The sequence below is a fragment of the Piliocolobus tephrosceles genome, chromosome 1 (genome assembly GCF_002776525.5).
Source record: "Piliocolobus tephrosceles isolate RC106 chromosome 1, ASM277652v3, whole genome shotgun sequence".
NCBI classification, from domain to species: Eukaryota; Metazoa; Chordata; class Mammalia; order Primates; family Cercopithecidae; genus Piliocolobus; species Piliocolobus tephrosceles.
Genome location: NC_045434.1, coordinates 191,022,100 through 191,091,492, shown reverse-complemented (window position 1 = coordinate 191,091,492; position 69,393 = coordinate 191,022,100). Strand labels below are relative to the sequence as shown.

General features: G+C 54.4%; 2 protein-coding genes across 6 annotated transcripts in view; both read right to left on the bottom strand.

The window, feature by feature from the left end:
• PEF1 (penta-EF-hand domain containing 1) overlaps positions 1 to 1,169 on the bottom strand; it is a 15,338-nt gene extending 14,169 nt beyond the window's left edge. For all 5 annotated transcript variants that reach the window (XR_002733168.2, XM_023219369.3, XM_023219370.3 and 2 more), the window contains exon 1: positions 774 to 1,169. Coding sequence is in view for 4 of the 5 variants with exons in the window: in XM_023219369.3 (XP_023075137.1) it covers positions 774 to 797 (24 nt within the window). In the remaining variant the exon portion in view is untranslated. The remainder of the gene's footprint in view (positions 1 to 773) is intronic.
• A 7,922-nt stretch (positions 1,170 to 9,091) lies between these two features.
• Positions 9,092 to 58,506, bottom strand: COL16A1 (collagen type XVI alpha 1 chain). The gene is made up of 70 exons (XM_023219297.2): positions 58,434 to 58,506; positions 56,368 to 56,442; positions 56,140 to 56,257; positions 54,817 to 54,940; positions 54,241 to 54,507; positions 53,558 to 53,638; positions 53,301 to 53,426; positions 52,425 to 52,478; positions 52,100 to 52,126; positions 51,521 to 51,556; positions 50,498 to 50,524; positions 49,453 to 49,515; positions 49,129 to 49,170; positions 48,959 to 49,003; positions 48,822 to 48,857; positions 48,375 to 48,437; positions 47,878 to 47,922; positions 47,697 to 47,792; positions 47,466 to 47,504; positions 46,800 to 46,844; positions 46,639 to 46,665; positions 46,007 to 46,117; positions 45,319 to 45,354; positions 45,130 to 45,240; positions 44,735 to 44,770; positions 42,559 to 42,594; positions 42,406 to 42,450; positions 41,955 to 42,086; positions 41,136 to 41,171; positions 40,854 to 40,961; positions 40,440 to 40,562; positions 40,281 to 40,334; positions 40,038 to 40,079; positions 39,665 to 39,700; positions 39,525 to 39,578; positions 39,265 to 39,333; positions 37,362 to 37,406; positions 37,244 to 37,270; positions 36,429 to 36,488; positions 36,190 to 36,237; positions 36,018 to 36,071; positions 31,661 to 31,714; positions 31,410 to 31,442; positions 29,134 to 29,250; positions 29,007 to 29,048; positions 28,827 to 28,913; positions 28,053 to 28,097; positions 27,042 to 27,086; positions 25,239 to 25,292; positions 24,612 to 24,665; positions 24,021 to 24,074; positions 22,470 to 22,514; positions 22,315 to 22,368; positions 22,016 to 22,051; positions 21,603 to 21,665; positions 19,079 to 19,150; positions 18,842 to 18,895; positions 18,166 to 18,210; positions 17,929 to 17,973; positions 17,580 to 17,633; positions 17,099 to 17,152; positions 15,427 to 15,477; positions 15,000 to 15,089; positions 13,537 to 13,572; positions 12,872 to 12,916; positions 11,744 to 11,932; positions 11,232 to 11,298; positions 10,308 to 10,484; positions 10,041 to 10,118; positions 9,092 to 9,294 (listed from the first exon to the last, which is right to left on the bottom strand). The coding sequence occupies exons 1-70, from the start codon at positions 58,504 to 58,506 to the stop codon at positions 9,092 to 9,094; spliced, it is 4,815 nt and encodes a 1,604-aa protein (XP_023075065.2).
• Positions 58,507 to 69,393: the final 10,887 nt, after the last annotated feature.

Genomic DNA, 69,393 nt, shown 5'->3' with positions numbered 1-69,393 from the left:
AACATCTTGCTCAAGGGCTCACAACTATTTAGGTGGTAGAGCTAAGGTATGAACCTACCTCTGACTCCAAAGTGCACTTCAACACCCTACTATCACCCAACAAAGAATTCTGGCCACAGAATCACCTTGCTGTGGTATTCCTCACTGAATATACGCTGGGGAAGAGGAATCTGAAGACAGCCCGGGTTCTGACCTCGGCCCTGCTGCCTGCCTGCCTGGTGACTTCAGGTAAGTTCTGTGTCTTCTCGGGGTTCACTTTTCTACATGCGAAATGGCGGTGCTGAACTAAGTCAGTGGTCAAACCAGCTCACTTGTGGCGCCTGCTACAACCAAAGTTTCCTGATGACTCTGATGCAGTGTAGGGTGGGTCCGGAAGCCTGGATTTTTATCCGACGCCCCAAACGAGATCGACGGAACCAGAACTCTAAACGTCCAGTCATGGCTGATGACCCCGCCCAAGGCCCCCGTGGGGGCCTTGGGAGGCTGTGGAGCCCAGGCCAGCGCCAGCCTGGACCTGTGGGGTCCAAGGTCCCCAAATCCTCGCGTGAGCGACGTCAAAGGGGGCGCGACACGACCTCGCGAATGTGCGGTCCTTCATGACGTGAGCCGGGCGCGACCGACGGTCCCTTTTCGGTTCTCTACAGCGCAAGGCCTCGCTGAAGCGAACCCATCGTGGGAAGGGCGCGGAGAAAGCGGGGAAAAAGAGAAGGAAGGCGCCGGGCCCGCGCTTGGCACGGCCGCTACCTGGATTCGCGGGTCCCTCACACACTCACCTGCCGGTACGGATAGCTGGCCATGGCGATTCTGACGTCACACGCAGGCAAGGGGTGGGGCTTTCCGCTCTCAAACCCGCCCCTCGCCTCGGCTTTGGGGCTGGACCCGCATCTGACTGGACGTCCGCGCCTGTCAATCTTGGGCACTATCGGCCGACGGAAGTGACGATGGGGCGGTGGGAGGATGCCTACCCGAGAGACCAGGGGAGCTAAGGGACTGATGGAGCTTCCGGAAGTCTTGGCGGTTGTGCCGGCGCTAATGTTCCTCCCTTTCCTGAGCTGGAGTGGGCCCAAGCGGTGGTCAGGTTGGGATATTTAGTGAGAAGCCTGGGTGGGGTGTCGCTGCGGTAGCCATGTTATAACCTGGCAAGTGGGACGCATGAAAGTGACGTAGTTGCTGGCGTAGCTCCTGAGTGTCCGTAGAGGAGCCGCGGGAAAGGAGAGGGGGGCGGTGGGCAGGCGGTTCCCCTGACAACGGGGAACCGACCGACTCTTCCCGGTAGGGAGAAGCGATGGCGGAATTACTTTTCTAATGTCAAAACACTGGGTACCAGTTAGTAGCCTTGTAGTGGGATACAGATCTGTGGTCTTTGGAGAAAAAAATCCCAGACCGTTAGAGTTGAAGGAAAATGGAATTATGTAGTGCCTCTTTCTTCGTAAATGGGGAAACTGAGGTCCAGAGAGGCAATTGACTTGCCGTAGCTCACAGTGGGTGGCCTAGAACCGGGGTCAATGGATGTCCAGTTCTCAGCAGGGAAGTCTAGGTCGGTCCCCATCGCAGGTCAAATCCTGGTGACTGAGTGATCTCAGCACCATGTACTTGCCACTCAGTGGTTCCGGTTGTACAGTTATTTGTGTGCTTATTTGATTACTTTGTCACTGTGGGCTAAGGTTTTGTCTGTTTTTGCTTGTCATTATAACTCCAGTATCTAGTACAGCGACTGACACGATTATTATGAAGTGTTACCCAGTCTAGCCCATCTATCTAACCAAGTGCACTTTCCAAAATCACAGTGCTGATCATGCCACTTGCCCATTGCACAGCCTACAATGGATGCTGTTCATCCACGCCTACAAAATAAGGCCCAATCTCTTCATTCTGGGACTCCAGGCCCCTTCAGAATCTGGCCCAACCTCACCTTTTCAGTCTTACCGCCCCTTCTGCTACTCTGTATTTCTGTGCTCAGTTCCACCATTCAGCACTTCTGCTTTGGAGGGAGGATCTTTTTTTTTTTTTTTTTTTTTTTTATTTATATTTTAGGGGGTACATGTGCGTCGTGCAGGTTTGTTACATATGTATACTTGTGCCATGTTGGTGTGCTGCACCCATCAGCTCGTCAGCACCCATCAATTCGTCATTTATATCAGGTATAACTCCCAATACAATCCCTCCCCCCTGGAGGGAGGATCTTTGTTGTATCACTTTCTAACTGTATCACCTTTGGCAAGTTTTTTGGTTTTTTTTTTTTCTTTTTTTTTTTTTAATTTCCAACTTTTAAGATCAGGGGTATATGTGCAGGATGTGGTTTGTTACATAGGTAAATGTGTGCCGTGGTGGTTTGTCGCACAGATCATCGCATCACGTAGGTATTAAGCCCAGCATCCATTAGCTATTCTTCCTGATGCTCTCCCTCCTCCCACCTCCCCCTACCCTCCGACAGACTCCCGTGTGTATATGTGCTCTCTTCATTCAGCTCCCACTTATAAGTGATAACATGCAGTGTTTGGCTTTCTGTTTCTGTGTTAGTTTGCTGAGGATAATGGCTTCCAATTCCATCCATGTCCCTGCAAAGGACATGATCTCGTTCCTTTTTGTGGCTGCATAGTATTCCTTGGTGTATATCTACCACATTTTATTTAGGCAAGTTATTTAACCTCTCTAAATTTCAGCTTTCTCAGCTGACAGGAACACATGTGTAAATTTGAAAATGAACTTATTGTACCTGCTCATGCCCCAAACTTAGGCTCAAACCACTCCTTTCACCTGGACCAGCAGCCCTCCCATCTCCAGTCCTGCAAGTCTCAGTTCCAATTCCATTCTCCACCTAACCCTCCCACATTCCCCTTAGCTCCAGAGTTAGCCACTCTCTCTCGCCACTCCCCCTTTGCACTTGGTACTGTCACTGTGCCATATTCCAGCCTACCTTGTATAAGGGTTTTCTTTTGATGTTTTCCCCAAAACCCATTCCTCTCGGTCTCAGAAAATCCACCCAGTCTGTCAGGCCAAAAACCTAAGAGCATTCCTGTGTGTCCTTTTTTTCTCCATACAATCCCCCACCTCCCTCATCTCCATTTGCTCTAATTCAAGCATGTACACATCTGCTCTTTTCTCCCTGTTCGCACTATCACTATAGTCCAAGACACTATCATCCGTGCCTGGATCACTACAGTAGCCGATTGACTAATGTTCCTGCTCTCGCTCTTCTCCGCACACTTCATTTTCTCCACAGGCAGCCAGAGTGGTTATCTTATTCCTTGACTTCGACTCCCTGGGGACTTCCCATCACTCGCACAACAAAAGCTAGGTGGGGCGCGGTGGCTCAAGCCTGTAATCCCAGCACTTTGGGAGGCCGAGACGGGCGGATCACGAGGTCAGGCGATCGAGACCATCCTGGCGAACACGGTGAAACCCCGTCTCTACTAAAAAAATACAAAAAACTAGCCGGGCAAGGTGGCGGGCGCCTGTAGTCCCAGCTACTCGGGAGGCTGAGGCAGGAGAATGGCATAAACCTGGGAGACGGAGTTTGCAGTGAGCCGAGATCGCGCCACTGCACTCCAGCCTGGGTGACAGAGCGAGACTCTGTCTCAAAAAAAAACAAACAAACAAAAAAAAAAAAACAAAAGCTAAACTCATCCTAATGACATTCATGGCCACACATACCAGCATCTCCAGCCTCATTTCTTGCCGTTGCTGTCCCCCTTGCCTCATTCCAGCCATGCTGGCCTGGTTGTGCCACTCCTGGAATGTACAGAGCTCATTCCTGGATGTTGGCTTTGGCTGATCTCTGACTGCCTGCTCATTCCTGCCTCCAGGTCTTTGGACTAGGTCTTCCCTCTCTCTGGGATATTCTTCCCTTGACTTTTCACCAGTTGGCTTTTCCTTATCCTTCAGGTCTCAGTTAAGATATCACCTGGGGTGGGGGGCATTTCTTGACACTGTACTCCACACATTCCCATCATCTATCTTATTTTTTCATAATGCGTGTCACTAGTTGAATTATCCAATCTGTTTACATGTATATTATAGAACTGTCATTCTATTATAGAACTGTCATTTTCTTATGTATTCCTCTAACCTCAGCACCTAGAATAGGGCCTAGCATGAATTCAGTGTTAGTAGTTACTATCATCATGTATTGAGTGCTTACTAGGTGCCAGACATTGTGCTAAGTACTATGTGTTGTTTAATTTTCACCAGTCTTTTGAGATAGATACTATTACCCATTTATAATGAAGAGCTGAGGCTCAGAGAGGTTAAGTGACCTTCCTGTTATCAAAAAGATAAATGGAACCCAGGCGCAGTGACTCACACCTATAATCCCAACACTTTGGGAGCAGGAGGAAGGACCGCTTGAGCCTAGGAGTTCAAAACCAGCCTGGACAACATAGTGAGATGCTGTCTCTACAAAAAATAGTTTTAAAAAATTAGCCAGGCGTGGTGGCATGTGTCTGGAGTCCCAGCCACTGCAGAGGCCAAGGTGGGAGGATTGCTTGAGCCCAGGAGGTCAAGGCTGCAATGAGCTGTGTTTGCACCACTGCACTCTAGCCTGAGCAACAGAGAGACTCTGTCTGGGGGGAAAAAAAAGATAAACGGAGAAGTAGGACTTGATCCCAGGTCTGCAATTTTTTTTTTGACTACTCAGTATTTAATAGTAAATCGTGTCTTCTTTACCTTTCTAACCCCCCAGTTCAAAAAATATTGGTGGAATTGAACTGCAAAACTTCACAAGGGAAGAAGGTTGAAGGTCAAGGAGGTATATTTGCCTGGGAGAGAACAGTGACAAGCTGGCCTGCAAACTGGAGTCATGTGACACACACTCACTTATTCCATAAACATATTATCCCATTGAGTTCCCACCTCTTGCCAGGCTCTGTTCTGGGTGATGAGAATCCAGCTCCTATGAGAATTATTTGCCCCCATTCCCCTATGCCTAGCAAAGGGCTTAGGAGGACTATCTGTGGGAGGTCTGTGCTATTTTGTGGATGGGGCATCCACGTCTTCTCTTAGGGAGTCAGGGACCCGCCAAAGCCAACAGCCGGGGCTGTGCCTCTGAGGACCCACACAGGCCCAGGTATGTTTGTTTTGGAGGGGGCTGGATAAAAGAGAGATCAGGATCTTCCTAAGACTGAAAAACAATCAACTCACTTCCAAAACCTCAACTACCTGAGGCAGACAGAGGTGGGTGGAGAAGTTCCTGTTATTGTTTCACTTGTAGCCCATGGGGAAAGCATGGATTCCAGCCTTTTTTTTAGAGCACAGAGCACTTTCCTGAGTTGGTGGAAGCCCTGCGGTTGACCCATTAGAGGTGAGGCAGAGCTTGGTAATGAAAGGCCCATCCACTGGAAAATATTGCCTCCCCTAGAGACACAGCCTCCCAAGAGCCACTTGGCTCTGCACCAAGCTTCTGTATGGCTTACTGAGAAGGAATACCAACACCCACCTAATTATTATGGAATTAATTCTCTTTGATTCCAACTAGATCCAGTTCTGAAATTTAAATTCCAGTTGGATGCTGTGGATCAGAGGATGATTTGCAACTTTCCACAGAAGCAACCGAGGAATGAGAACAGCAGACGTGGCAATTTGGCCACACTTCCCTTCCATTATGGGATCATAAGGAGAGTACATTGACATCGTCTATTCCCATAAACTATTCAGGACAGCCACAAAAAAGATCTAGTCCTTTGGGATCTCTAGCACCAAAAAAAAAAAAAAAAAAAAAAAAAAAATCCGGTGCTGGGCATGGTGGCTCACGTCTATCTATAATCCCAGCACTTTGGGAGGCTGAGGCAGGCAGATCACCTGAGGTCAGGAGTTCAAGACCAGCCTAGCCAACATGGTGAAACTCTGTCTCTACTACAAATACAAAAATTAGCTGGGCATGGTGGCTTACTCCTGTAGTCCCAGCTACTCCGGAGGCTGAGGCAGGAGAATCACTTGAACCCAGGAGGTGGAGGTTGAGTGAGCTGAGATCGCACCACTGCACTCCAGCCTGAGTGACAGAGTGAGACTCCATCCCCCCACCTCCAAAAAAAAAAAAAAAAAATCTATTCTTGTAAAGGGGTTAACAGACCCCAAATGAAGAAAGAGTCTAATTAGATTCCGTTGAATTTGAGTGACAGAGGAACATATTATGACAAAAAGGAAGATTTAAATTCCAGAAGCATCGAAGTTTAGATTTTTCTCTGCAGAATAAATACACAGCAGCCTTTTCTCCATCTTATTGAGCAGAGGGTTTCTAACTAAGGACCCTCCAGTCCTATCCTTCACACTGCAACCAGCGAACTCCCCACTCGGCAAACCTGACTTGACACACCTTTGTGAGAAACCCACCAGTGGCTTCACACTGTGTCTCCCCTGCTCATGCTCCAAAATCCAACCACACTATCCTGTCTCCCATCACTCAGCCTGCTGCACCCAGTCATTTCTGGGCCTTGGCATGTGCTGTTCCCTCTGCCTGAATCCATCTCTTTGTCTAGACACGTTTAGGTTCCCCAGCTGTGCACTCCCCTGGTACCTGGCACTGCCCTGTCATCCCACTTTATTGTAAGTGCTTGTTTAACTGTCTGCTCTCCCTGTGGACACTGTGGGGGCAGGGACCATATCTGTGTAGTTTGCCTTGGGATCCCCAGAGCCTTAGTACAGTCCCTGGGACAAAGTGGGAAAAGGAATGGACTCATCAAGTTAGACTTTTCCAAATGGAATGATCTGTGTGCTGCCTCGAAAGTCTGGAGTAGATTAAGAAGTGAAGACAGAAGGATAATGGGGTTGGAATGTGCAAAAGCTGCCTAAGAGGAATGGACGACACATGCCCCTCCTTGCTTTCTCTTCAGCTTACCCAGCTCCCGAACTGATGAGCAAGATCCATGGATTTTTTGCTGACCACAGTAACTGAAGAGACTATAAAATTCAGCTTTCCATCTGGTTCTTCATGGTCCAAGAAAATATAGCAATTTCAAACTCCAGGGAGACATGCATTCAAATCATGAAAGCTTAAACCTAGCCTGTCGTAGAATCCCTTAAGAGTAGCATGAATTTGACTCAGGAAGAAAAGTGAAGAAGGCATCGTTTACTCTATAAGGATCGATTCCCTGGTGACCCTTAAAGGGGATGAGTTTGATATTTCCTCATAGCAGTTTTTCCCCTCTGGCCTTCAAAGCCAACCTGCTCAATTCCACAGCTGGTCCTTGCTTCTCTTTCTTTCTGCCGGCGCCAACATGCTCCTCATCATAAGGCCTATCATCAGTTAGTACTCGGCAGACTAGGCTGAAAGAGGAAGCTGGCCTTCCAATGGGAGTGCTTTAACATCTGTCCTCTTCCACTGTCCAAAACCTGGCCACTACTTCAATGCAAAAATGATGCCTTTGCTTTTTAATGTTTTATGTTAGAACCAGGGTTAACTGAGAATAGCTGGGGAGGAATGAAAAAAGAATCAGCTCCTCCTTTATCTAAAAACATCACATGAGACACTCGGGCGTGCTCAGGAGTCTGATTTCATTCTCCTGGCCACCAGCACACCTTTGCTCCTGGCAGGAAAAAAAAAACAGGGCAAAGGTTCTGAAAAGCCATCAATAGGCTGGTCTCCTGTTATTTGGGACCCAACTAGAGAAGGGAATTTTCAGAAATGCACTAGAAATACCAGCTCTGCAGAGATTTGACAGCCAGTTTGAAGGCTTCAGGCAGTTTGGATAAGCATCTAGACTTTGGGTACATTTCTGAGCCTGTTCTGTGAGTCCTTTGAAGTGTATCCAACTTGAATAAACCTTCCAGATAACTGGGGCCAGTGAAAAAGCTTTCTTTGGAAATCCCCCTGGAAGTGCCTTGTTGCTTTCTCGCAGGGCATCCAGCCCATCAGGACAAGCGATCTAAAAAGTAGAGAATGAAGAAGCTCAAGAGAGAATGTTTCTATAATGTTCAGTTCACTGTCTTTTTTCCCCTTCCTAGCCTTTTTTACATAGGGAGAAGGAGAAAACAGATAGATCACCAAACTCCCAGTGGACTTTGAAGAGCGTGAGCTTAGATCTGCTCGTGGCTTGCCCATGACCCCTTTGTACTGATACAACCTGGCTGTTTCTAAAGGTCTAGGCTAAAATGTACAGGAAAAGTGCCACATGGTAGAATAATGAAGAATAATAGGGGATGTTATTTGCCCTCCAGAAAGTCATTGCTGGAAGCACTTATAGAGAGCTAGTGACGGGGCCATGCGTTGGTACAGGCAGAAGGTTCCATCTCATTTCCCAGAGAAGCATTCCCTGGCCGCCTAGGACAGAGCTGGAGCCTGTCTTCTCTCCTGTTTGCACAGGTTTTCTAATCACAGAATTACTGGAGCATCAAGAAGCGCCTGCATGCTTGGAAGGGCTTCCAGGCAGATGAACACACCTCAGCACCGGGTAGCATTTTCCCAGGGTGCAACCTGGACCGGCTCTGGGTCACACTGACAAGGTGAAGTGGATGGGCAAAGAGTGGGTGGGGTACCGAACACTGGTTTCTTTAGGGAATCAAATAGGGAGGGACCTTTAAAGCCGGAGGTGGGGCCTTCCAGTGTGCTTTGGTTCACTTGAGAGGAGGGGCTGAATGATGCTCCTTCTCTAACTCGAGACGTAGGCATGAAGGACAGGGCAAAAGATCCCGAGGAGCAAAGGATCATCAGCTGCCCCCATCCAGCAATATCCCACAGCGCCACTGGCTGACCACAGGCAAGGAGGGAAATACTGTGTATTTTTTAATTTTTATTTTTCTAAGACTGAGTCTCATTATGTTGCCTAGACTGGTCTCAAACTCCTGGCTCAGGCGATCCTCCCATCTCAGCCCCTTGAATAGCTGGGATTACAGGTGTGTGCCCCTGTACCCAAAATGCTCTTTTTTGATCCTGGGACTAAATGAGAAAAGGAGGGCAACAGGGAGCTCTGGCTGCAGCACCGGAGGAACCCACTGGAAGGGAAAGGGCAGATAGTTTTGTTTCTTTATTATTTAAAAAATATTAACAGCAATTAAAAATAACACCAACAACAAAAACATTCACAACCTGTCACAGAGTCCTATAAGCTTTGGCCGTTTATTCCCAACGGAGTCCTTCATCCAAAGGCAGGTGGGGATTTCAGCCAAAAGGCCCCTTCATGGTTTTCATGGGTGGGTACTGCTGCTCCATCGGCATGGCCCCAAAGCAGTCAGAGGGGCTACAGTGGCCAGCCTTGCCTGGCTGGCCCATGGGACCCGGGGGCCCAGGGATGCCAGGGATGCCTTGCTGGCCCATTGGTCCTGTTGCGCCCATCTTGCCATAGCCTGGAGGACCTTGAGGACCTAGGGAGGGAAGGGCCACAGAGGGAAAATCAGAAGACCCAGATCATAAGGGGAAAAAAAGCCATTATGGCATCAAATAATAACTTACATTTGATGACTGTTTCTCAAGTTACCACATGTTTTCATGAAGACCTAGTCTGATCCTCACATTGATTCAACAATAACAATACTGCTGGCAAGTTTTATTTAGAACTTCCATGTGCCAGGCACAGGGCTGAGTGCTTTTGATGCATTATTCATTGAATCTGCACAATTTCCTGAGAAAGAACCTATTTTCTAATTTTGTAGATGAGGATACAGGCTCAGAGGGGTTGCACCTCTGCTAAGTTGTGATGCTGGGTCTCAGAGCCAGGTCATCAGGCTTTGGCCATTTTCCTTCAGGCTATACAGCTAAGCATGCATCTTAGAGAGCACTTCCAAAGGGTTTCAATGGCCTCTTCAAGGTGTACAGCCAGTGAGGTGCTGAGTAGAACTTGAACTCAAGTTCCTCGGCCCCAACTCCATGCAGGTCTCTCCTACTGCGTCACGCTAGCCCAGTTTAAGACTTAAGAACAGGCACTGAGTCTTCTGCCCCCACATCCCCACAGGCCCTGGCAGAGTGTCTTGTACACAGTGGCATTACTATAAATGTGGTTGACTGGCCTGTCGTTATTTGGAGTTTGACACAGCTGTGTCATAGAAGAAACAGAAAGAAAAGGGGTCTCTGCTGCTCTGGATTCATGGTCTCAAATGGTGGTATTTCCTACCTGGGGGGCCGGGAAGACCATTTTCTCCTGCAATGCCAACACCAATGTCCCCCTTTTCACCTTTGGTACCAGGCAGTCCTGGAACAAAAGAAAGAAAACAAGTCCTATCCCTGAGCAGAAAAATGACGCAGCCAGTCAGATTACTTGAAACAAACACACACACACACACACACACACATATCCCATATTCACAACAGACCTCATGGACTACTTAGGCCTGCCCCAAAGAACTACATGTGTCCCTTGGAAACTGTAGGGCAGAGCTACCTCTCATTCCTGGCAAGCCCTGCCGTCCTTCTCTGCCAATCTGACCAGGGAGCCCAGGTGACCCTGGAGCGCCTGGCCTGCCGGGAGCACCATCCTTCCCTGGGGGCCCTGGTCGTCCCGGAGCCGCTGCCATCTCCATGGGGAACTGCATCCTGGAGGTGTAGTAAGCCATTCTCTCTGTAAAAAAAGGACAAGGGCAGGGACAGGTCAGAAGGTCCCCCAGGGACTCAGAATGACTGCAGATGCCGCATATAGGTCACCAGCATGGAGTCCACAGCAGCCTTCCTTCACAGGGATGTCAGGGCAAGGAGTATGGCAGTCGGTCTCCCAAGGGGGGTCCCACGTCCTGGCCTCCACATCGCTCCCCATGGAGATCCTTCCAAAGCACAGATCTGACTATGGCATCTCTGCTCCAACAGCCCTCATTAGTTCACTGCTGGCTTCAGAATAAAGCCTGGATCCCTTGCTTGGCATTCAAGGTCTGCTTCCCAAGCAAGACGTTCAGCCCCTTCAGGACAGGGCCTATGTTTCCCCCAGTCCCTGGCACATCAATGTTGGATGAACAAATGAACAGAAAAAAACACTTCAAATAAACCACCCCAGCCATCTTCCAGTGCCACTCGCCCCTGTATTTAGAGCTCACTTCAGGCAGACTCGTTTGATACCAATTTTCTTGTCTGTCTCCTTTGCTCAAGTGGGGGCTCGGGGAACACGGGAAGGAATCATTTTATCTCTGAACAGAGCAGGTGACAAGGAAGGTCTGAAGGATAATTGAACATCTGCCTGTCAACCCCAGGCCTGTGAGTGTATGGAGGGTGAGAGCAGGAGGACATTGAGCTTTAAGGAAAAGGAGGCCAAAGCAGGGCAGAGAAGTCGCAGGAAGGGCAGGCAGCACCCACTGCCACCCAGCTGGCTGCCAGTTACCATCAAACATTTTAATGATCTCTTGTCTGATGAACCTCTTGATTTCATCATAATTCACCATGTCTCCCTGAAGAAAGAGAAGAAAACCTGCCTCAATTATACTTCCAAGCCTGGCACTTTCCCCTATGGAAATAAAGGATGGGGAGGAAGGCAAAGGTCCCAGGAGCCTCCCACAGATTCTCTTTTTTTTTTTTTTTTTTGAGACAGAGTCTCACTTTGTCACCCAGACTGGAGTGCAGTGGCGCGATCTCAGCTCACGGCAACCTCCGTAAGTCCTTAATCCAAAGTCCTAACCACCCAGAAATGGTACAAAACATTTTGTGCTTAAGTGCATTTTTCTGGGGTGAGGGTCCTGTCTTCCCCATCCTTCCGCACACAGTTAAGAGCCGCCCTCTGTGGGAGCCATGCTCTTTCCCACGGAATGTCAGCAGGAGCTTGGAAGACGATCTGTGCTCCACCCCACATGCCTGCTCTATGGGACAGTGCCCACAGCTGCCAGCCTTCCCCCTTACCATGGAGCCAGGCACACCAGGCAAGCCAGGGCTCCCTGAAGGCCCTGGAGCTCCAGGGTGACCTCTCTCTCCTGCAGGGCCTGGTGGCCCAACAGGCCCCATGGAACCACTCTTGCCAGGACCACCAGGCATGCCGGCTCTCCCCTTCTCTCCTGCCTGGCCCTTCTGTCCTGCGGCTCCTGGATCACCCTACAAAGATAGATACTTAGTGCTGTCAAATTTACATCATGATGTCTCACCAATCTGCCCTTTTCTCTCCATCCTCCCACCAGGCCCCCAGTGTCTCCCTCTAGACTGTGGCCACAGCATCCTGACAGGTCACTCCGCCTCACTGCCCCAGAGTGGTCTTTCTAGAAGAGTTCTCCTGGTGTTACTCCCTTTACTCCCTGCTTAGAAATTCTGATGGCTCCCAAATGTCCTCAGGATAAAGCACTCATTCGTTGGCTGGGCATGCAAGGCCATTCATGATGTGGTCCTGATCTTTCCTTCCTCAGCCTCCTCTCCCCACCCTCCACCTCCCGCCAGACCTCACTGGTGATAATTCTCTGCTTCTGCCATGTCGTTGTGGTCCTCCTGGCCTGAAATCCCTTTCTCCTCATCTCTCTTTACCCAGTGCACCCCTCCAGAGCTGAAGCTCCCGTTCCCGTTCTCTCCACAGCCTCTCCGACTCCCCAGGCTGGGTTAGGTGCTCCTCCCTCTCATCCCACAGCACTATGTCTCATCATCTTCTGGAAAACTTGCCAATCCCTAGTGTAAGTGTGACTGGTCTATTGTGAGCACCTATTGTTCAGGGACCTCTGTTTACCTGAGGCCAGGACAAGGGCCTGGAATGTGAGTAGGAACAAGGGGCTACTCGGGAAATGGAAACAATGAATGAATGAATCAGTCAATCAGTGTGTAAATGAATTGGAGATTTCCTTCCTCACAACCAGTAAAAACCTACCTGGGGGGCCGGGTAATGACCCCATAGGAGAAATTTTCAGACACTATGCTGCTCCAAGTTCTGCAATTTTTTACCCTGCCCACTGGCCTTCCTGTGTCTCCTCTCTGTGGCTAAAGTCATAACTTGGAGCTGGGCTTCATCCACTCATGAGCTTCTCCTCTCAAACCCAGCCAGTGCCCACTCACCTTGGGTCCAGGAGGTCCATAGAATCCCTGCTTTCCAGGGGGTCCCTAGAGGAAAGCAAAAGTCAGAGGTGAAGTCTGGGCAGCATCTCTGAGGCTCCCTGGGGAGGGAGGAGCAGTGAAGAGGCCTTTTCCACAGCCCGAGGCCCCCAAGTGTGTCCAACCAGGCTCTGTGTGAGAAAGGACTGCAGCCTCCCTGTCCACAGAGGGGCTGACAGCTGGAAGGGAAAATAATGTCTTCGGGAGCATGGCCTTGTTTAAGCATGTTGGTTGGGCCCCCATCACAGATGAAGAGAGTCGAGAAGAAGTCAGAATGAGAGGGCCAGTCTGTGGCATACTGGGGGGCCTGGAAAGACCTGGTGCCCAGGAGATGTTTGTTTGAAATTCATTATTATCATTATTATTGTTGTTGTTGTTGTTGTTTCTTTTTGACCAGGTACAGAGTTAAAAAAAAAAAAAAAATGGTAAAACAAATCTCACTTCCATCCTTGGCCTCAAGTCTCTAATTCCTCTCCCCAGGACCACAAGGGTTAACAATTTCCTGTATATCTGTCCAGAGATAGTCCGTACATAGAGGAAATGTTTACTGAATAAATGAAGAGGGGTCAGGGCAAGGTGAGGAGGGAGAAGCATCCCCAAGGAAACAGAGAAGACCAGTACAACCGTACCTCTTTGCCAGCTGCACCATCCGTACCAGGTTCGCCCTGGGGAGTAGAGAGCAATGGAGACGTGATGAGCTCCATCCCAGTTTGGTGTCAGATGCCTCTCCGTGTACACAGGGCATGCCCAGCCCCCTGTTCCACCCAGAGGCCATGATCCTCCAACCCTCACCCTCCGACACTCTGGGCCATGGAAACTCAGACCCCCACCCCCTACTCCAGCCTGATCCCAGAGCCCCAACAGCTCCCAGCCCCCATCTACAAGAGCTTTACAAGGGAAGAACAGACCGTGCCTGCCTTGCTGTGTGCTTGGATCCTGGCACCTTACACACTCCCTGGCTCTGAATCTATGTTAAACGTTTGCTGAACGAACACATGAGCAGCCTGAGCCGGCCCCCTCCCCGAGACCAGCAAGGCTGCCTCCTTTGGCCAGCCCCCTTCTGATGGCTGCTGGGGAAGAGGACTCTGATTGCTAGGTAAGTGGGAGATTCATCCGGGGACCATGGAGGCTCCTGAGCCTGCAAAAAGGGAAGCAGGGTCCTTGGCAGGAATCAGGGCGAATAGGCGTGGTGAGACTGGGCCCTCCTGGCAGATGGGCTAACTGGAGTCAAACACCCCAGCCCAGGCCACCAGCCCCACCGTCACTGCTGCTGCCCCCCAGAAAAAGTCTGTGTTGATGGAAAGCATCCTGATGGGTCCCAGGAGACCTGGGTCCCTGCCTCTGCTCTCCCAGGAGACTTCATCCCTGACCCTGGCAATCAGTTGCACCTGATGGGGTTCACCTGTCTGGAACTTTTAAAAGAGGTAGATTTTCAGAGTGGCTAAGGACCAAGTTCTGGAATCAGGCAGGCTGGGGTCAAGTCAGAGCTCTTCCACTCACTAGCTATGTGACTCCGAGCAACCTGCCTAACCTTGCAGAGCCCCCGTTTCCTCATCTGTAAAACAGGGACAATCAGATCCACTAAATGGGGCTGTAGCACAGATTAAGACAAAATGCACAGCAAGCACTTAATCCACCATTCGGCACACATTGATGACCGATATATCAGCGTTTTAGTGTTAAACATGAGCGGAGACCAAGTCCTGGTTTCCAAGGACCTCGGGAAGTTACAGTAACAGCACTGCATTTCTGCTTCCTGACATTTAGCAAGATTTTCTGTGGTTACTGACAAGCTCCCCCGGGGAAAGGGCAGGGGCAGAACAGGGATGCATAGCTGAGGGGTCTGCAGAAGGTTGATGCTGTGGCACCGTCACAGGCAGTGACCTCGTGTGCAGCCTGGCACAACACTGCCTTGCAGGGCCTGTCCTTCCAAACTCAGCATGATCCTCAGGCCTGAGCACCACGCTGCCATCCTGCCATGCTGACAGCCCCTCCTTCCTTGGAGACCCCAGATATATTCTGCTGTGCTCAACGGGCCTTAAGCCAACTGACTCTTTCCCCCTGGGCTGTGCTGTAGGATGTGGGATCTTACCGGGGGGCCAGGGTGTCCAGGGGGGCCGGGCTGGCCTGGGAGGCCTGCAAGGCCCCTTTCTCCGGTGGCTCCTCGGTCTCCTTTCAGACCCTAGAGAATAGGAAGGGGGACAGTGAGAGGGGAGGGAAGCAGGCAAAATGGACCCCCCATGTAGACAGAGACAGACACCCCATCCTGTGCCAGGGACTACAGGGAGAGGTGGCACTGCCTGAACTTGCAACAGGACTCTGAGATGACCTCCAGCCCTCTCCAAAGCCCTCTACCACATCCTGGAAGGCGAGATCTTTGGAGGCAGAAGAGGCTGACGCCAGGGAAGTAGGGGATGAGACAAACTGTTCTGCATCCCCACAGCTTGCTCTGAATGGCGCCCACAGCCAAGCAGGGCAAAACTCCTGGGAGGGAGGAAGGAGCGGAGTGTGTTACTCACCACTGCAGAGATCCCAGCTGGTCCTGGCTGGCCTGGAGGCCCTGGTGGCCCCTAAAGAGAGATGAGTCAGTGGGATAGAAACAGGTTCTAACAGTAAGACCCCTGGGAGGCACAGGGCCTGACAGCAGGAGCAAGCTGTAAACTTCAGCAGCTCCATTTCCTCTGGAAACCTTCCTTCGCTCTGGTCTTGCACTTGAGCTTCTGACAAGATTTGCGCCCAGAGCTGAGGCCTGGGGGTCCTGGGCACACAGGACCCTCCCTCCGACGCAGGCTGAGTGGAGCATCTGGGGCTGTGCTGAGGGAGATGATCTGAAAGCCATGGCCAGAGGCCAAGTGCAGTGGAGAAGGGCCTGGGGGAGTTACTCCCTGGCCTAGGTGGCTACTGAGACCCCTGCTTCCCTAAGGGCAGCCCACTTCCTGCTGGTCTATGGAGAAGGGAAGACCAGGAGCTGGGGGTCTGTGTAGCAGGGGGTGAGGGGCAGGGGCTTGGCACTGACCCCACCATCCACAGTGACAAGGAGCCAACACTCGCTGGCCAACACTGGGGTGCACAGGACTCCAACACCCAGATAGACCTGGCTGCTGCACTAGGGTGGCATCTAAAATGCCCTCCTCTAGCTCTGATGCCTACATCCATGCCTCTGCGGTGCAAAAGGTCACCTCCCTGGTCAGAGTGACAACTTCTCTGAACCCCCCGGGCACTTGGGTCTCTCTCAGCGCGTTTCCCTCCACACCCCCAGGGGGAACGTTCCAGAGGCCATAGCCTGTGTTCTATTCATCTCCAGTCTCCTGGGGTGGAAGTGTCCAGCGCAGAGACTGCCACATCGCAAGACGACGGGGCCAGACGGACAGAAGTGAGAGGCGGAACCCTGCACCCCCTTGGCCCCAGCCCCACTGAGTCTCCAACAGGGCCACGCTTCTGAGTGCGCCTCCCCCTGTCATCTGCAATGTGAGGGGGAACCAGGCTCAATATGGCGTTCCCAATCCAGGGCCTCTGGACCCCTTGAGATGCATAAAAATAGTGACGGGGGCCTGAGAGTTCTTTTTTTTTTGATCGTGAACTATTTTTAACATTTCCAAGAGCCTCCTGGAAATTATTATGCAGCCAGCCACAACAGGGCTGCAACAAAATGCTAGTATCTTCGCTTTTCTCTGGAGTCCCATCAGCTCAGTGCCGTCACACTGATCAAAGGCACTGCCTGGCAGTCGTCTATGTTAGTGATGAGTAAAGTAGACAGGAAATTCATTATTGCTTGATAAATGTCCTCTCCAAGTCACCTCATCTTGGGAAACACACCACCTCTTTACCCAGTTGCCCAAGCCAAAGGCAGAAGTCACCCCTGGTTCCTCTCTTTCTGTCACTCTGTCTCCCCGGCCCCAATCCAGCTCATCAGCAAGTCCCCCGAGCCTAGCAGGGCACAGGGGCTCCACGATTATTTGTTGACTGAATGACCTTCATCTGGTAAGTGAACTTGAATGTGCCCAGAAAATAAGAAAATAACAAAAAGCCTGGAAACCACAGAAAGAGTGGCCCCAGTGGCCCCGTCTAGCTCCCGTGGCTGGGGCAGTCCCTATGGCAAGTTCTCTCAGGTCATGACAGCCTACGCGCCACTACCCACCCCGCCAAAATGCTAATTCTTATGGAGACAGAGACAAAAGTGGTTCAACTCACAACATGGCCGGGGGGACCAGGTCTTCCCTGGGGTCCCATGGCACCAGGTTCACCCTGCAGGAGCCAGAAAAAGGAAAAAATGACACTGAAACTGACTGGCTTGCACCATGTGGCTGTCGGGTGGGAGGGGGCTGGGCAGAATAGGTGGTAACGCCAGTGGCCAAAGGAGCCAGGCCAATTCCCAGCCTCCAGACCCAAGTCTCCCAGAGAGTTAGGTAGAGAAGGTGGACCCTCAGCCTGAGCAGGCCAGGCCCTGCCTTTTTAGGTTGGTGACCCAGCAACCTCCAGGGAGCAGAACCAGTTACAACCCTTAAGAGGAGGGAGAAAGTTCAAGACATGCAGTGTTGGGTGACACCCCTCCCAGAAGGCTGAGGACAGAAAGCAGCCGATTTGCCAGTGAGCAGGAAGAAGCAGCTGCATCCCAGACTCCTCAGAGTCCAAAGGCAAACTGAAGGCAGCAGTGTGGATCCCTGGTCCTCACCTCTGCGCCAGGCCGGCCAGTGCTGCCAGGGGGACCTGGTTTGCCACAGTCACCCTAGAAGAGAGAGGAGCAGCTGGAGCTCACCAGACCTTCGCTTGACATCCCTACCCTAAGTCAACCTCACATCAGAGGGGCCCTGCCACCTGCCCCAGCTTTGGCCAGAAGCCCTCTGATGCCCTCCAGCTGGTAGACAGAGAAACCCTGACCCAGTCTGCTGCCAGGCACCGGTGGCCCCAGGAGGCTGACGCTGGGATGGCCTGTCTGCCCAGGATAGGCTGCCATGTCCACCTGGGGGCAGGCCTTCAGGAAAGCAGACACAACCTGCTTGGCAGAGGTCACCAGCCCTTACCTTAGGTCCTGGGAGGCCAGGATGTCCTGTTTTCCCCTTAAAGCCCTGAAAGAAAAGGCAGGGAGTTCTCATGTCCCTCATGTCAGCTGGGGGCCTCTTCCCACTCCTCCTTCCTCAGTTCAAACCAATCCAAAGTCATAACATGGTCCACGGAAGATCTGGATTTGAGCTGTTGCAACCACCCAGGCAGAAGCTGCAACTTCGCAGCTTCCAACTCCTTCCTCTAGCTCAACTTACCGGTGGTCCCATGAGTCCAGGGGGGCCAGCAGGACCAGGGTCCCCCTAGGGAAAGAGACGAGGAGGATTGAGACAAGAGTTTTGCTCAGCTTGTATCCAACTCATATCACTGTCCTCCCCTCTCTCAAGCCCTCCTCAGCTATCCCAGGATGGAGGGAAGAATCCAAACCTGGCTCAGCCTCTGACTGGCTGTGGATCCTCAGTGACTTCCTGCCCCTCTCCGGGCCTTAGCTTTCCTTCTTTGGGATATATAAGGGGGCTGACTTTGATGTTCTACCCTGTCCCATGGCCCCAGCCCTTTCAGATTCCCCAGCAAAACCCAAGGAGCCAGGGCTTGCTCAAGTCCTTCCATGTCCACACCCTGATTCTTCCTGAAGCCCAGCCTGGTTTCCTCAGCTGTCTTGAGTTTCTGCATACATAGTGCCTTCACCATCCTGCCTTTGGTGAGACCTAGCTCGCCTAACCTGCTTAAGGCCACTAGGAGAACTGGGAAGCCAAGGGGCTGTGATGCCATCAGGGAGCTGGAGTGCAGAGAAAGACAGACCAAGGGAGGGCATGGGTGCCTCCTGACAAAGATGGGGATACTTTGGTTCTTTCCATCAAGGTTACCTTGACTTTGGCTCCCCCGGCAAAAAGGAGGGGAAGGGATGCCTGCCCTCCCGGCCCATCATCTCACCCTCAAGCCAGGCTTGCCGTCCTTCCCATCCAGACCATCCAGACCGGCGGGGCCCTGGAAACAGGAAAGAGGCATTTCTGCATGCTGGTGCAGGAGTCCTAGGAGGTGGGAGACCTGGCCCAGCCCCTCAGTTCTCTCCACCCCTCCCGACTCCCATCCCAGCACACACACACGTGCACCACACACATGCGCACACACACCCCACACACCTGCCACGCTAAAAGGGCACACACTCACCTGAATCCCAGGAGGTCCCGGTGGCCCAGGGGAACCAGGCATGCCTGATGGGCCTCGAATCCCTTCGCTGCCCTGGAAACCAGCCCCCCACAACCGATAAAGTCATCAGGGCTTTGCCCCCCGTGTGGAGACCAGGCCCTGGGTCAAGGGTCCTGGTGACTGCTGGAATCAGGACAGCTGGTTTCTGGGCCCAGTCTGTCCCTGTCTAACTGCATATGTGCCACTCATTGCCTCCCCAGGAGGATCTGCCTTCATCTGCAAAGCATCCCCTTGCCTTGCTGCCCCATGAGGAAGGGACAGGGCATCTTCTCCAGTGCTGACCCAGGGGCTGGCATGGCAGGGGCTCAGTAGCATGTGCTGAACTGAAAGCACAGCTTCAATCCTCTGCGAATGTTGCCTGTTGCATTCTACTCCTCCATCAGACCCCCTGCCTCCTCCCCACCTACCTCCCTGCCTTTCCCCCGCATCCCAGTAGACATGGGCCAGGGCTGCACAAAGGCGTCAACAGCGCACCCAGTGCCATGTGGGCTCTGATCCCCCAAGATGAAAAAGTGGGTGCCCCTGTCCTTGAGGAGCTCACAGTCCAGTGAGGGTCATGGCCCAACTCAACCAGGGGCAATACAACAGTCCATGTGTTCTGTGTGGAAAGGAGCTGAGGGAGCCCAGAACGGGGAGCAGTTCCCTCTGGCTGGGGATCAGGGAAGGTGTCACAGAAGTGTCACCAGATGCTAGACTCTGGGATTGGGCAGGTGGAGGAGAAAAGCACATGCCAAAGGGAACCTAAGAGAAGGATAAAGATCTGCAAGTGGTCACGTGCCTGGCCTGGCCAGGGTGTCTGGGGGAGTCTGTGGGATGGGCCAGCAGGCAGAAGAGGCTGGAAGAGTCACCTTAATGAGTGGGGGCCCTGAACGCTGTGCTAAACTTTATCAAACAGTCAGTGGTTTTTAAGCTGTACTTCTCAGAGTGCTGGGGCTCCTGGGGGAGTCTCGAAGCTGGGGTCATGAAGTGGGGACTGAAGAGGGGGACTCCAGGACCCCCACCGTTGTCTCAGCCAGGGAACTCCACTTGTGTTTGTTTTGTAGATTGAGGTTTTTACATTTGCTTTTATGTGATAAAAAGGCTCTGGGACTACAAAATAAAGTCTAAAAACCTCTGCTACAGGCACTGGGGAGCCATTGAAGGTTCAAAGCAGAAGAGTGAGGAGAACTGATACATGGATTAGAGTTTACCAGAAAAGGCAGGGGGAGGCAAGCAGCATAGCAGGGAAGGCTGCTGCATTCTCCCATTGTGGAGAGGGTGGCTGCCCTGGATCAGTGGCTGTAGGGTGGTCAAGGGAAGGGATCCCGCTAGAGAGACTCAGCAAAGGGGAAAAAGAACTTGGGGGGCATTGCAATGCCACCAGCCACCAGGAGGGGTCAGCACAGCCCCAACCAATGTTAGCCCCCACTGGGAGTTGGGGTGAAGAACCACTGGCCAGAGGTTTGGGATTCTCTGCAATGACCAGCCTAAGGAGAGCAGGGACTGCCACTCAGGTCCTCTGCAGGGAAGGGAAGTGAAGAGAGCTAGCAACCACCACTGTCCCAACCATGGCTGATCAGCATGGGCTCTGGGGAGGTAGTGAGGGTCCCAGGTCCTCCTGGAGCTGGGAAGGAAGTCTCAGCTCTGTTGCTAACACCACTGTGTGCCTCTGGGCTGCCCCAAGCCTTATGGGCATCAGTTTCCTCACCTGCACAGTGAGACGTTCATGCGTGTGCTCTCAGGGGAAAGAGGATCTCCACAAGGCTGTAGGCTGCTACCTATCCCTCTGGACCCAGATCCCCCTGACCCCCAGCTCAGAAGTCAATCTTGGGGCTTCTTATACCACTCACTCAGCACATCTAGGGAGCCCAGAGGTTGGGCCGAGACAGGGACGTCAGCCCCAAACCAAGGCAGAGCCATGTCTCCAGCATTTATCAAGCCAAAGTCAAGAGCAGCCGGCATAGGAGCTCCCCCAACTGCTGCTCCCCCAATCCTTGCCACCAGGCAGGACACAGGCCACCCCTGCCCTCTCTGGGCCCTTGGGGACAACTGGAGCATGGCTACCCAGGAGGAGCCCATTCCCCTTCCACGTTGGTGTCCTCCTTCAGGACGTGCTTCCCCTTCACTCAGCTCCTTGCTCGTCCTCCCGCCCAGGAGACGAAGGTGGCCTGGGCTGCCTGTCACATTCTAGTCCTCCATCAGACCCCCACCTCCTCCCCACCTACCTCCCTGTCTTCCCCCCCATCCCAGCAGACAAGGGCCTGGGCTGAACGGTGGCCACAGGCAGCCTGGGCCAAGCAGACATCCTGAGGAGCCCACTGGTCCGCTGCAGGCCCCGTCAGCCTCCAGTAGTCACTTGGCCCATCCTGGAGGCCTCTTTTCCCAGCCTTGATGCAACTGGGTCAGTCTTGGAATTTCCTGAAAGCCCGATGCTAGGGGTGGGACAAGGGCATGGGAGCTGCATGGCTCAGATCTGTGACTTTGGCCAACCTGGGGTCCTGCTCACCTTCTCTGCTTGAGGGCCAGGTGGGCCAGGTGCTCCAACTTTGCCTGGGAATCCAGGGGGACCCTGTATCAACAAAGGGGCAGGCAGGAATGAAAGTGGGGCTGGAGGGGGAGCTCCCCTTTCTTCTTCTTCCTGTGTGTGATGCACTGTTGTTAATGCAATTCATTTTGACTTCCTAGAAGCACCCCCACCGGGAGCATTACATCTGCCTGGCCTGCCGGGCTGGGGCCCACCCAAGAGGCTGGGCTCTCCAGGTCCTGGTTCCTGGAATCAGGCCTGGCCACCCAGGCCGTTCTCCCCTGCCTCTCCCCTCTTCTCCCCAGGACCATCCTCCCCTAGCCTGGCCTGGTCAGGCCTGCCCCTCCCGCTGAGACCACATCAGACAGAGCCGGCTTTGTGTCTTCTTCACTCACCGGTGGGCCCGGAAAGCCTGGCTGGCCTTGAAATCCCTAGGGCGAGAAGCAAGCGACAGCGTACTGTGCCACCCCCTCTCTCCTGCCTGGCTGCCCAGGAGGAAAGAGTGACAGGTGGGGCACCCTCAAACCCACGGGCGTTGCTCTCCCCTCTGCCCACCATGGCTGGCAGGTAAGGCTCTGGGCATGAGGTAGGTCACAAGCCAAGGACAGGTAGGGTGGGGAGACTAGAGCTGGTGATCATCAGGGACCCAGCCCCTTCTCTGCCTCCCTGCAGCCGGGTCCCAGTCGTCACTCACCTGGTCGCCCTTCTCACCCGAGTTCCCTTGGGGTCCTCGCTCTCCTCTGGGACCCTGTCACCCACAGAGAACAATGCAGCCGAAACCTAATCTTCCTGCCCTCAGATCCCAGGACAAGACCAGGACCACGTCTCCCCGTGCCCTCCTTCACTCACCGCTGGGCCTGGGGGGCCTGGGAGGCCTTCAGATCCTGGGGGGCCCTGAGGACACAAAGGAACAGAATCAGTCACTCCTCCTGGGGAGGTGAAGGATGAGGTAGGGGGATGTGACAGGGGACTGCCCAGAACAGAGACAGCACATGCTGGGAGGCCCCTGAGCTGACAGGCCCCCTCTGCCTGGTCTGCTCAGGCTTTCCTGCTCTTGCCTGAGCTGCTGAACCAGCCTCCTAACTTGTCCTGCCACCTCCTGGTTCACTCCAAGTCAGCCAGCAAATGGCTGCCCTCTTCTCCTCCGGCACAGCTCTGATTATGTCACTCTCTTGCTCAAACACCTTGTGTGGCTCCACTGCCTCTGAGTGGGGCGCACACTTTCCAACAACGCTGATCTTTGAGGCAGCCTGTGATCTGGCACCAGCCACCCTTTCCCACTTCTCCTGCCTCTCTCCTTCTCATCTTCCGCCTTGCTCAGTCAGACTGCTGTTCTCTGACACACTCTATATCCTCCCACCCCCAGGCCTTTGCACCCTCGGCACAGCTTTCCCTCCTACCTAGAATGCCCCCTTCTCCCCGTTCTAGGTCCCCTGAACTCTTGCCAAATCATGTGATGGCTGGAAGCTGTTCCTGCAGTGCCCCGCCCAGCCTCTCCCTCTGGAATTCCCCAGTACAGACAGCTACAGGGATCCCTCCCTCCTGCTAGTCAGCTCTAAGCTCAAATGCCACCTGCTCAGAGAGGCCTTCCTGCCCCTCTGCTTCGATGGCGCCCAAACACCTCTCCAGCCCCTGCCCCCATCCCACTTCCTCCAGGAGTCCCAGCCCTCATCGTTCCTAGGCACTTGTTTATTCATCTGGCAGCTGCCTCCCCCATGGCAGGGCAAGAGGGCAACTGCCTGCTCTGTTCACGGAGACATCCTCAGAGGGGAGCCCGGCACCCCGCAGGCCCCTGAGAAATATCTGTTACTGAGTAAATGCCTGATGGGGTTTGCTGAATTCTACGGGGGCCTCACTGAAATTGGTGACTCTGTAAGGCTGTAGTCCCAGTTTGACTGATCCTAGGTCTGAGGTTTGTGAGGTTTCTCACCAGATAGACATGGGTTCAAGTCCAGGTTCCACCACTGACTCACTCACTAGCTTCGGGACCCGACCCTGGGTGAGTCTCAGCTTTGTCACTCTGGGGGCCCCAGTGTCCTCATCTGGTCACAGCCCAACTCCTGTGCTCAACATGGGGCCTGGCAGGCCTTGGCTCTGGACAGTGGTTCTGGGGAGCCTGGGGGCCACTGGGGGTCTATAGTCCCAGGTCCTCCTTTGCATGAGGCAGAGGAATGCTTCTGCAGCTGCCTCCTGGCCCCCGCCCCTTGGCAGCCCTGCAGGGATTCTCCTCACAGCCTCCACCTCCGCAGGGCCCAGCCTGTGCTGCAGGCTCCGGGGTGGGGCGGGGGTGGGGGCAGCAGGGGTCACAGTCCACCCCTTCACAGGCTGCTGCCAAGTCTCTAGCCGGAGGCTGTGCGGCTCCACGTGCAGCCCTGCACCCGCCCCCGCGCTGGGACTCACCGGCTCTCCTTTCTCTCCCGCTGACCCGGTGTAGCCACGTTCCCCCTTGATGCCCTGACAAGTGGCAAAGAGACAGTGGAATTAGCCCCGCAGAATTAGCCCGTCACGGCGCTAATGCGAGGAGTAGAGACTGCAGCTGGCACCCAGACCAGTTCTGGGGGGATGGCACTGGGAGGACTGCTGGGTGCTCCAAAGCTGCCATGCCTCCCACCAGCCACCATGTCCCCCAAGCCCCCATTGGAAAAGGAGGACACACCCACCCAGCAGCTTCTGTGGGGGTGGCACCTCTAAGCTGTCTCTCCAATCTCCCAAACCCCCCACCCCCAGGAGGCAGATCTCAGTTCTTGCCGTGTCTGGGCCTGGCAGAGTGTTCTGAGAGTCAGGCCTGAGCAGAGTGGTGGGACCAAGTCACGCTGCCAAGGGGGCCTACAATGGGGAGAGGGGGCTGCATGGACTTTAGGCAAAGGAAGAGGCTGAAATGCCCGTGAATGGGGAGCCCGCCAAGGGTTGCCCAGCCTGGCTCTATGCTGACCACCAGCCCAAGCCTCCGGTACCCAGCACCCACTCCCCAGCAAGGGTCCCCTTACTCACAGGCAGTCCTGGGGGGCCCATGGCACCTGGATAACCTGGTTGCCCTGGAGGACCCTACAAAGAAAGGCAGACATGATGGATAGCCCCCCAACATTTCTCTTCTCCCCTCGCTGGGTAAGAGGGTAGCCAAAGCTAAAACCTCTGGGGCTGCCATCTAGCAGGTGCCAGCCTGCCCCAGCACTGCACACTGGGCCATCTCCCCAAGCCCCAGGTCCCCTTGGTCGTGACCTCCACCACAGACCTGGGCTGGGGATGCAAACCCCAGCCTGGCCCAGACCCTGAGAGCTGAGCCGGAACAGGGATCCCAGAGCAGGCGTGAGGACCAGGGAGGAGGGGGTGGGAAGGGATGCTGAGTGATGAAGGCCGAGGGAGGGAGGGGAGCCCTCAGGGACGCTGTTGGAGGACAGGGGCTATGCATGCTTCTGGCAGGGAGTCAGGGCACGTGGAGATCGGCTTCCTTTGCTCCTGGGGGAGTGTGGAAACCTCACACTGAGGGAATCCTGGCAGAAGGGCAGAGAGTCATAAGGAGTCCACCTCCCAGCTTCCACTCAGTAGCCACCCCTCGGAGCCCAAGCTCTGCCTCCCCAGCTCTTCCTCCCTTTCCAGCCCCTGCCGGCTTCCCCTTACCGGCTCCCCCTTGTCTCCAGTCAGGCCTGTGAGGCCTCGCTCTCCTTGAAGGCCCTTGGAGAGAAAAATCATGAGAAACTGCAGGAGCGGGCTGTCCCCACCCAGCCCCTGACTCCTTCCCCCTGCCCCACTGCCTTCTGTTCCCACTCCAGGCAAATGTGGAGGCCAAAGGGGCTCTCCTAGTGTCCCTAGCAAGGTGACCCATAAGGGGTGTGCTCCAGCAGGATGAGTGGTAGGGGTGTGAACCCCCACATATGGGTGCCTTTCAGGAGGATACTCTGCAAGACAGATAACTGTAGAGATATGCCCTCCAGTTGGGGGTGACTCTGGGAGGGTACCTCTCAGCTGCCCGTCACTGGTATGCCCTGCCATGGTAACTGACTGGGGTACACCTTCAGGAAGCTGACAGATCAGACGTGTGCCCATTCTGAGGGGCAACCATCAGGAGAGGTACCCCAGATGGATGCTGCCACCAAAGTGTATCACATCATCAGACACCCAACACTTACCTGTCCAAGTCCCCCACCCCAAGCCAAAAATCATTTTCTTGGAGGGAGGCAGGGGAGAGACACAGGAAGGCTGCCTCCAGAGCAGTCCCTGTCACTTTGTAGGGTGAGAGGGCATGTCACTTTCCACGAGAGCTACAGCCCCCACCCCTAATTCCTTACCCCGGCCTTTGCGGGTGCCGTGCCATTAGGGGCATCTTTTGTGCCCCCTTCTCCCTCATCCCCTCAAGAGACGGCACCCAAACCTTTCCACGACACAAGACAGATGGCTAGACGGACAGATGGCCCCTTCACCCAAGCAAGCAGAAACAGACAAGGCCCGGCCACAGATGAGGAGGTGGGGACAGATGGAACTGTGACGAGGAGGGGCCCTGCTCCCTGAGCCTCCATCACCAGGCCTGGGAGGAGAGGAGCCAGGCCCCAGGAACACGCAACCTGACAAACAGGAGGTTAGTTTCCGTGACCCAGGAGGGAGCAACAGTGAGGCTGGGGGTGATGTAAACACACCTGTGACGATGACGAAGGCAGAGCAATTAACGACACCTGGCAGAAGTAGCCGGCCAAGGTGCCGGGCACAGAGGGGCAGGGCCACACGACACCCAGAAACCCAACTGGCTGGTATCACATGCCCTGCCTTGGAGCAGACTGGGACTGGAGCCAAGGAAGAGGAAGGGAAGAGAAGGCAGCTGAGAGTTTCCTCTAGGACGATGGAAAAGGTGCAGGAAGGGCTGCCTTTAAATCCCTGGGTGCCTCTGGACAGCCCTGCCAAGCAGCAGGGCAGCAAACCTGTGCCAGCCTGCAATGTGAAGCCCTAAAGCTTTGGCATCTCTGCTGGGCTCTGAGCCAGGTGCCTGGCAGGGTCCCAAGAACTACTTTCAGCAAATCTTCAGGCAACACCGAAGGTGGTGAGAAGCAGGAGGCAGAGTGAGAAGGCAGGAATGGAGGGGCCCCCTAGAGGCACCAGCTTAAGAGGGAGGTTCACAAGCTCAGGAGGACTTGCGGGAGTGCTGCAGGATGGTGGGAGAAATGGAGAAGGAAGACAGAACGTGGTAAGAGAGAGAAGAGGAGAAAAATAATGCAGGAGAGGAGGGAGAGGAGAAAATGGAAAGGAGTCAGAGACTGGGAGGATGTCCAAGCTGCCGGGACCTCAGAGAACCCGTGTCGTTAGCTACCGTGCCTGAAGGGGGACAACAAACACGGAGGACCGAGGTGAAGGCACGACAGGAGGGAGACAAGCAAAAGCCACAGAGACCTGGCTGACGGGGGGAGGGGAGGTCGAGCAGCGCTAGGTTCTTACAGGCAATCCGGGGGAGCCAACAGCACCAGGAAAACCTGGGGGGCCCTGGTGGGAGAAACAGGCAGGTCACATCTCGTAGGCACAGTAACCCTGGGACAGCCTGGAGTGCACAGTCTGGGGCTTGGGGGTCATGGGGAGAGGAGGTCATGGGAGTATTTTCAAGGCAGCTAGAAAAGAGACTCCTTGAAAGTCTTGGCTCAAAAGACAACTGTTCCTCCCTCGGCTCTGGGAAGAATGGCTCCTCCGTTGACAGAGATGCGGAACGGCTCCAGAGTCACAGTGCTTCCTGAGTCTTCCGGAGTCTAACTGAAGACCCGGTTGCAGCAGAAGCCCATTTCTTTCAGCCTTGCCCACCATGCCTGCCACTCGACCTCCAACTGTCCCCCGAGTGGGGGCTCCCTGGCTCTAAGACAGCTCCCACCAGCCATTTTCTTCTCCAAAGAAAGCATTTTCAGTTCTTTCAATCTTTCCTAGTCACTTCTATTTTCCTGCCACGTCAACATCACAGAGGACTCCAGAATAGATGCCCTGGTCTGGTTTTTGTAGATTTACCCTAGAGATGGCCCTACAGAGCAATGGAGGACAGCTCCGTCTTAGCCCCGAGCCCTTGTGGGGACTGGCATCACAGGGGCATGGAGAGGTCTGGCCGACATGCCGCATGCTTCCCTGGCTGGGAGGCTGTGAGCCTGAAGCCTAGGCCCCCTGCTGAGGGCAGCCTGGGGCCACTGTGGAAAGCGCAGCAGGGGGTGGGGACAGGGAAGCAAAGACATGCCTCTGAGGACCTCCCCTAAGCAGGACCATAGGCAGTGGGCAGAGCAGGGTGGTTCCAGGGCATTTGGTGGTAGGAGAGCACAGTTCCTGCACATGCTCTGCAGAGGGACGGGGAGGGCAGTGGAAGTTCCCTCCTCCTGCCTTGCCCAGCCTTTTGGGGACAAGGCCATGGGATGGTGTCTGAGTGTAACGACCCCTTTGAGAGCCTCTCAAGCAGGCCAGGGCACCACAGATACTTACAATAGGGCCTGGAGGACCCGGGGAGCCCCTCATGCCAGGCGGACCCTGCAAAGGAAGCCAAGGGAAATGGATGAAGAGGCCCAGGCCCCATAGAGCCCCCGGGGTTCCAGCAGCTTTCCTCCCAGCTTGCCAGGGCCAAGGTCAACAGAGGGCAGCTGTTGTCCAAGCAGAACAATCTTTCATTTGACTCATTCAGTCATCCTACAAACATTTATTGAGCAACTATTATGTACCAGGCATTAATCCAGGGGCTAGGATCACAGCATAAACAAAATAAATAAAAACCCCTGCCTCAAAGCAGTTACATTCTAGGGGAGACATGGACACTAACAAATAGAACAGGAGCTGGCACATAGTTGGTGTTGAGTTGATACCTGTGGAATGTTCCTGAATGAAGTAAATAGGCAGGATGCTGGAGGGTGATTAGTGTGATTCAGGCCAAGGGGACTGGAGGCTCTGGGGTTGGTGTGGTGTTCAATTTTAAAGAGGGTGGTCAGGGGAAGTCTGAGAAGGAGACACTTGAGCAGAGCTGAAGGAGTGCAGGAGGGAGCCCCAAAGGGTGTTGCAGGCAGAGGACACAGCTGGGCACTGGGAAGGAAGAGTGCATCCTACCCTGGGTCCTGTGTATTCCAGAGGAGCCATGTGCCAGGAGAGCAGATGAGCCCAGAGTGGTAAAGGGCATCAGTCACGTGAGGCCTCGGAGGCCCCCAGAAGGTCTCAAAGGCAGATAGGGCCCCAGCCCCCTTAAGGATGAAGCCTCATCCCTGGTCTTACCTCTTCTCCTCTCTGGCCTGGCAATCCCGGAGGACCAGGCAGGCCTGGGCTCCCAACGCAGCCAGGATCTCCCTCGCTGTTGTCGCCCTGGAAAAGGATGGAGATGGTGACAGTGGGCAATCAGGGCCTCTCCCTGTGGGGCATGGGGCATGGTCAGGGGAGATAAGGCGAGGCACTCACCCGGGCCTCCTCGGCTCTTGGGCGCTCCAGCGACAAAAAGCACTGCAAGGGACAATGAGAGGCACTCTGTCTGATGAGGCAGCCAGGGAGCCCTCCCACACGGGGCGGCCTCAAGCCCAGTCCCTACCTGGGCGCAGTTGTCGAGGCCTGGCACACCAGGGATGCCCTGGTCTCCCTTCTCTCCCTTCTCCACGAGGTACGCTGGGTGGGCCCTCTGCCCCTGGACACAGTCCCCGCAGATACTCTGATCAGGGAGTGGGGAGAGGAGTGCGGTCTGGGTCAGAGATGGCCAGGATGGGCCAACTGGGGAGCCCACCTGAGAACCCACAGCCGGGGCTCCCTGCCCTGCAGTCTTCCCTCTTCCCACACTCCCTCTCTCCCCAGCCACATCCCTACGGTAGCTTTGCTCCATCCTCGGGGGACCCACTCCCATCAATTGGCTTTGAGTTTCCTCCAGGAAGCAGCTCTGGTAGAGCTAAGCCAAAGCCACTTTCCAGACAGGCGTGTGGGCGGAGGCGAGGGGCCCGCAGAGGGACCATCTGTCCCGGCTGTTCCTGCAACCTGCACCCACTGCGAGGACAAGCCACGAGGAGCGAGGCTGGAAAGGCTGGCTCCGAATGCCAGCTTCTCTGCCCAAGGGAGCAAAGGAACAGCTGCAGGAGGAGCCAGGCCCTTCCCAGGAGCCCCTGGGACAGATCTCGGATTGCTCACAGGCTCCTGGCTCAGATTGCGCCACCAGAATTGTCTTCCCCACAGGAAGGGGTTTAACCTTCTTTGGGTCACAGACCCCTCTGAGAGTTTGATGGAAGCTGTGGGTCCTTTTCCCAGAAAAATCAAACCCACTAGTGAAAAACAGCCTGCAGTTTCTGAGGACTCAGGAGCCTGGAGCCTGTTTGTGGCCAGTGTGGTGTCCACAGACGCCCAGGCAGGAGCCCCTGCTCACTTTCACTGCTCACCACCAAGCCCAGGGATAACGGCTGGCATTTACTCAGCACTCATGACGCTGGGCACTGTACATAATAAGCCCTGCACATGATCACATCCCATCGTGACGGTGCAGTGGGGCAGGGAATCTATAAGCATTGTGGAGACGGGAAAGCCAGCACTCAAGACAGGCAGCGTGACTTGTCTAAGGAAAGTGGGAGTCTGGATTGGCGTGGGCCTGTCCTAGGCCACAGCCAGCGCTCTCTCCCCACGCGTCCTGGACTGTGGGTGCAGGTGGTGCTGGGGCTCTGGGTCAGCATGCCCCGGGGTGCCATCTGACCCCTTCTCCACACTATGCACAGTTTCTATTTGGGATCCTCTGACGAGCACCTGATGAGGATGCCAGCAGATGAAATGTTACAGGAGAAATATCAAATCCTGGATTTGGAGTCACACGATCACTGCCCAGTCATTGACAGAAGCAGAGGGGAGAAGAGCTTGGGGTTTTGTTGCCACAACCCTGCTGTAATCCAACATGTAACTGTTCCCTAGAGGTTACCCGGACCTCCTCTGGCTGCTTCTGGAGAAATCTGCCTTTCAGAGCAGGGGAGGGATAGAGAGTCCCCATGCTCTGCCCTGACCAAGACCCATCAGGGTCACAGGATGTCCAGGGCACTGACTAGCCAGTGTCAGAAGAGGGTGGCCAGGATGAGGGGGGCTCTGGAGGCCAACACATGGGAAGGACTCCTGAGGATGCTGAGCTAGAGGAGTCCAGGAACATAAGGGCCTCCTTCAAAAACCTGAAGGCAACCTGGGGAATTACTGTGCTCTCGTTTCTAGAGGTGACTAAGCAAAGATGGGCTAGGCAACCCTTGATTCCAATAGGAACTTCTGCTCAGTTTGGGAAGCCGGACCAGGCCCCAGCCCTCTGGTAGGATATTAAGGCTGTGTACAGGCCCTGGCACAGGCCGACCCTCTGACCAGGTCCAAAGTCCCCTTTCTTGGACTACCAGAAGTGCTTCTCAAATCCATCTCCTCCCTGGATTCCTTCTGGATTGACTAGAGAACGGCTGAAGCTTTCTTCCAGGCCACACCCAATCTCACAGCCCCCTACCACTGCACTTTCACCCCCTCTGCTTTGCTTTGGAAGCTGCTGGGCTCTGCCGCGGTGTGACCCGGGTGCTACGGGGTCTCATTGCCAGCTGCTGCGGGCAGGCTTCAGGGCTGGGTTCTGCCGACAGCATCTGCCATGTGGGCACCTTCACAGGATTCCTTTAAGCACTCATTCAGCAAATGTTGCCTGGGGGCCTGTTACAAGCCAGGCATCAGCTAGGCCCTCTTAGACAGATGCTTGGAACGCGTATTCCCTGCAAACTGCTGCTCTCTCTGCGAGGTGCCACACAGCTGAGCACTTACTAAGAGAATCCCCTTAGGAGACACCCCCGCCAGCTCACACTTCTCTCCTGGGTACCCTCTTACCTTAAGGAGGTGCTGTTCAATTGGTAAGGATCCCTGCAAGAGACAGATGTGTGGGCTTAAGCAGGCGAGGGGAAGGGGCATGGAGACTTATGGGATCAGGTAGAGCCTTGGGACATGCCATGCACCTTCCAGCCTCGGAAGGGGGAGAGAAGAGGGACCCCCACTGCAGCTACCGGGCCAGTTTCATAGCTTGAGCAGCCCTGGGAAGGGCAGGGAAGGGGCATGGACAGGGAGTCCTGGCTGGTACCCACCAGTTCCGCAGTGAGCCCAGGCTGTCCTGGCAAACCGTTGTTTCCAGGCACTCCCTGTAGCCAAGAAGAGACACGAGTGAGTGGGCTCCATCTCTCTAGCCTGCTGGTCAGCCTGTTTCCTTCTCATCACCCCGCCTCCTCTTCGCCTTGTCCTGCAGAGCTGAGAGCCCTGGTTGGCACAAGGCTGACATCTATTCTTAGCTCAAAAGCCTCTCGACCCTTTATAGGGAAAGCCAAAGAGGCCCAGAAAAGTGACCCCCCAAACCAGTCCAACAGCGAGTGTTTTCTCCACACACCAGAGGAAAGTCAGAAATTGAGTAGAGGGTCTTCCATGGAACTACTGTTTATTTCTGTGCTAAGTCATTTTTCTATATTTTCTCTTTCTCTTTCTTTTTCCTTTCTTTTTTCTTTTCTTTTTTTTTCTTTTTAGAGATGGGGTCTCACTCTGTCACCCAGGCTGGAGTGCAATGGCATAATTATAGCCCACTTAGCCTCGAACTCAGCTCAAGCGATTCTCCCACCTCAGCCTCCTGAGTAGCTGGGACTAGAGGTGCTCACCACAACACCTGGCTAATTCTTTTGTATTTATTGTAGAGACCAGGTCTCACTGGTAGGCTGGTCTCAAACTTCTGGGCTTAAGTGATCCTCCCACCTCGGCCTCTCAAAATGTTGGAATTATAGGCATGAGCCACCACACCCAGCCTACTTTCTCATTTAATCATCACAGTTATCTTGTTAAACTAGGTGCTGTTCTCTCCATCTTAAAAATAGCACAAAGAATCCAGAGGAGGCTGGGTGCAGCCGCTCACGCCTGCAATCCTAGCACTTTGGGAGGCTGAGGAGGGCGGATCACCTAAGGCCAGGAGTTCGAGACTAGCCTGGCCAACGTGGCGAAACTCTGTCTCTACTAAAAATACAAAAATTAGCAGGGCTTGGTGGTGTGTACCTGTGGTCCCAGATACACGGGAGGCTGAAGCAGGAGAATCACTTGAACCTGGGAGATGGAGGTTGCAGTGAACCAAGATCATACCACTGAACTTTAGTCTGGGCAATCTCAAAAAAAAAAAAAAAGAGAACCCAGAGTAAGTACTTGCCAAAGGTCACAAGTTGAGCAAGGCACAGAGCTGAGGTCCAATGCGAGGATCACTGGCTTCTCACCCCTCTCTTAACCACGATTCCAGCATCATTCCTCAACAGACATCCCCAGAACACTCATGGACACACTAAGGGTGGGTACTTGCCAGTCAGATTCATCTAGATACAAAATTCTGACTACCTGTACAACTTTTGGCAATTTATTTGGGGGGAAAAAATTCTATGCCTCAGTTTCCTTATCTGTTAAACAGGGATAGTTTATGGTGAGGTTTCAAGGAGACAATGGCTGCAAGGATGGTTACGTTAGATGCATGTCATCCGGACACTGTTCCCTTTGCAGATTCCTGAGGCACATTTTCATATTAAACACTCCATGGAGGCAGGGAGTACGCTCCATTTTGAATCCCCAGTGTCCGACATGGAGGAGGTGCGCATTAAGTACGTGTTGAGTGAATGCACCGCTGCTCAGCCTGCTCCTCCCTGCACAGGATTTCCTTGGCGCACTCTGAGATATGGCCTCCCTTCAAGTCCCAGCTCCCAGCAATGGAACATATCACCAGCCCCTGAGCAATTTCCAGGCCTGGGTCAGACTTGGAGCCAGCCACCATCCAGCCCCGCTGGCACCTCCGTGCACCATCAGGGCTTAGAGCAGTGCCTGGCACAGGGAAAATGCCTTGAACATGTCAACTATTTCTATTTATTTATTTATTTATTTATTTATTTATTTATTTTGAGATGTATCACTCTGTCTCCCAGGCTGGAGTGCAGTGGTGCCATCTCAGCTCATCGAAACCTCCGCTTCCTGGGTTCAAGCAATTCTCCTGCCTCAGCCTCCCGAGTAGCTGGGATTACAGGCATGTGCCATGAAACCTGGTTAATTCTTTTTGTATATTTAGTAGAAATGGGGTTTTGCCATTTTGGCCAGGCTGGTCTCGAACTCCTGACCTCAAGTGATCCGCCGACCTCGGCCTCCCAAAGTGCTGAGATTACAGGCATGAGCCACCACGACGGCCCAAACATGTTAATTATTATGCCCTAAATCATTACTCATCCCCTGCTCCCCTCTCTATGGCCAGTGTGTTAGTTCAGGCCTGATGTTTTGTAATTGTTTAACCCAACCTCCCAGAACTAAATGTTCTACCTGCTGTCCTACTGTGGAAGCGAAGTGCAGCCAGAATTGAAATCTAGGCTCAATGACCTACTAGTTGCCTCAGGCAACTTTCTTGACCTCAGTGCCTCAGCTTCCTCCTCTGTGAAATGGATTGAGATGAAATGAGATAACTAAGCACTGGGACTATACGGCCTTGGATGAGTTAGTGCTGTACATCCCTGAGCCTGTTTCTATACTTGAATAAATGAGCTGCTCGGCCCTTCTGGATCCCACCTGGCATGGGGCAGGTACCTGTCAGCAGCAGCCTCGGCTTGGTCTCAAGCGCTGGCACTAGGCGAGGACTCTGGTGCCTGGGACCAGACTCAGCAGTCACTCTTTTCTGCCTCATTCCCCAGCATGTCTTGGCAGGGTTCACACTACATCAGCAATCACTTATTAATGGGTCACTTTGAAATGACTCTTGTGCTTCCCCAAGGAAACTGCAAGCCCTCTGCAGACAGAATCCTGTTTCCTGGCAGTGTGGCAGGAAGCCCCAGACACTCGGCAAATGTGTGGCTGCAAATATGTGGCGTGGGCTCTAGTTCAGCACTTCCAATGGGGTAGAGAGAATTGGGATCCTGGCAGAGACTCCCATCAGCAACAGTGGCTCACTAGAGCAGACTCCCAGCCCACGGTGGCAGAGGAGGTGTGCCAAGGTAGCGGGAGCAGGGAGGGAAGATACGAAATGTATCAAATCATTGGGGCAAGGAGGAGTAGCTTGTAAAAAGCTTTCCTGTGATGCTGCCCTGCTTCTTCAGGTAAGAATCACTCTCTTAGGAGCTGGGAGCCAGACACACAGACGGTGGTGTCTATGCCAGCTAGAACCTCTGGAAAACATGGCTTGGTATGCAAAACACTGGGAACTGTCCTGAAAGGCATCAGAAGAAGGCAAAAAGGGCTTTGCATGGGGAAGCCCCAGTCCAGCATTGTCAATTCCTAACTGGGTGGCCTTAGACAAGATACTCCATCTCTCAGAGCCTCAGCTTGTCCAGCTGTGACTTAGGAATAATAGCACTGCCTTCCTTGTGAGGCTTTTTATGTAAGGCTCAAATGAATGAAAGAATGGATGTAAAATAATAATAGTACTTGTCATCATAATAATGATAGCTAATGCCTTCTAAGCATTTGTCATATAAATAATATATAATAGTCATGGGCACAATTCTATATGCTTCACATGCATTAACTTGTTTAATACTCACAAAAGCCCTATGAGTTAGGTGCACTTAGCAGAAGAGGGCAGTGAGACACAGAGAGGTTAAGGAACTTGCCTGCCATCACAGAGCTAGCACAAGGCAGAGCCGGGATTCAAGTTCAGGCTGCCTGGCTCTGGAATGTACCCTTTATTCACAGCGTCACACAGATCTTGGCTCCTAATGCTCTCCCCTCACTATCTCTGGCTTCCTTGCAATTCCCCAAACACGTCAGGCACATTCCCACCTCTGGGCCTTTGCACTGGCTGCTTTCTCTGCCACAAAGCCTCTCCCTCACAGCTTCTCTCCTCATCTCCTTTAAGTTTTGATTCAAACGTCACCTTCTTTTCAGTACATTTTGCAAATACTTCTGCCCTCGTCCCATTTTCTATTCTCACTCCCTGCTTTACCTTTCTCCTTCATACATATCACTTCCTAACGCACTATATTTTATTTATTTATCTTGCTTATTGTCTGTCTTTCCTACTGAATATAAGCTCCAAGAGGGCAGGGGCTTTTATTTTTAGCCACTACTGTATTCACAGCACTTAAAACAGTGCTGGAAAAATAGCAAATGTGCAAAAACACGTGTTGTATGAATGAGTGTTGAATGCTGCTCCAAAACAGTGGGCCGGGCTCTGTACCAGGGTAAGGGATTTTTATCTGACCCAGATTGTGGGTTCCTGACAGCTGATGCAACAGGGCATTCCTTGAAACCGTGCTGGGAGTGCAGAGCCTGGCCGAGAGGCTCAGTGGGCCCTCCTTGCCACCCGGGTGGGCAGGTGAACAGAGGAGTGAGAAATGGCACGTCTGTGTTTTTGGGGTGGGGGAGAAGCGTCCTTGGGGTCCAGCCTGGAGCAGCCACCCTGACCGCATGAGCTCTGCCACCCAAACTCCTCCTTCTCTTCTCCCCCTTTACCTGCAGCCCGGGCACTCCAGGGGGGCCTGGTGGTCCAGGAATACCTGGTGGACCCTGAGGGAGAGAGGAAAGAGTCAGAGCCAGCAAAGAGCTCTGCCCCATGGCTGAGAGCAGCTGTTTAGGGTGGACAAGCCGTGGGGTGCTGGCGGACAAGAGGAGACAAGCGACACACCTGCGGGCCCGGCTGCCAGGAGCTGCCCATCCAAAGTCCCGGAGCACCCTGGGTGGGAGTGGGGGTCGCAAAAGAAGGGGAGAGGTTATAGGCAACGTCTACACCAAGCGCGGAGCTGCGTGGGGAGGCGGATGGCTGGGGTGTGCGGCCCTGCAGAGCCCTTGCACACTGGGCACCAGACGAGGCTGAAGCTGCTCCTCTCCCCCGGGCTGGGGGAAGGCTCTCCCAGTGCCACTTACCGGCATGCCAGAGAAGACGAGGTCTCCTCGAGAAGGGCAGGAGCACTCCCCTGGCTCACCCTGAAAAGACAAGAGCCTTTGTGAGACATGGATGAAGACAAAGGGCCTCTTGAAATGGACATCCGAGAGGCAAGGGGCTCTAGAGACGGAGAGGCCAGGGTTTCAATCCAGGATCTGCCTCTTATGAGGTTGCCCTTGGGCAACCTGTTCAACCTCTCTGCACCTCGGCCTCCTCGCCTGTAAAATGGGAACAGTAATTCCAGGCACATGGAGTCTCAGGAAGACAAAATGGATTCGTGTATACAGGGGTCCTGTCGCATGGAGATTATTCAGCAAACGATGGTCCTGCTATTACAGTCATCAGTTATAACCTTGTCTGCTGCTGCTCAGGTAATCTCGCCTTCAGTACAACTGCAGCCCCACCCCTCTGGGCCCAGCCTGGCTTCCATGCCCTTCTCTCAGGGGCCCCTCACCTCTCTGCCCTCTCACCACTAGTCCTTCCCAGCTCGCTTCCTGCCCCATCCTCTGACTCAGCCCCCATTTGAAAATGCAACTGCCCTCCTAAGGGGGCCTTGGAGTTTTCCAGTCTCCCATAATCCTGGTTGAGTCCCAGGCCAGCAACCAGGTGAAGTTAGGGATATGTGGAGCCCCTGAAACCAGGGAGCTAGGGGCAGCAAGGAGCCCAGGATGCCTCCTCCACCCCCATCCTCCAGTCCAAGGCAGCTTCATGTGCGCAGGCTCCCCTGATTCGTGGTGGGAAGGCTGGAGGGGCTGCTAACCCCCCAGAGTATGGGTCACAGGCCCTTGGAACTCACCTTCTCTCCTCGTGGTCCCTTTTCACCCTGCAGGGAAGAAACACAGAAAGGTGAGCAGATAGAGGTGCCGAGGCAGGGCCAGCCACGGCTTCCTGCTGTCTCGAGACACTGTACTCACTGGTGTCCCTCTGGGTCCCGTCTGTCCTTGCTGCCCATCACGGCCCTGAAGGGAGAGAGCCCAGAGTCAGAGGGTGAGACTGGGCAGCGGCCAGCCATCTGGCCTGCTGCAGAAAAGGGCTGTAGGACAAACAGAAGCAGCGCCAGGCTCCTCTGGCACCCAGGGCCCAGGGCCCATGATCCAGAGGAGGAGACTGAGGTGCCGGACAAGGAAGAAGACTGGCATTTCCTGAGCATATCTGGGTGCCAGTCAGCGGGCCAAGTACCCGTCAGGGAACATTGAATGGAATCCCCTCTCCCAGTCCAGCAGGACGGTATTGTTCTGGTTTTCAGGTGAGGAAACTGAGCCTTAAAGAAACTTCATGATAGACCCAGCAGCCAGCTGCGGCCAGGCGTGTGTAGCCTGAAGTCTCTGCTCTCTCCTCTCTCTCTTTAGTGCTTGATACACTTTCTCCCTATCACAAAAGTTGTGTCTGTTGACCTAACTGGGAGAAGGGGATTTCAGCCCCTTTTTATCCACAAAAAACTGGAGACTTTGAGAAGCTGTCACTTGCCTAAGGTCACACCCCTAGCAAGTGTGCGGCTGAGGACGGAAGACTGCTGGATGGAATTCAGCATGAGGAGAGGTCTGGAACATTCTCCTGGAAAGGAAAGCAGCTTGGACAACGGCATGGAGTCTGCTCAGGCCAGGAGAGGCCAGCCTGGCCACACAGGGCGTTCCCATAGCTCCTTCATGTGGGTTCCTCCACCTTCACACTTGGGACTTGAAGCTCCCTGAGGACCTGGCCTACGTCTGTCCTCCTGCCCTGGGGCTCCCTGGGACAGGCAGGAATCCTGGCTGTCCAGCTCTGCTGGGCAATAGAGACTGGCTGTGTGGACTTGGGCGAGTCCCCGCCTGCTTTGGACATTGGTGCACTCTCCTATCAGTGAATCCCAAACTGGAACTAGAATTTCTCCAGGGATCCGCAAAGATAGAAGAGGATACAGTTCACTGGGCTATTTTTAACATTACCAAAAGCCCAAGACAAATTACGCCTTTGCCCACCACCTGGCATGGAACAGACTGGCTGAAAGGTAGCATGCCTTTGATTTAGGCTGCAATTAGATTATCTGGTAAAATTCTAGCGGGTTCATGTGGAGTAGAAGCTGACGACTATACAGGTCTTTGATGACTAAAAATGAGAAAATGCACTTATGATTACTTAATCCGTGCAATTTTTTCAATAGACAGGTCTTTTAAAACATGGGAGCCACTGGGGGAATAGTACAAAGGGAAGGTCTTTCCAATTACACTGGAAGTAGTTGCTGGTCTGGATCTGTGCTGTCTGATACCGTAGTCCATAGCCACATGGGGCTATTTAAATTTAAATTAATTAAAATTAAATGTCACTTAAAATTGAGTTCCTCAGCCACACTAGCCACATTTCAGGTGCGCTCAACAGCCACCTGTGGTTGTGCCGAACACAGCGTTTCCATCCTCATAGACAGTTGTACTGGGCAGCACCGGTTCACATGTCCCTAATGACTAGGGATGGGCTTTGAGTCAGACAGGCCTAGGTTGAAGTCCGTGGCTCTGCCTCCTCACCCTCTGACCTTCAATTTCCTGATCTATGAAGTGAGTTCCCTTACAGAGCTGATGTGAGGATGACATGAATTTCTGTGTTTAGAGCTTAGCACAGGACCTCAGCATGATCACTGCTCAAAAAATGGCGGTGAACATTATTGTATTATTCAAGCATTCCCTTAAAGGAGTGAGGTCTTCCTTGTCTGAGGCTGGGCTGTGGCCTCTCTCCTCCCATCCCCTGTGCTGCTGGGATGGGCAGGGTCAGCTCCGTGCCCTCTTCCCAGCAGAAACATCCTTGGTTCCAGCAACACCACCAGAATGGAGCACGGAGAAGACTTACCGGAGGCCCAGAGACACTGGCCCCAGGAGGTCCCACGGGTCCGGTGGCTCCTTTTACCCCTGGAGATCCCTGTGTAAGAGGGGGTACAAAGGTTGCAGGGGCAGAATTGGAAGCCAGCTACAACCCAACAGGTAAGACACATCCCGACAGGTCTTGGGCAGCCCTCTGATAGGCATCACTTGGCCCCCGTGTCCCCTGTGCCTGCTGCTGGGACACTCTGGAATACTGCAGGCCCAATGCCCATGGAGGCAGAGGCTCACCTGGGCACCCTTCTCTCCAGTGGGGCCAGGTGGTCCCCGAGGTCCCGGAAGTCCCTGCAGATGGAAGCACAGTTAGTTAACCCATATCCTAGAATGGCCCCCTCGCCTGCTATCCTCCTCCAGGACTCAGGCAGACGTACCTGAATGCCAGGCAAACCCGGTGCTCCAGGCTCCCCCTGCAAGTCAGAAAGGGCAGACTAGCACACAGCAGCCACAGCCAACCTGTTCTTCTGGCCCTGCCACACCGGCAGACCTGGTCTGGGTGGGGCATCTACCAGCCCAAATTCAGAAGAGCTCCCCAAGGAGACCCTGAGGGTCAGAGAGTCTGGGGTCAAAGGCAAGTCCCTGACAGAAGCAACAGCAGGCCAGGGTTATGGCCTGACTCCTGGCCCCAGAACTAAGTCCTATGCATCTGGGGGCAGGCAGAGCCCTGCAGTTTGGGAGTGGATGGAATTAGGTAGTTGGTTAATAGAAGTGTTGAAGGGACAGGCAAAGGCAAGGCTAGAGACTCACCTGTGGTCCCTGGATTCCCCTTCCTAGAGGCCCTGGCTCTCCCTGAAGAGGCAGAAGGACAGTCCCTGGCTCGAGGTTCCCCAGTAACCCTTCACCCTTCTCCCAGCCCCTTCTCCCCCAGCTTCTCCCTGCCCTGCACCCTGCCTCCATTTCCCCCTCCAGGCCCACTGCCCCCATGGATCTGTCTATCCCACCCCCTGCCCTCATGTAGCTGCAGCCCAGGGCCCCAAGACTCACACATACCTGCATGCCCTTCAGACCTGGGGGCCCTTGAACTCCTGGTAGACCGGGTTGGCCCTAAAAGGCACAAGGTGGCCCATGGAGTCCCTGCAGGGGAAAGGGGGACAGGAGGGAGAGGAGGCAAAGCCCAGGCAGGGAAGGGCCAGAGGACAGGCAACTCACGGGTTTACCAGGTCGGCCCACGCCTTCGGGACCCGGTTCTCCTTTGGGGCCGGGCTGCCCAGGCCGTCCTGCCACGTCAGTCATTGCCCCCTGCAGGCCGGGGCAGGCAGTGCAGCCATCACCCTGGTCAGAGATGGGTACAGCCTGGAGCCCAGGAGCCAGCGCTGGCACCCAGGCCAGGACGCCCTGCACCCCTCTGAACACTCTGCCCCTTGAATGCTCCCACCTCAGCCTGGGAAATCAAAACAGGCCCCTGACACTCCTAGCAGAGGAGGAGCCCCGAGGAGCCTCCACTCAGTGACTCTGACAGCCATTAAGGCCCCAGCTGGCCCTGCAGTCCTTCCCTCACTGGTGCGCCACCTGATTTTTTAATGCAGCCAACTCCCCTGACCCCAACCACCCCACCTGACTAACCTTTTCTCCTTTTGGCCCCGCAGGGCCCCGAACTCCAGGCTCTCCTGACAGTCCTGGCCGCCCTGTTGTTCCCGGCGTTCCAGGGTCTCCGGGATTCCCAGCATCACCCTGTAAGGAGCGGAGTTCAAGGAAGGCAAGGCCGGCCCAGCCAAGGGGACCAGCAGGCGCTCACAGTCCTTTGCTGGGGCTGAGGGTTGGGGGCTAGGGAAGGAGGAAAAGGAGGCAAGGAGGGGATCTGAGAGGATGCTGTGCCCACCCCCATGCCCACAGAGGCCCTCTCACCTTCTGCCCCTTCAGTCCACGCTCTCCAGCCTTGCCCTGAGGAGAAAGAATTTCCGGCACCCGCTCACTCATACCAGCCACCCTGAAGTGCCTGGCACCACATCAGTTCGGGGCATACAACAGTAAATAAACAAAACGAAATCTCTGCTTTCGTGCTAGTGAAGCCATCTTGTCCAGGGTCAGAGGAGAGATTTGTGCCAGACTCCTTGCTTGGGTGACATGGGCAAATTAGCTCATCTATCTCTGTACCTCAGTTTCTTCAGCTGTCAAATGGGGATGATAAAAATAGTATAGGCTTCTGCCCTATAGGGATCCTGTGAGGTTAGACAAGCTAATATGTTGTGTGCAGCAGTGCCTGGCACATAGTGTCCACTGTGGCAGTGCTGGCCGTTCCTATGAAAGCAGTAACAGTGATAATAACCACAGCGGTAACTGCCATTTCCCTAGTGCCCATGGTGTGCTGCTAAGCACTTCACACATGTCATTACTAGGCTTTACTCTGTGCAAGAAACAGAGGTGGAGAGAAGGTGACTTGCTCAAGTCAAAGACTTAGTAAGAGGCAAAGCTAAGATTGGAACCCAGGTCTCTCTGATCCTAGGATGGCGCTCTTTCTGCCCACTCTGCCATACTCTGTCCCAGGATAAAGGGCAGAGACCTGTGAGGGCAGCTCCTTCTGGAGACAGAGGCTCTGACCCCGCCACACCCTCCCCACTACCCCCAACTGCCCAGGGAGTCAAGAGACCCAGGCAGGACCCCTCCCCTGTCCTAAGCCCCGCCTGCATCCCCCCTCCAGAGGCCTCTGCCTATATCCCACCTCACCTGTTTTCCTGGCAAGCCAAAGCCTGGAGGCCCAGGTTCCCCCTTCTCTCCGGATGGGCCAGGCGAGGCCACCACACGGACATCCCCATCCTGAAGGTTGGACAGGGCCGGGCACGGCTCACAGGGCTCCCCCTGCCAGGCAAGGACATTGGGTTAGGGGGTCCTCCAGGCCCTAGTGCACTTGAGCCAGGTTTGGAATCTAGGGCTGGGGAATGTCACTGGGTCTGACACTGCACCTCTGCTGGGTGAGGGGTTATCTTGGGAAAGATGAAGGGAGAACAAGAAAGAAACAAAGGTGGGGCTGAGTGATCAGGGGTCTCATGCCTTGCCAAGGAGTCAGACTCTGCCTAACAGACAGCAAGGAGCCCCGGAGGGTTTGAAGTCGAGCAAGACGAATGTCTGTCTAGGAAGCTCATCCAGGCTGCAGCACGGAGAATGTCCCCAGACTCACCTTCGCCCCTTTGATGCCTACTGGTCCCACTGGTCCTGGTGGCCCCTGCATGTTAAGATGCTCCAGGTAATGCCCAGCAGCTGCCAGGGCCATGCCTGTCAGCCCCTCCCACCTTGTCCTCTCCCAAGCTGTTGCCATCCCAAACATACTTACTGGACTGCCAGCTGGCCCTGCCTCCCCGAAGTTACCCTGAGAGAAAGCACAAAAGCCATGATTAAAGAGGGGATGCGGTCTAGGTGCCAAAGCAATCGCAAACCCAAAACTATAAAAGCAGCCCCTTTGGCTGTCCAGACCACCCTCTCATGTCCAGAGAGGAAGAGGGCTTTCTCCAAGGTCCCCAAGGGAGTCTGTGACCAGCCAGGGGCTAGAAGCCCTATTTCTGGCCCCAGCCTCACCTCATGGAATCCAGTCCACCCTCAGCCCTGGCTCAGAACACAAAAATCATGAATGCATTTTTCCAACAGCCTTTCATTGGACACCTTTACACACGGAGCACTGGGCTGAGGCAGTGGGTAGACAGCAGTGAGCAGCACAAACAGTAATGCCTGTTGAGCTTGCACATGCAGAACTTTCTAAATCATTTTAAATAGCGGTGAGTACTATGAAGGAAATCAACAAGGTGATGAGACAGAGTAAGTGGAGGTGGTCAGAGAGGTGCTAACCCTGATTATTACCAGAAGAATGAGAATAAGGTCATCCAATGAAAGAGCAGGGGGAGGGTAGAAAGGAAAAACATTCTAGATGTTTCTAGTGGGAACCACAAGTACAAAGTCTGACAGGTGGGAGTAGTCCAGACATATTCCATGATGGAAAGAAGGTCCACATGGCTGAAGCACGGTAAACCAGAAGAGAAGGGGAAGAAGTGGATGAATGTGGGAAGGATGGGGGCTGGGGCATCCGGGGTCCCATGAGGCACAGCAGAGCTATGGTAGAAAGTAAGTCACAGAGGGACTGTAAGGAGGGAAATACTGATTCTTCTACAAAGCCACATTAAACTACCGGATGAAGGCCAGGCACGATGGCTCACACCTGTAATCCCAGCACTTTGGGAGGCCAAGGAGGGTAGATCACTTGAGGTCAGGAGTTTGAGACCAGCCTGGCCAACATGACAAAACCCCATCTCTACGAAAACTACAAAAATTAGCTGAGTGTGGTGGTGCACGGCTGTAATCCCAGCAAATCGGGAGGCTGAGGCAGGAGAATCGCTTGAAACTGGGAGGCGGAGGTTGCAGTGAGCAGAGATCATGCCACTGCACTCCAGCCTGGGCAACAGAGTGAGACTCAGTCTCAAAAAAACACACTACCAGATGAAAACTGGACTGCTGCAGGGCTGCAGTGGCCATGGGCAGGCCAGAGGAGGTTCCACCATGCAGAAGAGAGGCCATGGGAACGCCGATTACCATGGCAGTGGTGGGCGTGGAGAGAAGTGGAGGAGTGAGAGAACCCTCATGGGCAGAACTGTCAGGGCTCCCTGGGGGGCTAGAGGGAGGAGGGGACAGTGTCAGGAGTGGCGGACCTGAGGACGACCGTAAGGGTGGGCTTTGAGGGGCTGGCTGTGAGCTGATGACTGAGATGGGGAAGCTGGGAAGAGGCGGCAGGCGGGGTGGGGGTGGAGAGGCCCCACATACGATGTGACACGTGGGCTTCCCCTGTTAGGGTTGAGTCTGCACACATACTTCAATGTTTCTCACACTTGAACATTCATACACCCACAGAACCCCTCATTTGGGTAACACTGCATTAGAAGTTCAAGCCTGCCATTTGTCTCCAATGCAATCATAAATAGATAACGTTAACACAGGCACTGAAATTGACCCAGCAGCGTAATGAAGATTACAGTCTCTGGAGCCAGACTTCCTGGGTTCAATCCCAGCTCTGCATCCAATCACCTGTGTAACTTTGGGCAATTTACTTGGCCTTTCTGTGCCTCCGTTTCCTCATCTGTGAAATGGGAATAAGGGAGCACCTACCCCATAAAATCTGGGAGGACAAAACAAGTGAACACACTTACAAGATTTGGAATAGTGCCCGGCACATAATAAGCAATAAAGAAGTGTTACATATTGTCAATATTATAAGGTAATCTTGAATGTGCTTAATAGCTTTAGAATATCATCACACCTACACTAAGGAATTCTCTTACAGAACATGAGGGCTCTCAGAAATAAATTCTTTGACTCCAGTCTGCAAAACACTAGTAAATTAATTTTACTGTGAATTTACCGTCTGAATCTCTTGTTCATATTACCCTTATTCCTCGCCCGTGCCACTCCTCCCCTGCCTCCCTGCCTAGAAACCCAGTGTCCCTGACATCTAACCCAGGTCTCACCTTCTCTCCTTTCAGGCCTGGCAACCCAGCTTTCCCCTGAAAAACAACCAAGACAGAGTCTCAGCATCTCCCCACTCCCACCTCTCCAAGGCTCCCCGGGTCCCAGTGTCCAACCAGAAAGAGAAAGGTAAGATAGGAATTGTGTCCTTCAGGTAGCTGGACAGTTTCTTCAGTTAGACAACTGAAGCCAGAGGTGCTAAAAGGAAGTTCCAGGGCAAGGAGCATGGGGCAGCACAGGGACGGAGGGAGGGACGAGGAGACAGGCCTGGGACACCTGCCTCTTCCCCTCCCTCCTGATCCCTGCCCTGAGACTTGGGATCTGAAAAGCCAAGGAGGTCACCAGTATGGCAAGGATGGGCTGAACTGGGCTGGACTGGGAGAAAGTAGTCACTCACCGGAAGGCCAGGCAGACCAAAGCCAGGGGAGCCCACATCTCCACTGGCCCCTGTGGAGGATGCAAGATGCTGGGCCCCTACAACCGAGCTGCAGGACAAGCAGGACTCCCCCTGGGTAAAGAAGAGGAAGGATCAGAAATACTCCCAGGTAGGCAGAGGATGGCAACCGGGAGAGCGGGGTTCCCTCACCTTCTCTCCTTTGATGCCTTGGATGCCAGGGTCTCCCTGCAGGGAAAGAAAGGTTTGTGGGCTGAGACAGGGCATGATGGGGCACCCCTAAACTCCCTGGCAATATGCGAGGACAGCAATGTCACACACGCAAACCATCCAAACACCTAGGGGTCCCTCAAGGCCAGCACCCCAGAGGCAGGGTTCATCAACCCACATAACAAGCAGGAGCACGGCAGGGGAGGGAATGAGGCCAGGTTAAGTTACCCCAGTGGAAAGTTCCCGCACGTACCCTATCGCCTTTTTGTCCGACAGCTTTCGGGTGGTCCTGAAAGAAGGGGTCTGTGAGAGAGGGGGCTCACCCAGTCCTGCTCAATCCTTTCCTGCACCCCCAAGACACACCCAATCCTAGGACACAGCCTCACTCACAATAAAGGTGGGATCCCTCCCAGCTTGCCCAAAAGGCATCCTAGAGTCTCCTGGTAAGCCCTGGGAGGTTGCCATGGAGACCTGAGGTGGCACTCTAGCCCAGCCCTGAGCTCTGTGGTTCAGACCCCTTAAGACCATAAGAGCCTAGACTCTCTGCCCATAATCTCTCTGTAGCCACGAGAAGTACACAGTTCCTCTGCCCAACTCCTCTCTATGATCATGCCCCCAGGTTTCTTTATGTGTTGGGGGAGGTCCCTCCGTGGTCACCCTGGGCACTCACCCTGGCTGATACAGGATCACCAGGCTCCCCTTTGGGCCCTGGCTTTCCAGGGAGTCCAATAAAGCTCTGGAACCCTTCAGGCAGTGTTGGGCACACTTCACAGGGGTCACCCTAGCAGAACGGAAAGGCAATAAGTGGACAGGGTGGGGCTGAGACCCTGGGGAAGGCAAGGAGCCTCTTGCACATACCAGCCCTAGACGTTGGGTCCGCCAGAACCCCACCACCAACATCAAAGTGGACAGCAGGAATGCCGCTGGGGCTTCCAAACAGGAAGTTCAACTGACTCATTCATTCACCACAAGATTCCAGGGCGGCACAGAACTGCACCCTCAGTGTAAGCCTTGAAACATGACTGTGTCCCACTGACAGGCATGGAAACTTGGCCTAAGACTCAAGCTAATTGACTCGGCCTTTTCATAACGATGTGTGTGGTGGAGGCAGGGTTTGAACCCAGCTCACCCCCAAGCCAGGTTCTTTATGGACTCGTTGCACATGGACATCAGAGGAAGAAAGGTTGGGGGTCCCCTGAGGAATGTCCAGCACCCCTAGGCCTAAGGCCTTGATGGTCACTGTCATTTGCAGAGAGGGGTCCCATTCCCACCCCGATCTGGGCAGCCAGGCCTGGGACTCACCTTCTCTCCCTTCACACCTGGTTTCCCCTGTTAGAAAAGAGGCAATGGGCATCAGTGCCAGGGCAGAGGGCTGGTATGCCAACTGAGGGCTGGAGGACCTAGCCCCTCCCTCCAGAGGTCTTGGAAGAGCGACCCTCCCCGACTGGATTGAAGTCACTCACAGGTTTCCCACCAGGGCCTTCCTTTCCTGGGATCCCAGAGCTGCCCTGTGGTCAGAAGAAAGGATAAGGGGGTTGCCTCCTGGCCAATGCGACCTCGGTGCATTCCCCTTTCCCCACCCGTGCCCCTCTGTGATGGCAGAACATTCTTTGCCAAATCTCCCCATCGCCATTTGTCCCATTTCCTCGGTTCCTGTTGCCTGCCCTCCATGTCTAACCCAAGTCATTCTGGGTTTCAAAGGAAGAGAGAAAATGAGGCCTCTGTGTGCCCCTTCACTGTGCACAGGTTAGGAGGTGATCCACGCCACCCCAGGGAAACCACAGCATCACACACAGAAATTTCCAGAGCTTTCTGCACATCCAGGCACAAGGCCCTAAAATGAGCTTGGGCCCTCCAGCAAAGTCCACTTTGGTCTTTACAACACTTAGACCTGCCCATCCCTATACCTGGAATACAGGCTAAGGTTTCGACCTCAGTGAGCACCAGGATGGGGACAGAACACTCCCCGCCAAGGGGCCTGGCCAAGCTGGGCCCAGCCTCCTCCTCCAAAGGCCCGGCCTCCTCCCTGGGACTTGTTTCCCCTGTGGGAAGCTGCCCCGGCCCCTTCTCCTGTCTCCTTCTGTCAAGCATGGAGCTCCCCACGTGACCGCACTCCCATCTATGCTTACCTTGTCTCCCTTAGGGCCTGGTGGGCCACCTGGATCCCCCTGAGGGCAGAAACAGAGTCAAGTGGAAGTTTCCGGGGACCTCTCACCACAGCGAGATCTTCTACCCTCACCCTCTCCTCCGGCCAGGACTCCTGGGACAGAGCCTTATCTTCCCCGCTTCATTCCCTGGCCAGAGTGGGAGAGGGGTCTCTGAGAAAAACACAGCAGCAGGAGAAGCAAGGAGGTACTCACCGGGGTCCCAGGCAGTCCTATCCCAGGGGGTCCAGGGAGGCCGGGGGGTCCAGGCTCTCCTGCCAGCCCCTCAGGCCCAACAAAGCCAGGGTCTCCCTGGCACAGACATAAGGTGGGCATCAGAGACCTGCTACCCCAGCCCTGCCACCCCATCTCCACCCCACAGACATCTACAACTCACCTTCTGTCCTTTGGGCCCAATGACACAGATCTCTCCTGGCCGGCCCTGTCGGGGGATAAGGGGAAGGGTGTACAAACAGCCCTGAGGCCTGGCTATCATGCACGCTAATCACGTGAGATTACGGGATCAGGTTGTCGTTAGTTTTTGGGCTGTGAGTTAGTAGTACTACGTTTAGTGAGTATTATGTTTCAGTGCACCCACTGGGAGAGGTGAACGCCCACCTGTCCCACCCTCCCCGCCCCTCCCCCAAACCAGAGCCCACCCTGGTGCCCCGAGGTCAGCACATTGTCAACCTTAGGGTGTTAGAGGTTCGGGGCTCTGAGGCTGGGAGTAAAGAGGCCTGGGCTCAGGTCTGTCCCCGCTTGTGCCTCCTGGGGCACAGCCCCTCCCCACCCTGTGTGAGCAAGGGGAGGAGGCTGGATTCCGAAGGTTAAATCCCAGCATTCTCAGACCTCGTGCTGGGGGTTGTGGTGGGGAAGGGGGTCCCAGGCACCTACGTCCCGGCCTGGCTTTCCCGGCACACCCTTAAGGCCTCCGTCGCCCTTCTCGCCTTTCTGGCCCTGGGGAAGGAAGAAGCACAGTGACCAGGATGAGGGAAAGGCCTGGGACAGCTGGGCAGCTCCATCTGGGGGAGGGGCAACTGCCTTCTAGACCCCTGGTCTCTGTCTCGCCTGAGAGTGAATGGCTTCAATCAGCACAGGAGGGTAGACAACAGGAAGAACTTCCAGACCAGCCAGGCCACTCACTGGGGGAATCTGTGGCATTTCCCTCCAGGTCGGTTGGGTATTTGGACAAGGCAGGATGACTAGGGTGGGGGAGGAGGGTCCTGCCAGCTCTGTGCCCACTGACATCCTCTCCTAAGAGAACCCCGATTCCTCCTTGCTCGTGGCTGTAGAGCCTGCAGACCTCCCTGGAACCCGCCCCTCCAAATCCAGGCTTGTTACCTTCTCGCCTGTTGTGCCTGGGAGTCCTGAGGGTCCCTGAGATGAGGAGGGGAGACAAAGGAAAGGAGGGGAGGAAGGGAGGGTAAGGCTGGACCCTGGACCCACCACCCCTGCCCTGTCCCTGGTCCCACACTCACCAGAGCTCCTGACTCCCCCTTCTCTCCCTTTGGGCCTTCTGCACACTGAACAGGGGAACATGGTGTTGAGCGGGGGCAGAGGGTTACCTGATGGGCTGCCAAGCACACAGCCCCTCCCCAGGGGCTGGCCCCATATTGGCCCGGAAGCAGGCATCACCTCCAAGTCTTACCTGAAGTGGGGCATCCGGGGAGATTCGAACACAGTCGTTGCCCTGAGGGTAGGGAACAAGGGATCAGGGGTGGGAACTCTGGGGAAGTCCCCTAGACGTGTTGTGAGGAGGACCCGCCTGGGAACCCCACAGTCCTAAGTATCCCTAGAAAAGAGGAGCTTCCACACCTGAACCCCTAGAAAGACCCTGGCCCTCACCCCACTCCCCTGATCTGGGCCAGGCTGCAGGCTTTCTGCTGGGATGATGAGATGATGGCTCACATCCCACCTCACCCCAGGGCACAGCTGGCAAAGGTCCTGCCACGGGCAGGGCTGAGACACTTACCCGTGCTCCCTTCTCTCCCTTGGAGCCTGGTGGACCAGGCAGGCCCCGCTCACCTTTCCCTCCCTGAGAGTGAAACCAGAATGGAAGCTAGGACCAGAGGGGCACATGGGAGCCTCGAGGAAGCTCTCCCCACCCCGTCCCCCTCCACCCATCCCCCACACATGGGTACGAAAATACGCACACATGTGAGCAGTGTCCTGCCCCGCCCCTCCCCCACCACACACAAGCATATGGATTCCACACCCATTCATCCACATGCCCTCCTACCCCAAGAGACTATATATGACAAATCTACAGTCTCAAGGGGGGTATCCCATCCCCCACACCCGTACCCAAGCACATCAGCTCACGCACAGCACAGCTGGAGGCACGTGGACACACGCACGCACAGTGGCAGAAACCCATGCTGGCTGAGTGTCAGGCTGCCTGACTTCAAACCCTGTACTTGCCAGCATCTCACTCAGAGCAGGTCATGTCATCTTTCTGAGCCTCAGTTTCTTCATCAATAAGACGGTATTGACCAGCACAAAGAAGCCTAATTCACAGTTGCATAGCTTCCCTCCCCGTCATGCACAAGCTCTGCGGCCTCATTAGGCCCACAGGTACCTGGGTTCTACTCCAGCCTTTGTGTGCCACACATATGCAAACATGTGTCCCAAAGATGCATGTAGCCACACCCATACACAATCATTCTAACATACCTAGTCAGACATATGTGGGCACAGCTGGGCCTCAGTTTCCCCTGAAGTAAAATGATAGCACCCACCCTATAGGCTGAGTATTGAGAGGGTTCAGAAGTGTAACAAACGTGCACAGCTCTGGCCTAGGGCCTGGTGCACAGAAGGGCCTCAGAAAAGGGCAGTTCTTAGCATCTTTGTACACACACAACCCCCTGCTTTCTCTACCACACATACACCTAATCACCCTACACACATACAGGCTTAGGTGGCCCTGATATAAACACACAGCCACAGGGTCACATGCTGTGGGAATGGCTGGGGTTGCCAAAGAGGACAGGAATGTCCTGTTCTCCATTAGGACTCACCTTGGGGCCAGAGGGAGCAAGTGTCACCTGAAGGGACAGAGAAGAGGGTATCACACTTCCGGTAGAGAGAGAAAACCAGGGGCCCAGAGAAGTCAAGCAATTTAGACAGGGTCACACAGCATGGTAGCAGGACCAGCAGCCTGTATCCCAGCCCCTGCTCTGCCTCCCAGGCAAACTAGCGAGCCGACTCCATTTCCTCAGCCTGTAACATTTGTAGAGGGTCTAACCTACCTCCTCTAACCTGCGTGGCTTTGGTTAGTTCTGCCTCCCAGTTGCTGGGATAACATGGCTGCTTGGTTTCCATGGTAACCCCTGCACATCTGGGGACCATCAGCCTTACCAGATTTGGTGGAGGACTGGATTGAAAGAGGGGGTGGGGAGCAGAGGAGGTACTCCTGATATCCCTCAAAGTCAGGGGGCCTTGGAGCTGAGGGGAGCCGGGGTTGTGCCCTTGGTGGACCAATGTGGCAGGTCAACTCAGAACGTTAGACTACAGAAAAATGGTGACTCTTGCTGAGCCCCTCTCCTTGCCCTTCTGGACCCCCAGAGGAAGGCTGGACCAGGGCCAGCTAGGAAGGGATAGCAGGCCCCGAACCAATGCTGTGGGAGCCCTTGCCATGTGCTGAGCCAGCTCTTCCCCTTCTCTAGGCCTCTAGGAGACCGCAGGAAGCCTCCACCAGAGCAGGGGGAGACCTTGTGGGGAGTGTAAAGCTGGAATCAGCAACCAAGGCCCTGGTCCTGCCAGCCACCACCCCAGTCCTGTCGGCCACCACCCCATGCCCAGGCCCTGAACCCGAACACACTGCAGATGACAAGGCAGGTCACCGGCTCTCTTCCACACAGCCCTGGCTTGGTGGGGATGGCAGTGGGGGTCAAGTCCGGCTCTGGGAGATGGGCAGGGAGTGAGTATGAAAGTGTACAAAGACCCCCTTGTCCTCACCCAGGAGGCTGCCAAGCCAGCTCTAGGCAACGTCCACTCCCGGCTCTTGCCCGCTCCACCCTGCACACCCTCCATTCACTCACATTGCTGTCCTGGGCACCATGGACACAGGGTGGACACTGAAAGGGAAGAGCAGGCCAAGAGGTCAATTCTGAGCCCCTGGGGTGAGCCCTCCCCACCTCCATCACCATCAGGCCCACAGAGCATCACACATGTCTTGAGTGGAATCTGAGGGGAGCCTGAAAATAGGAATCCTATAAAACAAGCCTCACCCCTCCTTTCCCACCCACCCACCCAGCCCCACAGCCGTTTTTCAGAAGGGGAAACTGAAGCCCAGAGAGGAATAGCAATACACCCCAGGTCACACAGCATGCTGGGGCAGAGTATGGCCCAGAATCCAAGGGCACCGTGACTGAAGTCTGGGCTCTCCCCATGATGCCTGTGGCCATTTGCTGCCAACTCAGCAGGAGTGTCCTCCAGGGCTACCTACCCCCCAACCCAAGGAGAGGCAGTGGGCAGACAGGGCCCAGCATCAGGCCCCCAAGGAATGCCAGGAGCTGTGTAGTCAGCCAGCACCCCTATGCTGAGGCTCCGTGCCCAAAGCCTGGTCCAAAGGGTTCACGCTGGCACCTCCCCTGCTGCCAGTCCCTTGGGAGGCTTACCTCATCGGCTGCTGTCTCCCGGTGGACCTGAGGGAAGGGTGTGGGGCGTGGGAATGGGCAGGGAGCTCAGGGGGCCGAGCACTGTTTCCAACACCCCTACCCCCAAGCCAACAGGAGTGGGCACTCTAGAGAGTGCCAGGCACTGCGTCTGTCTCACCCCCATCCGTCCTTCTTGATCAGAGCTGGCACCTACATGTCCTAAGCTCTGTCCAGGAGGTGGGAAAGGCGCGAGGAGAGTGGGAGTGGAGCACCTTATCCCTGGGGTTTACAGGGGCACAGAGGGCAGACTGACGGCACGGGGGGTCCTCCACACCCCTACCTCTACCTTTGTTCTCCTTTCTGCCTTCTGGCTGATTCTTCCCGTCAGCGGGGCATCCACCTGGGCAGACAGAGCAAAGAGAAACCCTTGAGGAGGGGGAAGTTCTGGGGCTCATGCTGGAAAGGGGCACCCAGGCAGGGGGCATGGACCCCAGGTATGCCCTCAGCCTGGCATATGGCACCTCCTGGGGCATCGAGGGCCCGCTCAGGCCCCTGTGGCTGCCCCAACAGGTCCCCCTCCTTCCCCCCTCCACCCACCTCTGTGATGTCAGAGCAAACAGGACCATGCATCAATGGGATCCTGTGTTCTTGCAGCCCAAGGCTAGGCAGGATGCCCAGGCGGGCAGGGAGACTGCCAGTCAGGGGGTGGGGCTAAGGGAGGAACCAGGTTTCCATGCCACCTCTAAAGAACCTGAGAGTGGGCAGGGCAGCTGGCCATGGTGCTGGGTGTAAAACCAGTCTGGCACTGGCTGGTCCTGGGCCCAGGAGAGTGAGCCATCCCTGTGGGGAAGCAGTACGACCTGACCTCTGATCCCAGGTACCTCTGTCCTGAAGAAACTGCCTTTGAGGGACAAGCTTAGTCCTGCCCTCATCAGAAGAGTCTGGAGGGCATCCGTGAGGGTCTAGGCAGTGCCAGAGGTAGATGGTACCACTCTCAACACGCATAGGTAGGTGGGCACAGGGCCACCCAGTGGTGGCCAGTGGGCTGTCTCTGCCTCCTTGAATCATTTAGGGGTGGTGTACAAATAGGGAGGGCTTCCAGTGCCCCTCCTGCCATGGGCCCATGGCCAACTGATCCTGGTGGCAGACGTCAGTCAGATCAGGGGAGGGGTATCTCACGTGTGCCTGCCTGTGCTGGCATCTTCCTGCCCTGCCCACCCACCTGGCTGTTTTGAGGTTCCTCCAGGCAGAAGCAGCGGGTGTAGACCTTGCCTTCAGACTGTGGATTGATCTCAATGAGCTCATTGCTCTGGGTGTCCCGGCGGGCCTTGGAGGTCTCTGGGGGGCACTGTTCAGTGGAAGAGCAGGGCTCGGGTCAGTACAGGAGCAAACTCCTCCTAAGACCTCCAGGCATCACCTTCCAGACCCTCATCTCCAGCACAGTGTGTCCCTGGGCAGTCCAAGGGCTGGGCCACTCACCCCTGTTGGTAAAATCTCACAGCAGCCCTCCTCCAGCACGAGCTCCGGGTCACAGTAGATGTGCACCTGCTGAAGGTCAAACTGCAGGGGACACATACATCAATTTCACTTCACTTTATCAAATAGCTCTGTGTCCTGGCCCCCCAGGAGGCACAGAGATGTCTCCGCCCCAGGATGTGACCTCAGGGTGTTTCCATTCTGGCCTGGGAGACATCAAAAATAGAGCTGTCACCAAAGGCAGAACAAAACTGTGCGCACAGGAACGAGGGAGAGGAGGCCCAGAGGAACAAAAGAGGAGGAGGTTCCATTCATGCTGGGCTTTGAAGGGCTGGTAGCTACTCAGCAGATGAGTATGCAAGGAAAGGCATTCCAGGTGGAGGTAACAGTGTAGGCAAAGGCACGGCAGTGTGAAAGTACTCGGTAAGCTGGTTGGCTAGGATGAAATTGATCAGAGCAGAGCTGCATGGAGAGAGGTAAAGGAAGACAATGCTGCAGACACTTATAAGGACCAGATCATGAAGGACCTTGAATGCCGGGTAAGTATGTTTACGCTGCATTTGGAGGGCAACAGGAAAGCAGGGGAAGATTCTAAGCAGACGGACTTGCTCCGATACAGATTCCAGGAAGCTCACTCAGGTTCCCAGAAGACAGGAACAGAGGTCAGGGCTTGACCTAGCACTTACCGAGACAGGCTTGCCCTGCTCAGCATCCAAGCCTAGAAATACATGGCCCACAGGCCTCATGGGTCGCCGGGGCCCCAGAGGCTGGGAGGAGGCTGAGCTGCAGTCCACGTGCACAGAGGCCACACGTCCAGCCACACTCAGCATCAGCTTGTGCCAACGCAGGTCGAAGAGCTGGGGCACTGGGAAGATGCAGGACACAAAGTCGCCATCCTGGCCCTGGGCCCTGAGCTCCAGGCTCCGCTCTTGGCTGTTGACTTCCAGGGAAATCTGGGTAGAATTTGGAAAGGGAAAGGACAGAGATTCAGAGCTCCAGAGTCAGCACAGGCACATTCAGGGACCTCGAACTCATTTCACAGGAGGGGAAACTGAGGCCCAGGAAGAGAAGAATGCCGGCTGGGGTCAAGGAGCTATACATCCTGAAAGAATGAGGCAGGTATTGGTGGGCTGGGGGCAGGCTTGAGGGTAGGCATAGGATGAAGCAAGGAGATCCCAGAAATCACAAGCCGGGATGAAAGTTGGGCTGGCCTGGTACTACCCAATGCCCTAAGAAGCAGTCAGGGCACGGGGGAAATTCACCTGTGGATACCCATCTGCATCGGTCACTTGAAACAGATACCACGTCTTCTGGTGGGTGTGTTTCTTCAGCAGTAGTGTCAGCACCAGGGCAAACTCCTCCGGGAGGCCCCGAGGGAATACTCGTCTGCAGATGGAGCAGGGAGGGTGCCCTGAGGCTCCAGTGAGGACCCACCTGCTGCCCACTCTGGGCCCTCAGGACTGCTGAGCCTACCCAAGACATCCACAGGCACACACCTTCCATCATATATGTTCATTCACTCTCCACACCTTTACTGAGTGCCTTCCGTGAGCTAGGTGTGGGTCTGGCTGCTGGGAATAACAGTGGTGAAGGCCGGGCACGGTGGCTCACACCTATAATCCCAGCACTGTGGGAGGCCGAGGCGGGCGGATCACCTGAGGCCAGGAGTTGGAGACCAGTCTGGGCAACATGGTGAAACCCCATCTCTACTAAAAATACAAAAATTAGCCAGGTGTAGTGGCAGGCTCCTGTAATCCCAGTTACTTGGGAGGCTGAGGCAGGAGAATTGCTTGAACCCAGGAGGTGGAGGTTATAGTGAGCCAAGATCATGCCACTACACTCCAGCCTGGGCAACAGAGCAAGACTCGGTCTCAAAAACAAACAAAAACCAAAAACAACAACAACAACAACAAAAAACATACACAGTGGTGAAAATACAGAGGCAATGCTTGCCTTCATGGAGCCTTCAAGTCTGATGGGGGCAGGGAGGCCATGAGCAAAGAATCCCCGGAATGACTATTTCACTATTGCATTGCAATTTGAATAAGTGCTTCCAATGAACCCAGAATACTCTGGGTGAGTAACTGAGCCTAGGGTGGAAGGAGAGATGCTGAAACAAAGATGGAAAGGGTTCAGCATGACTAGAGCAGCAAAAGATAAAAAAGAGCCTTTTGAGAGCTGAGGTTGAAGAGGCAAGCAGGGGCCAGACCACCCAGGGGCTTGTGGGGGTTTGGACTTCACATACGTGCGCACACTCACGTGCATGTGCGCACGCGCACACACACACGCACATGACTCTTGCCAGGTTCCCGCCCACATCCTGTGTTCTCACAGTGCCCATAGGATGCAGACATGGTCCCACCCACTGCTGGCCAGAGACACGGGAAAGACAGAAGCTAGGTCTGCCAGGTACCGCCTCTCAGCCCACCCCGCAAGCCCAGGGCTGGAGCCAGGTTGACTCCTGGCAGGGGGTGGGATGAAATGACCCACAGAGAGGCCCCTGGGCTTAAGCCCCACATCCAGAGTTGCTGAGGAGTGTGGCTGAGGTCAGTGTTGATTCTCAGTGGTTGCATGGATGCCTTTACCGCGTAGGCTGGGTCACGGAGGCCGCCCCCAGGCGCAGGATGAGAGGCCCCTTGGGGTTGCGGATCTTCTTGATGGCAGACATCTTCATGAGGCTGAGTCGGCGGATGAGGTTGAAGCCTTTGGGGGAGACATCAGGTGAAGAGCTCAGCTGAGCAGGCGGAGAGGGGCACAGATCACTCCCAGAGGAAGGTCGCGGGGACGGCGGGATGAGATGGATGGGCGCTCACCAGTCACATTGGCTGGCAGGCTACTACTGTGTTCCAATTTGAGTCCTTCCTGCTGTGAAGGTGGGCAATGTGCACCTGGAAGAGAAGGGGCAGGGGGACATTAGGTGCGCTCAGGCCAAGGTTGCTGCATGGCTGGACGCTTGGGGAACCTGGGAGGGAGCAAGTTTATAGTCCTCACTCTGGACCATCAGCTAGATCCTGCCTTCACCACCTGCCTGCTGACCCTGGCTCCCCAGGGAGCCTGGAGGCCCAGCAACCCAGCAAACAATTGGGAAGACTGAGGCCCAGAGATTGAGGGCCAGGCCAAGCTCACTAAGTGAGCCAACAACAGAGCAGGCCCAGAACTCCAGGAACCCAAATCTCCCAACACTCCCAAGTCAGGAGCTAGGCCAGCAAGGGAGAGAATACACGAAACTCTAGGTGGCTCTCGAGCGCAGATGGAGTGGGGAGCTGTGTGTTTATACATGTGCCCCCTCCATGACGTACACCCAGGTAGGGGACAGAGGAGCTCTTTAGGGGTAAGGAAACGTCAGAATCATGCACACTGTGTGTTATGTACAATTATATGTACATGTCTGTACATGTGGGAGTTGTAGGTGCCCAGGCCATAAGGGATGACATGTGCAGCTGGCACATGTGCTGTCAGCAACGGGAACTTCCTACGTCCAAATCAGACAAGCAGGCCAGACACAAGTATGAGCCAACAGAATGAATATTTACCTGAATAACCACCTTGTGAAACAGTGAGAAGAGACTGAGGGTCTGAGGGGACCATAAGCTTAAGGGTACCACCAGGGCCTTGGAGCTCTAGGAAGGGCATATTAATGGGTAAGGGCTCCCAGAGAAGGAGATAGCTTAATTCAGGTTTCCAAAGCCCTGAAAGAACAGGTAGGCAGCCATGGGCCTCCCTCTCCCTGGGGTTGACTGAGCAGAAGTGTTAAGGGAGGTGCTACAACAGGAAAGAGGCCAGAATCAAAAAGGCCTTCTCATCAATGCAGAGGGATAGGTGGGAAAAGACAGTGAAGACAGCTCCTAGAAGCTGGCCTTGCACTCCCTGGCTAGACTGGCTGGAAGAAGAAATCCTGGGGCCCAGGGGCCCGGTCCCAGTGACCCCACTGGACTCTCCCTCCCCCAGGTCTGGTCAGAAAGACCATCACTGTCTTCAGCATCACAGCAGCAATGGGTGACTCACCCCTTGGCAATGGGCCCAGATTCCTTACAGATGTTGAAATTCTCTGCCCCATCCCCCCAGGGGACCCAGTGAGGGAGAGGGAGCAAAGCTCACGCACACACAAGCAGAAGCACATATATGCACATACAAGGGGCAGGCAGCCACACTCACCCGGGTCCACAATCCCTTTCACCTCAACTTCTTGGTTTTTTTGCTTTTCCTAGCTGGATTTGGGTCCTAGGTTCTGTTCCTGCTTGGCTAGGCAGCTGAGCTACTGAGCCCAGAGGGCACCCAGCAAGGCCAGGCAAGTTGCCCGGTCAACTTCCCCTGGCTTTGGGCCCTGGAAAGCTGCACCCTCTGTCTCATCCAGAGTCTGGGCCTCGGGGCGGGCCTTTTATTAGAAATTCAGGGCCAGCTGTGGAGGAAGAGAAGCACGTGAGCTAGAGGGATGGAGTCTCCACCATGAAAAGGATCAGCGGGACTTGGGGTTCTCTGGGGAGGCGGCGTCCTTGTGCAGGGAGAGCTCACCGCCTGTTCCTCCCCACTCCGCTGGTCCTACCAGCAATGTGTCCACAGGATTGGCTTACATATTGGGGTGGGGGATTGTTCTGCTACACACAGAGACACAGGAATACATACGAATGCACACAGCCAGTCTAAGAGACAAACACAGAGATGCTCAGAGACATAAACATACGAAGACACACGTGCACACACTCTCCAGCTCACCGCACACAGGCTTGAGGGCGCCAACACCTCAGAGCACCCTGAGCCCACACTCTGCTATAATTGCCCATATGACCACACATACATGGTCACATATGTGCAAGGACCCCAGCACCCCAGGAAACCAGTTGCAGGCCTGTGAGACTCTGACTCTCCTGTGTCATCTCACCTGTATTTGCCCCATGGCTGAAGGTAGCCCAAAGACCGAGCAGCCACAGGCCAGGAGCCCAGGATACCCACATCCTGATCCAAAGAGGTCGACTACAGCCACAGCACCTGAAAACCACAGAGACCGGGAAGGCGGATTTCTAAGTTCACACAGCATAACTCCACACGTGGGCAAGCCGTGGCCCGCCCGTGGGGCCCAGGCACTGGTATTGGGGTGGCAGGAGGTCTGGCCAGGCAACAGTCTCTCTCAGAGGCCCAACCACAGGCCTTGGGCTAGGATTTGAGCAGAGGTGACATTCAAAATATTTAACCACCGGTATGGCACGGATACCAGCTTTCAGGCAATGCAGAAAGCTGCCTACTGCACTGAAATAGTGTCCAGGCAGCATCCGGCTGCGCCAGTGGACACTTGCTGTATTGAAGAGAGGTCTAGAAGGTCTTAAAAGGCCAGAGAAGTTGGAATAGTGATGGGGGCTTAAAGCAGAGGCTATTTATCAAGACACATGGAAATATTTCAATAGTCTAACACTTTGTGCAGTGTCCTGGTATTTATACCAGCCTGATACTTTACTAGCTGCACCTAGCTCAGGCCGGGAAGCCCTGCCAGGCACCCACAGGGTCAGGGGCTGGTGACTGGGCTGAGATTGTGGGCTACAGGCTTCCACAGGGCTGTGGGGGGGGGGGCAAGGAAGCTTTCTGCATGGGTACAATGGGCAGGAGAGCAGGTCTCTAGGGCTCAGGACTTCATTGCCAACCTCCTCCTGCCCACCCCCCAACCCACTGATGGATGCTCATCTTTTAGTTTTATTAAACCCTGATGGATCAGCCCAGATAAATCAATGCAGGCTCAGCAAGCGGCCAGCAGAGCCATACATCATCTGGCCTCCCCCAGGACAGGCAGCTCACGTGCACAAACACAGAGCCATGCATGTGTCAGCACAGCACACGCAGATGCACGGGTACACGTACATAAGGACACACATATGTGGTACCAGTGTGCATACAAAGCTATCCGCCCACAGGCATGCTCACAGAAACATGCTCGCTGATATACCCAGACACACCAGCTTGCACATACCCACATGCGCACAGCCAGCCTATGACCACCCCTTCCTGTTGGGAAGTTCTAATGCAAGTCTGACTGCATTCCTTCCAACTCTAAGGGAATCCAATTTTCCTTCCCTCAATCATGGATAGGAAATGAAAACAGAAAGGGCCCCTTACCCCAATATATTTGGGATAGGACTCCAGCCCCCTTCTCCCTGGGACAGAACTGTGCCCCCAACCTATTCATCCCCCATCCTAGTGATATACACATCCCAGCTCTCAAACCCTATCCTGGCCTTCCTCCTGCCAGCCAATAGAAGAGCTGCCAGTTGTGGCGCCATGTGGGTGCACGTGGAGGCGTGAGGATGGATGTGATCCTGTCCCCTTCTGGCTCCTAGTCTCTGGTCACCACTCCTCAGGCTCCAGCCAGAGTGGAGGGCTACAAGGACAGAGCCAGAGAAGCTTCCAAGGAGATGGCTCACCCCAACACAGAGGCGTAGATTTGGGCGCAGGGACAGTCAGAACCAGGATGGAGTTTAGAGCTCATCTCGCTCTAGAGAAGATGACCAAGGCCCAGAGGGGGAATACCACTTTCCCCAGGTCACACAGCAAGTCTGGCAGAAAGGGCCTCTCAGCCCAGAGCCCTGAGGCCACCCGCTGTATCCCCACTTACCGGTGGCCGGGGGTCCCCCCACCTCACTGAGCAGTGCAGGCAGCAGCCGGAGGAAGCAGAGCCTGGGTTCCTCAGGCCCGCTAGGGGTTCTTCATCTCTCCCTGACAGTCACGGGTCCCCAGCTTCCTGACACTCTGTGGAGCTCTCCTGGCTGTCTGCTGCCCGGCGCACGCCTGCCGGGACTGCCGGCCACTCCGGGTGGGGGAAGAGGGGCGGTTCTAGGGGGCTGGGGACCTGCCAGGGACACTAATGGAACACAGCTGGACTGGCCCGCCAGGGAGGAGGAGGAGGAAGGCCGAGAGGGGGCTCCAGCAGCAGCAGAGGCGGCTGGACTGCGGGGTGCACAGCCCCGCCCCAGGTCTGGCCGAGCTCCCAGGCCCGCCCCTCCTGCCTCACCGCCAGGTGAGCGAGCCTCGAGCTAGGCGGGACCCTGCGTGTCCAGAGCTGCCCTGGAAAGGGGTTCCTGCGGGCCCTTTAAGAGCCAGGCCTGGAGTTTGAAGTACCCCCCTTTCCATGTCCCTGGCTGGGCCCCCAGAAGGCTGCGGGGCGGGGAGTGCGGGGGAGGGACAGGGGTGGAGGGAGAAGGGTAGAGACCCTCCTCCCAAGTGCGTGGCACCCATGATGTGGCTGCCGCCCAAGCCTTGGTGGTCAGCTTTTTCCAGTTCCTCTGCCTAACATTCCCAGTCAGTCAGTCCCTAAGTCTGTCTGTACTGGGAGGAGTGGGGGGAATCCCCTCCCTCCCCCATGCTAAATTAACCCCCTCTGCTCTGGCCTGACTCCCAGAGAAGCAAGACTGAGGGAGTCCCCCTATTCCTCCTTACTCCATGAGGTTGGAAGGGCTCAAATCCCTGGCCCCTGCTCTGGCTTTGCAGTTCCAAATGTGCTATGTAACCATACTCCTTTTTCTCATCTGGAAGATGGGATCGTGAGAGTATATGCCTCACAGACCTTTGCTGTAAGCAGGGAATGGGCCAAAGGCTGTAAGCACTTAGCACACGGTCTGGCACATAAGAGGAGCTCAGTAAATATTTGCTGCTATTATCGTTATTACTGTGATCCCTGGCAGGGGATGGGACTGAATTTCAAGCCTTTATACCAGCACTGTGGAGGGACCTGCTTTATATTCACGGTCCAAGGACGCAAGAGGAATTGAGCTGGGCTGAAAGATTGGAGCTCTGGGGAGGAAGGAGTTGGTAATGTTTCCAGTTCTGTCCAGAGGCAGGGCCGTTGACCAAGGTGAACCCCTCACCAGGGGTCTCCTCCCCCTGTAGACCAAAAGCAAATTTACTGGCACCAAGGCTGAGGATCCACAAAGTAGATTCAAGAGGCCATGAGATGCTGGGCTGAAGAGGGAGAAACTAAGCGTCCCCAGTTGAGGGGGGCCCTGTGGAAGCAACGCGCCCAGCCCTGTGGCCCCAGCTAACGCTAACGCAGGGGGAGGTTGTGGGGGGGCAGGCCTGGGATTTCCCGTCTCCAGACCCAGAGGCGCTGAGTCAGCGGAAACCCCAACCAGGCCACAGAGGCGCCCCACTGTGGTCCCAGTGAGGAGCTGGCCCAGATGTGGCGGTGGCAGTGGTGGGGCCTGGGAAGTGCTGAGCTCAGCAGGCGGGAAGCGGAGGGGGTGGGGCCTTCTGAGCACTCTGGCTGGAGGGGGGGGGGGGCACAAGCCCCGCCTGCCCTGCCAGAGGGTGCTGCCCCAGCAGTGGACACTCGGGAGAGGTGGGAAACACACATAGGTCAGGCTCTGTGCTGAAAACTTCATATATGCTAACTCCTTCGATCTTTACAACAACACCTTAAGGCAGAATTCCATTTTTATTTTCAAATCTGCAGCACAGGAAAAACACAACTTGCCCGGGATCCCACAGCTAGTCAGTGGTGGAGCAGGACTCATGTCCAGCCAGGCTAGACTCAGCACGTGCTCTTAACCACCGTGCCATCCTGACAGCTCCTACCCGCGCCCCAGACAGGGCAGGTGACTGGGCCGGGGATGGAGGAACCTGAGAAGGGAGAGCCAGATGCCTTCCCACAGCACCCCAAGGGTGCTCACAGGAACAGCTAAGCCTGGGACACACCTTACACCTAGAAACACTATCATAGACACAGTCTAGGAATGTGCCCGTGCCCCCTCCTCCCTTCCACACATACGTGCACACATCCAGAAACACGCAGTCAGGTAAAGTTCTAGCACAGCACTTGGGTACACAGACTCCATATGCATGTATAGGCACTCATGTTCACACAGACACACCCTGGCCCTAGAAACAGTTACACACAGATGTGTAGACACACAGGATACGCCTCCACATAAAAGATACACAGAGACACATGTAAGAGCCCAGATTACCCCACAGAAATATATCCCTGGACGTATCCAAACACAGGTGCATAATTCTCAGAATGCGCACATACAGCACTGCATATACTTGAATGTGCACACACAGACACATGCATGTACACACAGACATGTGTGCATGCAAACATACATGTGCCCACAGGCATAATTACTCAAATATGCAAGCAGAGAAGCCTGCAGACCTGCAGCACATACATGTGTGCACACAGACATAGATGGCCACACAGACTCGGCTCCCAGAGAAACACCAGTTGGAACATGCACACAATGACACATGTACACATATGCATACATGCAGCTATGCTGACACTTTGACATGCATTCAGCGCCAGAAAGCCCTGCACACCAGCAATCCGGGTATCCCATGGGGCTGGGCTCAGTGCCCTCACCCCAGATGGCATCACCACGAGGTAATCAATGCTGCTAACCACCACCAGCTGCCCTGGAGCCTGCGTGCTGCTGCTGGGTGGGGCTACCAAGGCCTTCTGGACCTGGGGTAGTATGCCCAGATGTTGGCAGTGCCCAAGGGCCCTCCGCCCCCCACTGGGGAATCCCCGTATGGCAGGGGCAGCCCCTGGGGCTGGGACAGGGTGAAGAGCCAACCCAGGGCCTGGTCCCAGGACAGGCCCAGGAGCCCCCATGCATTCATGCGGAGATGGTGTGAAGGTCTGAGGCTTGAACAGTGGACCAGAACCCCCCATGTACACTGCACACCTGGGCCCTGGCATGTGCGCATATGGGCTCACACGCAGACACGTCACACATGATTGATTGCTCTTCTGCAGATATGCCCTTCCTGACTTCCTCATCCCTTTAAATGCCACCATAATTCATTCTGTTGCTCAGGTGAAAACCTGAAAACCTTGGCTCCTTCCTTTTCCCTACCACCCCCATCTAATCCTGTCAATTCTACCCCGCAAATACAGCCCACATCCATCCACGCCTCCCCACCTCCACAGCTGCAACCCTCACCCAGGCCACGATCATCTTCTGCTGGGCTGTTTGTTGCAAGAGCTCCTAACTGATCTGCCTGCTGCCGTGGGGCCCCACCACCCACTTACTTCCCACCAGGCAGCCAGTAAGACTTTTCTTTCTTTCTTTTGTTTTTTTTTTTTTTTTTGAGACAGAGTTTTGCTCTTGTCGCCCAGGCTGGAGTGCAATGGCGTGATCTTGGCTCACTGCAACCTCTGCCTCCCGGGTTCAAGCGATTCTCCTGTCAGCCTCCCAAGTAGCTGGGATTACAGGTCCCCGCCACGACGCCTGGCTAATTTTTGTATTTTTAGTAGAGACGGGGTTTCACCATGTTGGCCAGGCTGGTCCTGAACTCCTGACCTCGGGTAATCCACCCGCCTTGGCCTCCCAAAGAGCTGGGATTACAGACGTGAACCACCACACCCGGCCAGTAAGACCTTTTTAAACCCATATCCGTTGGCTTCACTCTGTTGTATCAGTCTTCCTAGAACAAAGCCCCAAATCTTTCCCTTGGCCTTGCCAAGTCCTTCATGATCTCGCCTCTGCCTTCCTGTCCAGCCATCTCACCCCAAAAACTGTAGCCACCCACTCACTTCCTTTCTCATTCCTGAATTCACTAAGTTCACTTTCCCCTCAGCCGTTGTGCACCAACTCCTCTCTCTGCTGGCAAGGATTTGCCCCTTGTCTTTGCCAGGCTGGCTTTTTGATATCCAGGTCTCACCTCCTAAGTCAACTCCTCAGAGTGGCCTTCCCTGATCACCAGATATGAGGAGCCCCTAGTGGCTCCCCATCACATGATCCCAGTTTGGGGCTCGTTTGCTTGGTTGGTTTGGTTTGGTTTTTTTGAGACAGGGTCTCATTCTGTCACCCAGGCTGGAGTGCAGTGGTGTGATCACAGCTCACTGCAGCCTTGAACTCCTGGGTTCAAGTGATCCTCCCTCCTCAGCCTCCTGAGTAGCTAGGACTACAGGCTGGCACCACCACTCCTGGCTATTTTAAAAATGTTTTTGTAGAGGCAGGGTCTTGCTATGTTGCCTACCTAGGCTGGTCTTGAATTCCTGGCCTCAAGTGATCCTTCTGCCTCCGTCTCCCAAAGTGCTGGGATTACAGGCATGAGTCACTACGCCCAGCCCGACCCTGTTTTAAATCTCTACATAGCTCTGGTATTTGTTTGTTTGTTGTCTTTCTCCACTAATAAGCATGAAAGCTCCATGAGTGTCCCTGTCCACCATTAATACCGTCCTTCAGCTGAGCCTGGCACCCTGCAGGCACCCACTATTGAATGAGTGGCTAAATGCATGCAAGCAGTGTCCCAGCACACAGACGCAGCCGTGCACTGCAGGAGGTATGGCATAAGCACACATGAGTATGCACCTGCGTCCTCATATGCAGACACACAGGTGCAGCTTCGGGGTCGCAGAGGAGAGACTGAGACCAGAGGACCAGGACTCTCTCTGGCTGCTTTGGTTTCTCTGAGTGTGTCTCTCACTGTCTCTGTCCTCTGTCTGTGTGAAATCTCTGTGGCTCTTTCTTCCTTCTCGGCAAGTCTGTCCCCGTCTCCAGCTCTCTCTCGTAGGTCCCTCTGTTTTCCTCTGTGTTTGGGATCCTGTGTATCTAACTTGGCATCTCTACGTCTTTGTGTCTCTGGTCTCTTTTTCTCACACTTTCTGCATCTTTACGTTTCTGTCTTCTGTCTCTCTTTGTTTCTGTCTTCCCTGTCACTGTCTCTCTGTGCGTTTGTATCTCTCTTCACCCTGTCTCTGTCTCTCTGTGTGTGTCTCACTCATTCTCCATCTGCCCGTCTCTGTTTCTGGGTCTGGTCTCCATCTTACTGGCTCTAGATCTCTGCCTCTCTGCCTTTCCTTCTTCCTTCCTCTTGTCCTAAATCAGCTTGGCCACCACGTCTTCACGGCTGTCCGCGTCCCTGTGGCAGGGAGACCCATCTTTCACCTCTGACTGGCAGCTTTATGGTCGCAGTGGGAAGGCCAGCGCTCCTCTCTGATAATGCCCCACCTCCGCTACGGGCCATGGCAAACTCCTCACTGAGACCTGGGTCCTGGCAACCTTCCCCAGCAACCAGGCCCAGACAGGGCATCTTACTTCAAGCAGCTCATGTTACTAGACACCTGCTTGGTTTGACCACCCCGGAGCTGCAAGAGAGGTGAGCCCAGAGCCTGATGGGCACTGCTGTGGATGTGGCAATGGCCAGGGAAGGTGGACACGGGAGGAGGGAGACACTCCAGGTATCCTGGCCCCAGCTTGGCTGCCCCTGGACTCTGCCCACCTGTTCTGAATGACTCACAGAGAGTTGTGGCAGGCACAGAAGCCCTGGATTCCAGTCTTACCTCTAGCCACTGTGTGGCCCTGGGTCCTGGTCCCCATGCGTGACACAATCCCAGCTTAAACTACCTAGCCTGGTGTGTTACAGCATCTAAAAGAAACAGGCCTAGGCCGGGCGTGGTGGCTCACACCTATAATCCAAGCACTTTGGGAGGCCGAGGCAGGTGGATCACGAGGTCTCGAGTTAGAGGCCAGCCTGGCCAACATAGTGAAACCCCCATCTCTAAATATAAAAATTAGCCGGATGTGGTGGTGCACCCCTGTAGTCCCAGCTACTTGGGAGGCTGAGGCAGGAGAATCGTTTGAACCCGGGAGGTGGAGGTTGCAGTGAGCTGAGATTGCGGCATTGTACTCTAGCCTGGGCGACAAAAGTGAAACTCTGTTTCAAAAAAGAAAGAAAGAAAGGAAGGGAGGGAGGGAAGAAAAAAAGAAACTGGCCTAATTAGTCTACCCCAGTGGTTCTCCACGGGGGGGCAACTTTGCTCCCAGGGGACATTTGGCAATGTTTGGAGCCATTTCTGATTGTCATAATGGGGGAGGGGTTGCCACTGGCGTCTAGAGGACAGAGGTCAATGATATGCCTACCATCCTACAACACCCAGGACAGTCCCTCACAATCAGAATTATCTGGCCCCAAATCTCAGTAGTGCTGAAGGTGAGAAATCCTGTTCTGGGCCGGGCACGATGGCTCACGCCTGTAATCCCAGCACTCTGGGAGGTGGAGGTAGGTGGATCACTTGAGGTCAGGAGTTCAAGACCAGCCTGGCCAACATGGTGCAACCCCGTCTCTACTAAAAGTACAAAAATTAGCCAGGCATGGCGGCACGCACCTGTGATCCCAGCTACTTGGGAGGCTGAGGCAGAAGAATCACTTGAACCCGGGAGGTGGAGGTTGCAGTGAGCTGAGATCACACTACTGCACTTCTGCCTGGGCAACAGAGTGAAACTTCATCTCAAAAAAAAAAAAAAAAAAAAATTAAGGCTAGAAAGTCAGGTGGGTCAGAGATTGGAACTTGACTCTAGCTAACCCCAGGACCCATGAGTTTACTCAGGTCACCTGCAGTCCCCCAAGTTCTGTAAAGCAGGAGGATAGGCGTACTCAAGCTTGGAGGACTTGTTAAACACAGGTCAGCAGATCCTACTCTCAGAGTTTCTGATTCAGTAGTTTGCTTTCCTAATAAGTTCCCAGGTGATGCTGATGTTGTGGACCCAGGGACCACATTTGAGAACCCCTGCAGGAGAGTATGATGTTTGATTATCTGCATGTGGGTTCAAATCCTGACTCCAGCCCTTACTGAGTCTATGACTTGGGGATATCATTTAACCTCTTCCTCTGCAAGCAGAGAAAACAGCAGTGCCTATCACTTAGGGTTGCTGGAAGGATTAAGGGAGATAGTGACAAACAGAAAGCCCCTCACAGGATGCTGGCACCTAGTGAACTCTTAGAAGTGCTCACCAGCATTAGGATCCCCAACCCAGGCAATGCTCACCCTCTCCAAACAGAAGCTCCCAGAGAGCAGAGAACTAAAACATCCTCTTCTCCTGCCTATCAGATATCTCTCCAGGCCTAAGCAAAGCAAGGCAGGAGATGCCATCTGAGATAAGCCTGAGGTAATCCCAGCACTTTGGGAGGCCGTGGTAGGTGGATCACAAGGTCAGGAGTTCAAGACCAGCCTGGCCAAGATCGTGAAACCCTGTCTCTACTAAAAATACAAAAATTGTGTCATTGCACTCCAGCCTGGGCAACAGAGCAAAACTCCAACCAAAAAAAAAAAAAAAAACAAAACAAAACCCTCAGCATAGTGGTTAAAGGAAGGGGTGAAGGAACTCTAGTTCCAGGGTAACTGCGTTCAAATCCCGCCTGTACCACTTACTAGCTGTGTGGCTTTTGACAAACTAACCCAACTTTCTGGAGTAAGCCTCAGTTTTCTCGATGGTGAACCAGAATTGTCCCTACCTCACAAGGATGCTGTGAGGGTTACCTGGGACAGGACATTTAAAGTACTGAGCTTGGTTCCTGGAACTCAGTGAATGCCAGCTATTTTAGACGTACGATGAGAGTGTGTAACTCTCATTGCCGCCACAAAGAGAGTATGTAATCTTCACCACCACACACATGCAGTGCCTTGGCGGGCTTCCCTCCCCTCAACGTTTAGCTTTGAGGCTATCTTTGCTTTCCTTCGCACTTGAAGGTGGAGAAGGAAATTGGGAATAGGCCCCCAGAGGGGGTAGATCCGGGCAGAAGCTTGGAGGAGGGAGGAGGATCATCAATTATTGGCCATTGATTTGCTTGAGCGTCTTTGTGTCCTGCGAAACCAGAAGCCACAGAAGGAGTTGCTTTTGTTACCATTTCTCCCTAGAGCCCGTGACAGAGACTAGGTGTTTTATAAATAGTTGCTGCATGAATGAAAGAGGGTGTTGAGCTCCTTCTGAGGACAAACTCCCCTCCATGAAGTACAAACCAAGGAGTCTCCTGGGGGATGCTTGGTGATGAGGGGAGTATTCAGGGACTCCCAGATTCTTTCTTTGCATGCAAGAAACTCAGACAGTTGGTTTCATAAATTCTTCGAATCCTGGAATCTCTGGGTGGAGAGAAGCTCTGGCAGCTGCCCAGCTCCTCCTCCTCCCAGCAGTGCCTGGACGGGCTGGGTGGGAGAGGCCTGATGACCTGGCTAGAAAGGAGGCTAAGGGAGTGATCAGGCTAAGGGAAAGTTCAGGGAGAAACCCCAACTGTTTCACCAAAGCAGAAAATAAATCAGAGAACAAGAAAGGGTGCGATCCTGGCTCTGCTACTTCCTGGCTTTGTTATCTTGGGCAGATTCCTTCACCTCTGTGAGGCATAGTTTCCATATCTGTAAAAGCGGGTGATAGTAATAACACTAACCACATGGAATTGTGAGGAGTCAATGAGATAATGCATGAGACTACGCCAAGTCCATAGTGAACATTCAACAATGCTCATTCTTATGTACCTTATTTTTATTGGAGCGGACTCTTGTCCTGCATCTTACACCCATGTTCATCTCTGACATTTCCCCCTGTTCCCCCATTTTATTATTTACATAGCTGGTTTCATGTAGCTTTAAGAGCTCAATGACATTTCTGACAGACGTAAGACATTTTTCCATGAAGCGGTCTAAACAGTAATATGTAAAGAAAGAAAACCAACTGGAGTATTTGTTTGTCAGCCTTGACCATTCAGAAAAGGCCTGACACTGGTGTGTTTGAACAAAAGAGGCCAGCTGGTGGGAGGATGGGAGAAAGACCCTGGGACTGGAGGCCTGGGGGCCTAGGTTCAAGGCCGAGGTCTACCTTGATGCATTGTTTGGCTTTAGGAGGCTTCTTGCCCTTGGGAAACAAGGGAAGGCTGAACTTGGAGACTCTTGAGCCCACTCCATTTCTCCCAAGTCTGAGGGTCTTATACCCATAATGATCCAAACATGTCCCCTCTTTGGGATGGGGAAGGGGAACGGGAGTCGGGTGAAGTGAGACAGACCTGTGTGAGGGCCAGGGTGCCACCCTCTCCCTCACCCCTAATTCAGGCCTCTTACATGCCTCAGTTTACCAGGTGTT

Excerpts from the sequence above, each read along its gene's own strand:
- COL16A1 (XM_023219297.2), bottom strand. The coding sequence starts at position 58,506 with ATGTGGGTATCCTGGGCTCCTGGCCTGTGGCTGCTCGGTCTTTGGGCT. Across the intron at positions 50,525-51,520 it reads ATGGTGCCCAGGACAGCAAT|GTGACACTTGCTCCCTCTGG; the intron begins GTGAGTGAATGG and ends CTGTCCCTTCAG. Across the intron at positions 48,858-48,958 it reads AGGGGGAGTCAGGAGCTCTG|GGACCCTCAGGACTCCCAGG; the intron begins GTGAGTGTGGGA and ends TCCTCATCTCAG.